The sequence below is a fragment of the Scleropages formosus genome, chromosome 3 (genome assembly GCF_900964775.1).
Source record: "Scleropages formosus chromosome 3, fSclFor1.1, whole genome shotgun sequence".
In the NCBI taxonomy this organism is placed as follows: domain Eukaryota; kingdom Metazoa; phylum Chordata; class Actinopteri; order Osteoglossiformes; family Osteoglossidae; genus Scleropages; species Scleropages formosus.
Genome location: NC_041808.1, coordinates 40,637,244 through 40,709,332, shown reverse-complemented (window position 1 = coordinate 40,709,332; position 72,089 = coordinate 40,637,244). Strand labels below are relative to the sequence as shown.

Genomic DNA, 72,089 nt, shown 5'->3' with positions numbered 1-72,089 from the left:
AACTGTGCTGACTACCAGTTGCCTGATGAGTGTAATGCAAAATATTTGAATTTTTATTGATTGAAAGCCATCATCAAAAATTGTTAGGCAGAGGGTACCTGTGAAACTTAAGAAAACACACACATTTTCAGATCCGCTTGTCCCATTCAGGGTCGCAGGGAACCGGAGCTTAACCCGGTAACACAGGGCGTAAGGCCAGAGGGGGAGGGGACACACCCAGGACGGGACACCAGTCCGTCACAAGGCACCCCAAGCAGGACTCGAACCCCCGACTTACAGGAGAGGAGGACCCGGTCCAACCCACTGCACCCCCCTTAAGAAAACATTTGGATATTAAACAGTTTAATGATCTGTTAGATTCCAGCAGACTGGAGAATTGTGGACTGAGCTCGAGGAGTAAAGAATTAAACTCTGTGGTGGACAGTGCAGGGTATTTTGAATGATTTTAAAATGAAATGCAGAACTGTGCTGTCATTTTGGTTTAATAGATATTGTCTTAATCTGCTGGAAGGTTGAACAGAAAACAATTTTGGAGATGTTTAAAGTACAATCGTACTTGGTGTTGTGCTGTTACTGACCTCTGGAGACTTGTATGCAAATCCAGCCTCTGCCTGCTTAGAACTTAAAACTTACAAGAAGTGTTGCTTACAAGACGTCCAACAGGCAGGCACAAAATATCTGATGCTCCAGGTGGAAATGAGGGGAAGATCGGCATAGCAGTGGTAGTTGAAACCATGACAGGCAATGAGAGGACCGAGGGAAGAGGTGTAGCGTGAGAATCAGAAATGTATTTGTTACTGTATACTGTAATAAAATTTACCACAGTACACCAACTAATGCAGAAAACGTGTTGCCCTTTGTGACCTTGTGATACACTATGATATATTCAGTTTTTCTCTATATTTTACTTACCCCATCCATTTAATAGCCACTTGGCCTGAGCCTTTCGCAGAATCACTGTGCACAAGGCTGTGGCGGGGGGGGGGGGGGGGGGGGGGGGTACAACCTAGACAGGACAGCAGTCCATGGCAGGACAGCCACACACAGTCAGTCATCCATTCACACACTGCAGACAGAATCACCTGTTTTTCCTAAACTGCCTATCTTTAGACTGGAGGAGGAAACCAGAGCATCTGGGGGAACCTACACAGACATTGAGTGAACGTGCAAACTCAACAAAGACTGAGAGGAGAATTGAACCCACAGTCTTACACACCACCCAGGCACTGTGTGGTGGCAGTGCTGCAAAATGCACCACCATGTTGCCCTAAATGCAGTACATGATATAAGAAATAGACTCTGAAAATTACTAACTGTGCTATTACCTTCATTAGGAACAGGTGAGTCGTGGTCCTTCCCCCTCATTTCGCTGACCCCCTACTGCATGTGTGCCACAGGCGGATATTTAATATGATAAACCTTCTCAAAGGTACAACAGAAGTTTCCTCTTTTGTACCTTAAGAAGAAGCTTTCATGTAACATACCTGTGTTCTAACCCAGTACACCATCCGCTGCTGGTATAACTGTCGCATCCACACACAACTCCAACGCTGAGAAAATATTTCAGAATAACACCAAATACTAGAAGCTTCGTTACAGCAGCAGATGCCATCAACTCCAGTGTGTCAGAAATCTGCATGGATACAGTTTTTTTACTTTATTAATTTCGGTGACATTTTCTGTGAGTGCAGTCCTGACTACGCTGCCCAATATAATGTTACCTGAAAGAGATGAGAGGGACCTAGAAGTGGCTGAATTGATAGGTGTGTAATTATACTGTATGCCGAACAGTGTAGGCATGTAATTTTACTTTTGCAGAGATCAGAAGAAATTTGATTAATACGTACCTACATGGTGATTAATAAATACTTCTTGAAACAGATCAGTTAATGATTTTGGTTTGTACAGATATAATCTGACAGCTACTAAAAATTTCAACAAGAAAAGAAAGATTTTTGTAAATTCAGGTATGGAGAAATAAAGCAGAAATTGTTGTTGTGCTGTTACTGACCTCTGGAGACCTGTATGCAAATCCAGCCTCTGCCTGCCTACTTAAGAGATGCTGCTTTTGACCCAAAACGGATTGAGTATCTCCATAACTCAGTGATGGCAAACACTCTCTCATATGTCCTGCTCTTACTTATCCTTCCCAGTAAGGATTCTGTAAAAATAAATATTTTACTCATATCATTTAGAAATCAAGCTGTCATTTGTGTTGATCCTTGTTTTTCTCTTTGTCTCACTGCCTCAGGTGTGAAATGTGCGGGTCTGGAGTCCATCCCATCAACTCCGGTACAGAAGAAACCAGGGGAAACTCTCAGTTTGTCCTGCAAAGGTTCCGGATTCACATTTGGAAACTATTACATGCACTGGATACGACAGACAACCTACTGGGAAGCCTCTGGAATGGATGGGGATGATGCCATGGCTGGTATGATGCCAGCAAGACAGCGTATGCAAAAAGTGTGGAGGGAAGGACAGAAGTCACCAGGGACTGCTGTGTATTATTGTGCAGCAAACTTGCACTGACACAGTTCTGTGGTTGTGCTGAACAAAAAGTGTTCAGAGCTCTAAGTGGGAGTAAGTTACTGTTCCAGTAAAACACACTTTAATGCACGATCTACATTATAACAGTCGAGGAAACACTTTAGGAAATATTATTATTCTTTCCACTCTGAACCATCCCTGCCCGGTGTGTTTTGAATCCCAAAATGTACTTCCCATAACTGCATTACGAATCCGCACAACAGAACAGCATTGAATATTTTTGTGAGATGGTCCATTGCTCGTTTGTAATGGAAACAAAGCCTTCCTGCAGTTTTCCAACTAATGAATGTATGTTTGGAAGAATCCAGTAATCTGACAGACAGTGTAAGAGTGGAATCGGACACCCCTGCCCCCCAGCAAACTCTATACCCACCTGTAGGGGGCAGTACAAACCAGCATGTGGACCTAATGGCAGTAAAAACTGCCTTCTGTTTGCTCACTGAGTGGATGTGGTGGCGCAGTGGTTTTGGATTTTGGCTTGTGCCTGCTTTCTGGTGGGTATGGGATTCGAGTCCCGGTTGGGGTGCCTTGTGATTGACTGGCGTCCTGTCCTGGCTGTGTCCCCTTTCCCTCCAGCCTAGTGCCCTGTGTTGCTGGCTCAGGCTCCAGCTCTCTGCGACATTGCTTAGGACAAGTGGCTTCAGACTCTATGTGTGAGTTTTCTCACTGTTCATTGTTGTCTCTTCTTGTTTCATATGCCTACTGTACAGGACTGTGGTCAGTCAAAGCTTTGGAGCTGAGGTCTTTCGCATGGTCTCGACCTTTTCTGGGCCAGGGAGATTCGTCAGGTTCAGATATTTCTATTGTTCTGTCTCCTCACTGACAAACCTGCAAATTGCAAACTTCACAATCAACTGCAACATACTTGTCACATGTCACCCAAAAAGGAATAAATATTCTTAGGAATAAGGATTTATTCTAAGGAATAAATCCTTTCAACTTTATCTCCATTTAAACAGGAAGGCTGAGGAAACCAGAGCACTCTGAAGAATACCCACCACACATACAGGTTCAACTCATTTGTCCTACACCGCTTATCAGAGCTCAGTGTTTTCACTTATTACATCTCGTACAGAGGAACCAGCAGACAGACAGGCTGAAAAAATATGAACATAATGTGTCTCCTAAAATTTGTGGAATATTTTATCTTTTTAAGATCTTGAAAATGCAAATATTGCTACAGCACAAAACACTGATGTCATTTCCTGTCCTTACTGCAGCTCATAAAAAGTACCACTTAAATACTATCTTTCAGCAGTGCTTCACACTACCTGCCCCAGTTAATCTTAATGAAGAGCAGGACTGAGATGCTGAGGAACTCCTTGACCAGTAAATACATTTACATTGCATTTATTTACTCAGTAGACACTTTTCTCCAAAGAACTCTATGTAGTGTTATCAGCCCACACACCTTATTCACCAAGGTGACTTACACTGCTAGATATATTACTTACAATTGGTCACTCATCCATACATTAGTGGAACACACTCTCTCCATCACTCACACACTATGGGTGAACCTGAACAGCATGTCTTGGGAGTGTAGGAGGAGAACAGAGCCCCTGGAGGACATGCAAACTCCACACAAACTGATCGGGATCGAACCCACCTCCTCCCGCACAACCCAGGTGCTGTGAGACACCAGCACTACACACTGTGCCACCATGCTATCACACAAAGAAAAAGGCAGTGACAACCGTTTCTGTTCCTATTGCCTGAGAAAACACACGAATGGTTGCTGCGAGTTGGACTTCATTTACGGCATTCTTGTCACGTCCACATCTGCACCTCAACCAGCAGCACTGGCTCCGATTAAGCGCCTGATGATAATCAGGGCATTCGGCTAGTTTATACAACGCTCCTCCGCCCCTTCTCAGCTGCAGATCTCATTAGGAGAATTGTGCCCTCTGTGCCAACAACAGTACTCAGTGCAGTCCATCCATCATGTCCTGTTCCCCTTCGTCCTTGTATCGTGTTCTTCATCCCCTGGCTCTTGACCTTTAGCCTCACTGCCCAACGTCGTCCACGGATCTTCGCTCTCATCCTGACCGCCAATTGCCCGACACTTCGCCGGTCCTGGAGAATGAGAACAAGTCTATTCCCTTAACGATCCTGCACTTGGGTCCTTCTTTCCTTGTGTCCTCTGTTCCGCGTGACAATACTAGTAAAGCGTACAGTGAAAACACAAATAAAGCACCCTCATACTGTTTTTATCCACAGTTTTGCCATCCGTTATCAATATTTGTATTTTATTGATAAAAATGCTGTTATTAAACCCTGACAACAAGCGCTTGTTCCGAGCGGGGTCGCAGCGAGCCGGAACCTTACCCAACAATGCAAGGCGCAAGGCCGAGGGAGCACACCCAGGGCGGGACGCCAGTTCATCGCAAGACACCCTAAGCAAGGCTCGAACCCCCAGACCAGCAGGCACTGACCGATCCTGCCACACCCCAGTACCCCCTTATTATTATTGCACTAATCTTTAGTTTTTTAAGTTGAAATGAAAAGATGGGCAAAAATATTTTTATTTCTCTCATATATATAAACTTTTTACATCTACGTGTAGGGGGGCGCAGTGGCGCAGCCGGTTTGGCCGGGTCTGTGGCAGGTCTGCTGTTTGAGACCCGCTTGGGGTGCCTTGTGATGGACTAGCATCTCTTCCTGGGTGTGTCCCCTTCCTCTCCTACCCTATGCCCTGTGCTGCTGGGTTAGGCCCTAGCCCGTCCCGACCCCGCGTGGGGCAAGCAGTTTCAGTCAATGTCTGTGTGTGTGTGTGTGTGTTTGTCTGTCTGTCTGTCTACACAATATAGCATATGTTCAATTGTACAGTAGGATTTAGAGCTGCAGCCTTTGGACCCAAAGATTGTAACCTTGAGCAAGGTACTTACCCCACTAACCTTAGCCAGCTGTTTAAATTGGTAAAATGTTGCAAGTTGGAGAGAAGGGCCTGCTAAATGACTGAACGTAATATCTACGGTATATAGCAAGAGGGTAAGTCAATGAGTATTTGCAATATTTCCAAACCAAAGTTAAAATGTTACTGTGGATTCTTTTAACTTAAACTCACACACACATTTTTAGAACCGCTTGTCCCATATGGGGTCGCGGGGAACCGGAGCCTACCCGGCAACACAGGGCGTAAGGCCGGAGAGAGAAGGGGACACACCCAGGACGGGACGCCAATCCGCCGCTAGGCACCCCAAGCAGGACTCGAACCCCAGACCCACCGGACAACAGAACCGCAGTCCAAGCCACTGCACCACCGCACCCCCAAGAACATAATATAGGGACCTAAACAAATGCTTTTATATACACACCACCAAAAGAAAAATGAAATCTAATGTAAAATTACGTTAGAGATTTCTTAGTTCCAAGTTTTCCTCATTATAAGAAGACAGCTGTGATATTGAATAGTGCTATATCATTTTTTATTAACTATTAATGTATTACTGTAATCAGTTCAATAATAATTCACCAGGAAAGGTTATAAAGCAAATGTCCAGGAACAATAATGATATGATTTTTTTTCCCAGCAGTCTCTTTTTAAACCTGTAGGGGGGTCTATGCAAAGTTACCCTCCACTGTTCTGCTATAAAAATCAGAATCACATACAATATCAGTTCATACTGACACCACTTGTTCATTCTTACTGGACAATGGAACTGAATATTGTTGGGAGTTTAATCTTCATACTGGGGTCTCTACAAGGTAGGAATGTAGAAATTAAAACTGCAGTGCAATATTGTAAATGTACTGGATACACAGATGGATTTCAAAGTATTGAGTAAACTGTGACATGTCGGTTTTTACAGGGATCCAGTGTGATGACATAAGGTTGGATCAGTCACCTCCTCAGGTGAAGAGACCAGGAGAGTCTGTCAAGCTGTCCTGTGTCATTTCTGGGTTTCAAGAGACAAGATACAACATGCACTGGATACGACAAAAAGCAGGTGCAGGACTGGAGTGGATTGGAGTTGTCTATTCTGGTAGTACATATGATCCTGACTATGCGGCATCCCTGAAAGGACAGTTCACCCTGACTGAGGACGTCTCCAAAAGCACACAGTACTTGGAGGCCAAGAGTCTGAAAGCAGAGGACACGGCTGTTTATTACTGTGCTCGAGACTCACACTGACTGGTCTGTACAAAAACCACGAGCTGCAAAACGAGTGCATGTAAAAAATAATATGTCTTTATTCAGTTATTTTTGCACTTTGCAACTGATATTTTAAACAGTAATAAATAAGTAACAATAACATTAAAGCTGACTATTTTTTTCCATTCATTTATAATATTTATTTAATCATTACAAACCTAAGGGTCACTCTGTTACAGTATAACTGAGACAACTTCTTCCTATTCAAGTTTTATTCTGTGTGTCTACATTTATTTTTCCAAATTCTTGTTCACTGAAAACATTAGAAAGACATTTCCAGTTCATTCAACAGCTGGTCAAGTAACAAGACTGTCAAAACATTGTAAAACAAAGCAGTATAATTTCAGAATGATCCAAGTACCACTGTCATTTGAACCCTTCACCAGATGGGAAGAACACACAAAATCATCTAAATGTCATGATCCCTGAGGATCAGACTCAGGATGAACATAGGGGGCGTCACCCCCGGAGCCACTCAGCCGCACCGACAGCGAGAGATTTCATACACTCCACTTCTAGATCCGGGGAGAGCTCCTATCTCGGGTATCTAGGACTGCTTCATCTGTATATTGCATAAAGGTGAAGTCAGACTGTTCAGTTTATGGAGAAAATATAATAATTACCTGTTTAACTTCCCTGTAGTGAAAGAGAGCGGTCCCTGAGTGTCACATCTTCAGAGGAAAATGTCACAGGGGACGGTCATTGTAACAGTTTCCAAATACCTGCCATACACCTGCACTTCATTAAAAACACAGTTTAAAAGATAGAGACCTCCCTGCAATAATCTTTTTAAGAAACATCTCCTCTCTTTGCGCTCAGCTTTGCTCCTTGTTCTTTGCCTTTTGGATCTCAAAACTTGTTCTTCGAAACACAAAGATGACTCCTCAGGTTACGATGTTCAAATTAAAACCGTGACCCGTTGAATGTCGACCCTCACTTTTTGAACAACGACATTTTGGATCATGCCTTGAACTCAACCAAGGCCCTTGGATCTTGAAACCGTGCTTTCCTCTTAACTCCTTATCAGTATCAGTTGCCCATGACTGAAGTGTCTCTGTGGATGAATTTCTTTCTGTATTTTCAGAGAAGATGTACTACATTTGATGGAATCACTGCAGTGGTGGGTTAAATTTTTGAGACAAACAAATTCTGCATTGTTTGAGAGTCCTGATCAGTCTGGTAAGACAAAACACATATTGACACAGAACATTAAACAAAAACCCCAAAGTGATAAAGCTGTTTGAACAGATGACTCAGTTCATTCTTTAGTGCAGTCCTGCCCACGGTCCAACAGTACAGTAAGTAAAGTTTCCTCCTTTATACCTGTAATTTACACACAGTTACTATAGTACCACACCCCCAGTGTATACAAACCTGACTTAGTCCTGACTCTTAAATACCAGTGATGGACACAGACCCCAGCAGGAGACACTCGTAGATCTTCACACCAGTTCAGCTTCAGCACAAACATGTTCCCTGTGTCTCTGCTGTTATTGCTGGCATTTGCTTCCTGTGAGTCTTTTTTAAACTCCAAGTGGACTTCAATATGTTATTTATTTTTTTAAAATTTTCTCTTTATTTCATTCAGGTTCTGTTTGCCATGGAAATTTTTATAACGAAACTACGTCAGAATATGAGATGGAGTTTCCAATTGTTTTGATGAATTCTTTCCTCTGTCCAGGTGCCCAAAGTGATGTAGTTCTGATTGAGTCTGGTGGTCAGGTGGTCAGTCCAGGAGGGAAACTCACTCTCACCTATACTGGCTCTGGTTACACATTTGAAGACTATGGAATGCACTGGGTGAGACAAGCTTCACAGAAAGGCCTGGAATGGGTTTCATACATCAGCGGACCTAGTGGGACCAGCGGTTCTGAAAATGTGTGTATGCAATGCACTTAGTCAGTGAATCAAACAATGAATCCATCTCCCCATCCGTTCATTCATTCCATGGCCAGCTTATCCAGTACAAGGATGGTTAAAACCTTTTGAAGAAAATATAAAAAGAATGACAACTTTGTTGAAATCTATGAACACATAATACATTGATGGTCCACAACATTGATGACCAACAAGAAACCATTAAAACAACTTAAGTAATGAAAAATTAACCTTATATTTATTTATGTGATGCCTTTGTCCAAGGCTATGTACTGTATAATGTTTAGTCAGTATACTAAGGGACTTACAATTTTTTACATTGACATTACAATTACATTTATTCATTTAGCAGACGCTTTTCTCCAAAGCGACGTACATCTCAGCAAAAATACAATTTGTGCATTACATTAAGAGAAAGAGACATGGCTGCAGACGTGATTCTTAAGTAAATCTAATTTGTTACTTTCCACTTGAGAGGGTGTGGTGGCGCAGTCCTGCTCTCCGGTGGGTCTGGGGTTCGAGTCCCGCTTGGGGTGCCTTGCGACGGACTGGCGTCCTGTCCTGGGTGTGTCCCCTTCCTCCTCCGGCCTTACGCCCTGTGTTGCCTGGTAGGCTCCAGTTTCCCGTGACCCCGTATGGGACGAGCGGTTCTGAAAATGTGTGTGCGTGTGTGTACTTTCCACTTGATGGATCGATGTTCATCGCTTGAGTAGGTGCATAACACGAAAGATAACTGCATCCTGATAAGCAGGGTTTTAGCTTTGATACAGGTGGGTATTTTCCTGGAACAATTCAGGGTAAGTACCTTGCAGCTCAAGGGTTCCACACTGGGTCTTTCTGAATGTAAGGCAATGATGCTAACCACTGTGCTACCGACTGGCCTGCCTGATATTTACAATATCATATTTAAGTTAATGACCTGTATTAAAATGTTGATATTATCCCTCTTCTTTCAAGCAAAACTACATTGTAAAATGGACACATGCAGCAAATATTCATAACTGCCCTCTACAGGCTTGTTCAGCATCAGCGCTATTGATCGTAACTCAAATAATTTATGAAACCGAGAGAGCATATGACATGTTCGATACCACTGCTAATCAACAAAGAATAGATTATTTTCTGTTAAAAACAATGTCTATGCCCATAACTAAACAACTAAGTATTAAGACCAAGGTTACTGAGACATGACATTCTATTTGACAGGATGCACCTGAATCCTGATCACACTGCAGATAAATACTGGTTGCTCTTATAACATGATAAATGACTTTACTCAAGGTTTCAAGAGCAGGGTTCTTCTTTGTACATGAATTGGGAGTTGATTGGTTTAAAGTCTGAGTCCCAACTCACTGAACATCTTTTGCTGTCCAAGTTTATCACATCTACACAGTACCCATGTGTTCAGAAAAAATCTTTAAGTAACACTGCAAAAATCCTTCCCTTCACTGTAACAACAGGTGTTAATGGTCACTGTGTGACAGTTTACAATACAGTAAGAGTTGCACCAATGGATTATGGATGTGAATGAGATAAAGAATTAAACTCTGTGGTGGACAGTGCAGGGCATTATGAATGATTTTAAAATGAAATGCAGAACTGTACTGTCATTTTGCTTTAATACATATTGTCTTAATCTGCTGGAAGGTTGAACGGAAAACAATTTTAGAGATGCTTAAAGTACAATAGTACTTGGTGTTGTGCTGCTACTGAACTCTGGAGACTTGTATGCAAATCCAGCCTCTGCCTGCCTACTTAAGAGATGCTGCTTTTGACCCAAAACAGATTGAGTATCTCCATAACTCAGTGATGGCAAACACTCTCTCATATCTCCTGCTCTTACTTATCCTCCCCAGTAAGGATTCTGTAAAAATAAACATTTTATTCACATCATTTAGAAACTAAAGTTGTCATTTCTGTTGATCCTTGTTTTTCTCTTTGTCTCACTGCCTCAGGTGTGAAATGTGAGGATCTGGAGTCCATCCCATCAACTCTCATACAGAAGAAACCAGGGGAAATGCTCAGTTTGTCCTGTAAAGGTTCTGGATTCACATTTGGAAGCTTTGACATGCACTGGATACGACAACCTGCTGGGAAGCCTCTGGAATGGATGGGGGTTATCTGGAGTGATGCCAGCAAGACAGTGTATGCGAAAAGTGTGGAGGGAAGGACAAAAATCACCGGGGACAATCCCAACAGCATGGTGTATCTGAAACTTCTGGCCTGACAGCTGCAGACTCTGCTGTGTATTATTGTGCAAGAGAAGCACAGTGACACAGTTTTGTGGTTGTGCTGTAGGAAAAGTGTTCAGAGTTCGAGGAACAGTCGAGGAAACACTTTAGGAAATATTATTATTCTTTCCACTCTGAACCATCCCTGCCCGGTGTGTTTTGAATCCCAAAATGTACTTCCCATAACTGCATTATGAATCCCCCAAACAGAACAGCATTGAATATTTTTGTGAGATGGTCCATTGCTCGTTTGTAATGGAAACAAAGCCTTCCTGCAGTTTTCCAACTAATGAATGTATGTTTGGAAGATTCCAGTAATTTGACAGCCAGTGTAAGAGTGGAATCGGACACCCCTGCCCCCCAGCAAACACTATACCCACCTGTAGGGGGCAGTAAAAACCAGCATGTGGACCTAATAGCAGTAAAAACTGCCTTCTGTTTTTCCACTGAGGGGGGTGTGGTGGTGCAGTGGGTTTGACCTGTGCCTGCTTTGTGATGGGTCTGGGGTTCGAGTCCCGGTTGGGGTGCCTTGTGATGGAGTGGCGTTCTGTCCTGGCTGTGTCCCCTTCCCCTCCAGCCCTATGCCCTGTGTTGCTGGCTCAGGCTCCAGCTCTCTGCGACATTGCTTAGGACAAGCGGCTTCAGACTCTGGGTGTGAGTTTTCTCACTGTTCATTGGTGTCTCTTCTTGTTTCATATGCCTACTGTACAGGACTGTGGTCAGTCAAAGCTTTGAAGCTGAGGTCTTTCGCTTGGTCTCGACCTTTTCTGGACCAGGGAGATTCATCAGGTTCAGGTATTTCTATTCTTCTGTCTCCTTACTGATCTCTTAAACCTGCAAATTGCAAACTTCACAATCAACTGCAACATTCTTGTCACATGTCACCCAAAAAGGAATAAATATTCATGAATCTGGTCTTTATTTATCCTGTCAACTTTATCTCCATTTAAACAGGAAGGCTAAGGAAACCAAAGCACTCTGAGGAATACCCACCACACTTACAGGTTCAACTCATTTGTCCTACACCGCCTATCAGAGCTCAGTGTTTTCACTTATTATATCTCGTACAGAGGAACCAGCAGACAGACAGGCTGAAAAATTATGAACATAATGTTTCTCCTAAAATCTGTGGAATATTTTATCTTTTTAAGATCTTGAAAATGCAAATATTGCTACAGCACAAAACACTGATGTCATTTCCTGTCCTTACTGCAGCTCATAAAAAGTACCACTTATGTAACATCTTTCAGCACAGCTTCACACTACCTGCCCCAGTTAATCTTAATGAAGAGCAGGACTGAGATGTTGAGGAACTCCTTGACCAGTAACTACATTTACATTGCATTTATTTAGCAGATGCTTTTGTCTTTGAACTCTATGTAGTGTTATCAGCCCACACACCTAATTTACTAAGGTGACTTACACTGCCAGATACACTACTTACAATTGGTCACTCATCCATACAGCAGCAGAACACACTCTTTGTCACTCACACACTATGGGTGAACCTGAACAGCATGTCTTGGGAGTGTAGGAGGAGAACAGAGCCCCTGGAGAACATGCAAACTCTGAAAACAGTGTATACAAACAAAGCAGTATAATTTCAAAATGATCCAAGTACCACTGTCATTTGAACCCTTCACCAGATGGGAAGAACACACAAAATCATCTAAATGTCATGATCCCTGAGGATCAGACTCAGGATGAACATAGGGGGCGTCACCCCCGGAGCCACTCAGCCGCACCAACAGCGAGAGATTTCATACACTCCACTTCTAGGTTCGGGGAGAGCTCTTATCTCAGGTATCTAGGACTGTTTCATCTGTATTTTGCATTAAGGTGAAGCCAGACTGTTTAGTTTATTGGCAAAATACAGTTTAAAAGATAGAGAGCTCCTTGCAATAATCTCTTTGAGAAACATCTGCTCTGTTTGCGATCAGCTTTGTTCCTTCTTCTTAGCCTTTTGGATCTCAAAACTTGTTCTTCGAATCACAAAGATAACTCCTTAGGTTACGATGTTCAAATTAAAACTGTGACCCGTTGAATGTCGACCCTCACTTTTTGAACAATGACATTTTGGATCATACCTTGAGCTCAACCAAGCCCATTGGATCTCAAAACCATGCTTTCCTCCTAAGTCTTTGTCAGTATCAATTGCCCATGACTGAAGTGTCTCTGTGGATGAATTTCTTTCTGTATTTTCAAAGAAGATGTACTACATTTGATGGAATCACTGCAGTGGTGGGTTAAATTTTTGAGACAAACAAATTCTGCATTGTTTGAGAGTCCTGATCAGTCTGGTAAGACAAAACACATATTGACACAGAACATTAAACAAAAACCCCAAAGTGATAAAGCTGTTTGAACAGATGACTCAGTTCATTCTTTAGTGCAGTCCTGCCCACGGTCCAACAGTACAGTAAGTAAAGTTTCCTCCTTTATACCTGTAATTTACACACAGTTACTATAGTACCACACCCCCAGTGTATGCAAACATGACTTAGTCCTGACTCTTAAATACCAGTGATGGACACAAACCCCAGCAGGAGACACTCATAGATCTTCACTCCAGTTCAGCTTCAGCACAAACATGTTCCCTGTGTCTCTGCTGTTACTGCTGGCAGCTGCTTCCTGTGAGTCTTTTTTAAACTCCAAGTGGACTTCAATATGTTATTTCAAAATTTAATTGTTTTGATGAATCAGCTGGAGAGCAAATGAACTTTTATGAACTTCCAATTTCCATCTGGGTTTTGTAATGCACTATTCAGCAGGAAAAGAATAATTGAAATATCTGTGTAAATGTAAATGTAAATAAATGAATTCCCTTCAGTTGATGAGGGAATTATAATGCAGTACTACCACTAGCCGGAGGATGTCGCTCTAATAAAGGCTGTGAGAAGGGTAGAGCGGTACATTTCTCATTTGGTCCACAGCACTGAGGTGCATTTCCTGACCCTGTACTGCATGACATTTTCTGGCTCATTGGGTGGTACTGACCAATTATTATACATAATTTCCTGTTGATAGTGAATAATCCATAATAATGATGCAGAATTGACTCAGTAATTTTGTTCATCATTACTAAGCATTCTTGAGCTTATTTAAGAATAATATACTATTACTCAGTCACTATCCATAACCGTTTGTCTGAACACAGGGTCATAGTGGTCTGAAACCTATTGTAGGGGACTGGCAGTAGTATATAGGCACAGGCTGGTCAGGCTACTACTGAGGAGGCCAGTCTCAGGATACAGCTGAACCACCCGTACACAAGCAAGCACACACACACACACGCACACACACACACATTGACTGAAACCGCTTGTCCCGAGTAGGGTCGCAGAGAACCAAAACCCAACTCAGCAACACGGGGCGCAAGGCTGGAGGGGGAGGGGACACACCTAGGACGGGACGCCCATGTGTTGCACGGCACCGTAAGCCGGACTTGAACCCCAGACCTGCCAGAGAACAGGACCCGGCCAAACCTACTGTGCCACCACACCCCCCTACCACCCATACGGTATATTAGAAAAATAAATGTCACTGGAGGCTTCTGTAAGAATGACACACACAGCCTTCTGCCACAAGAGGAGACCAACTACTTGTACAGTATATTATATCCATGTGACAGTGATGATGAAGTACAATGAGGATGAAGTGCCTGCTGTGAGACCTTCCATGTGGACCTGCCTACAGCTCTGAATCCTCCTTTTAAACTGAGTGTCACCTGTCCAGTCAGAGGGAGGAGTTCATGCAAACTGAGCTCTTCCTTCTACATTTATATCTGTGCACTGAGCAAAGAGGGAACGAACGCCGAGTTCTGGCTGCTTTAACTGACATTTTACCACAGTCACACACATTCACCATGACCTTCTTAACTGCTCTCCTCATAATGACAACATGCTTAACAGGTACATTTTAATGACACATATAAGCTGCGTCTGCTCTTGAGTACTGAGATGGAGGTTTAATGTTTGTTTTCTTTCCACAGGTGTTACTGGTCAGACACTGACTCAGTCTGAAGCAGCAGTTAAAAAGCCTGGAGAATCTCATCGACTCACCTGTACGGCCTCTGGCTTCACTTTCAGTAGCAATTATATAGGCTGGATCCGACAGCCTCCTGGGAAGCCGCTGGAATGGATTGCTTATATTTATGGCAGTAGCACCTACTATGGCAGCTCTTTTAAAGGCAGATTCACCATCTCCGTAGACAACAACAAGAACCAGCTGTATTTACAGATGAACAACTTGAAGGATGAAGACACTGCAGTTTATTACTGTGCAGGAGACACAGTGAGTGGAGACACTGCAGGGCTGTACAATAACTGCTCCAGTACATCTCACACTGAGGGTCACTCAAGTGTGTCCATGCAGCACTGTCTTGTTCTTCTTGTCCACATGGTAGAACTAGCAGAAGATGGAATTGGCAACAAATATTATTATGAACTGTTCGGAAGAGACATTTCTCTACTGTACTGAAATATTTATGTCATTAATATTAAAATGTCCAGGTTAAAATGATTTTTTTTTCCATCTGGCTTCTTTTTGAGAGTCCACTGAATGAACCGCCCTGCTCTTCAGCTTAATCAAAGCAGATTTTTAATAATAGAATTCCACTCCACATTTCAGTTCTGAGCTCACATGCTGTGGAACAGATGTCCTCCCAACATCACATGTCCTCCCAGTTGAATTTCAGAAACTTTTTTTCAAGCCATTTTGTAACTATTCACCTTCGCCCCTACTGTGTCAGTGGCCTTTTGTAAAGTCTTTCTCACTGTTCTCCTGTTAAGAATTCAATTTTGCAACATTTTCTTTAATAATTTAAAGTTTATTTTGTTTGGCTTTTTTATTATAAGTTTGTGTTATCAAAAATTCCACATTATTACTGTTGTCTTCGTCAAACACTTCTTTACTACCAGTTCTGACATAATAAGCAATCTGGCAGAGAAACCCTTCGAAAACCATACATCAGCAGAATTTCATTTAAAATATAACAAAATGTAATTTATCAGTAATAACATTAGAAAAATTGGAATAGTACACACAAGCTTTCCCAAACAGTTTTATTTTTCACAGAGATGTATTTTGGCAGGATGCCTTCCTCAATGTACTTGTGTACTGTCTACTATCTATCCTGCTGATGTCTGTGACAGGTATTGACATCATACCTTATGGACCAACAGGAATTATATATTAATTATATTTTGAAAGGTGGGGCGTGGTGGTGCAGTGGGTTGGACCGGGCCCTGCTCTCCGGTGGGTTTGGGGTTCAAGTCCTGCTTGGGGTGCCTTATGGCAGACTGGTGTCCTGTCGTGGGTGTGTTCCTTATGCCCTATGTTACCGGGTACTCTCCGATTCCCCGCGACCCTGTATGGGATGAGCGGTTCTAAAAATGTGTGTGTGTGTATTTTGAAAATAGATGCATTTCTCTGGTGGGGGGTGCGGTGGTGCACTAGGTTTGACCGGGTCCTGCTCTCTGGTGGGTCTGGGGTTCAAGTCCTGCTTGGGGTGTCTTGTGACGGATTGGCGTCCCATCCTGGGTGTGTCCCCTCCCCCTCCAGCCTTATGCCCTGTGTTGCTGGGTTTGGCTCCGGCTCCCCGCGACCCTGTAGGGAACAAGCAGTTCCAGATGATGTGTGTGTGTGCATTTCTCTGACTGAATCAACCCAATTGCAGCGTGGAATGTTTGATACAAACACTTTCTCCAGAATAAAAACTTTACTTCAGTCAGAACCTGTCCATACTACATTATTCTGCAGTCTCAAAACTTGTTCAATATTCTTGCATTAACCCACGAGGAATTTTTAATTATTCATTAGAAATTATTCCGAATTTGAATACTTAAAATTCAAACTTCTACGGTGGACTATGACAGACTTCCTGATGTGAGAGAATTTCAGTGCAGTACAACCACTGGCCAGAAGATGTCACTGTAGGAAATACTCAGAGAAGTGTAGAGTGTTGGGTACAGTTTTGCTCATTAGCTCTATAGCAGGGAAGTGCAGTTTTGATGCAATACTGCCTGCAGTTTTATAACATAGTATAGGGACAACCAATAATTATCCATGAACTATTATTAAGTAAAGGGGGTGCGGTGGTGCTGTGGGTTGGACCGGGTCCTGCTCTCTGGTGGGTCTGGGGTTCAAGTCCTGCTTGGGGTGCCTTGTGGCGGACTGGCGTCCCGTCCTGGGTGTGTCCCCTCCCCCTCCGGCCTTATGCCCTGTGTTGCCGGGTAGGCTCCGGTTCCCCGTGACCCTGTAAGGGACAAGCGGTTCAGAAAATGTGTGTGTGTGTGTGTATTAAGTAAAAATGTATGTTTTATGAAGTACTACCAACTCAATAACTGTGCTGACTATCAGTTGCCTGATGAGTGTAACACAAAATATTTGAGTTTTTATTGATTGAAAGCCATCATCAAAAATTGTTAGGCAGAGGGTAACTGTGAAACTTAAGAAAACATTTGGATATAAAACAGTTTAATGATCTGTTAGATTCCAGCAGACTGGAGAATTGTGGACTGAGCTCGAGGAGTAAAGGCACATGGAACTATAATCACAAATGTACGTAAAGTCCAAAAAAAAGCATGTTTCCAACTCTGCAAAGAGGCTCATCCCTGCATTTTTGAAATGTATGTGCAACATTCTTTCGAGTTATGCAGCTGGATACTTTCACGCAAATAAAAAACTGTAAAAATCTTCTTTATTTATGGCAGAACAGCTGTAGAAAAGAGAGACACTGGTAAACTTCAGCTAACAAGTAGAACTTTACCACAGCACTACATGTTTCCTGTGCTGACGAAAACACACCATGTTTTTGAGTTTTCACAAAGTAGAGCTCAACAATGAACATTTTCAGGTGCTCAGTGCATCATGGGACAGGTGAGAGAGACCACTGTGATAATGACACACACAGCCTCCTGGCACAAAGTAAGACTAACTATCTGTACAGTATATCATATTACGCATTGATGAGCCTTAAGAATGTGTTTTGCTTGAATTATATGCTTTAGTGTTCCCCGTGGACCTAGTAGAAACAGGTTCAGGAGTCGGGGTAAAAGGAACAGACTCTTTATTAAGTCTGTCCGTGTCGTTTTCAGCGGTCTTAACAAAGACGTTCCAGACAGTACTGAGTCACTCATGAACAGTGGAGAGTTCAACTAAGATGCTCCCAGCCCCCCTCCACTTCACCCAACAGTTAAGGCTCTACCCCCAGAACTCCCCAGAATTCCCCTTGTGATGAACTGTGCATGAACAATAAAACAACACCAAACTACGTACAGAAATAAACATTAATCATAACTATTTACACAGAGCTATTTCAGCTCCCTCCAGCGCCATCACAATACTATTAATCAATCACTATCCATAACCGATTATGTAAAGGCTGGGTCAGAGTTGTCTGGAGCAAAGAGGCTCATCCCTGCTATGAAGATGTATTATGGTATTAGTAATAAATCTGTCACCATTCATTTACATTTGAACAATTTGATTTCATCACCAACAAAATTGTTGAAGTACTGGCACTTTGCTTTTCCTTTGTGCTTTATACAAATAACTTGGAGCTGAAACATCAGTAATTCTTTAAAAATATCCTTCCTCTTCTTCAGCTTTTTTACAGTGATCAGAAAATGTTGCAGTACAGTAATAAGTTTTCTGCCGACACAATTAAGCCATAAGCTGATCTTGCAGATACCTCTGCCCATATCTCACAACACTCTCTATAGAGCTCCTGACCAAGTTATGATGCGATTTTCTTTGCACTACAACAACTCCCTTCTATCTGGTTTTCCAGCCTCTGGCTTCAAGCCTCTTCAGCTGATCTGGAATGCTGCTGCAGCAGTTGTGTTCCACCAGCCAAAACATTCCTATACACCTCCCTTCGTCATCTCACTCCATGGCTGTTAAACTCTGATCACAGCCTATAAAATGGTCAAAGGATTTGCCCTCCAGTACCTTCAAGGCCTGATCACTCTCTTCACCCCATCAAGAGTGCAGAGGTCCTCCACCTCTGACGATTTGGCGGTTTCACGCTCGAAAAAGTCCAAAGTATTAGTTCTTGGTTTTTCCTCTGCTTTGGTGAAATGAACTCACTTTTACCCTCATAACTGCTGAATCCCTTTAACATTCAAAAAAGGTCTCAAAACACACCTTTTTTGGACCAGCTTCTCTCCAGATCTTCTAACAGCTCCATAAATGTGAATAGCATCATCTGTCACAACTAACTCTGTATTTCCTCCGAATTCTTTAAGCAACTATTCATGAAATGTCCACCGGTAAAAATGGTGGCGCTGGTGAACCTGGGCTTCGAGAATTGCCTATCTACATCTCTAACACTGTCTGTTGATGAAATCCACTTCTCTTAACTACGAACTGCATGTTGTCGTTACTGCATTCTGTATGTTGTTAGAATATACAATAATGTGAAATTAAAGCACAGTGAATCCTTCAGTGACAAATGTACAAAAATTTATATACCTGCTCAAATGAATATCAGGAAAAAGATGAACGTCGGTTGACTTTTTAGAGAAATGTTACATCGACACACATCACATATTATGCACTCGTCCTCATGCAAAACTGTTCCACTCCCTCCCTACTTCACCTCCTTATTAAAGGGCAGCTGTGAGTCTCTGACCCTCAGTCACCCTGAGGCAGGGACGGACTTGGAGTAAAAAACGGCCCTCAATTTCCCCCCCCAAACAGGCCCCACCACAACTACAAACAGCCGCTTCTATCTCACAATACTACAGCAGTCGATGTATCGCATTTATGGCAAATAACATCATAAATCCCATGGTGACTGAAATAAATTTATTATTGTATGAACCAAAATAGGGGGGGCGCTGTGGTGTCCGAAAAGGAAGGTACACCGTTCTTTGGAGGTTTCCCTGAAACAAAGCACTGGAACACCTGAAGTGTGCAAAACAAAGAGTTTATTAAGAACAGTAGCTCGTGTCACAAACGCACTTCACACCGCGGAACCTCATCTCTTTTTTGCGCGAAAACACCCCCGTTATATATAGTGCCGCCAATAACGGTTCCCGCTTCTTTTAGGAACTAACCAATGACAATTATCCTTTGTCAACTTACACCCTACAGGCTGGCAGGAACCTTTCTTTTACAAAACTCTCAAGGATTCGTTCTTGGTGTAAAACACCACAGGCGCGGTGGCGCAGTGGGTTGGACCCGGTTCGAGTCCCGCTTGGGGTGCCTTGCGACGGACTGGCATCCTGTCCTGGGTGTGTCCCCTTCCCCCTCCGGCCTTATGCCCTGTGTTGCCGGGTTAGGCTCCGGTTCCCCACGACCCTGTTTGGGACAAGCGGTTCTGAAAATGTGTGTGTGTGTGTGTGTGTCGCTGACACTATGCTTTTCGTTCCTGCAACTACCTTCACCCTGAATAAGCAAATGAATACAGATTAGTTGATTTCAGATGGGTCTCAGTATAACATCTGTCACTTAATATTAAACCAATTCTAAATTACTTTTAGATTACTTATATATTCTAATAACACTTTGAATGTTATGGAAAGCAAACACATTGATTTAGGTTTATTTTCAAACAAAACGGTTGTCTGCGTGATGTTATCTCAATCTTGGGGAGAATTATAGCCTGTATTTTGCTATAATTTCAGCTGTAGGTAACGTGAGAACACCTGATCGTGCAAACTGACACATAGCACCATTAGAACTGTTAAATTCTGTTTGTTTTGATGTGAGTTCGTGACCAGTTCGTGGGCAATTTAAAACGGGATGAATGGGTGTGAATTTGGATATTGGCTGGGTTTGCCTACATGCCACGATCAAAATAATATCGTTTTGGCGTCTACTGTTGCCACGCAACGACAAAAGTCATGCTGCAGCCAAGCTGAGTATGAGTGACCATGTGTGCACAAATTATTTGCAAACTCGCTCATCCTCATGTTACATGTTAATCGGAGCAATCACCTTAGGCTACTTCATTTACTCTATTTTCTAACTCAGTAGCAATGTAACCCGTTGTAGAATCGCTGCTGTCTCGTTATGAATGAATGGAATATTCACGTCAGACAACGCGGAGTGATAAATGGCAGTGAACGTTCGGACTAGGGATGTCCTGGGATTTTACTATAGTGCTGTTCATAGGCTACATGTTCTATAGTGAGAGGCGGGCAAAGGTAACCTGATGTAACTGTCCTGACAGGCGACTCACCAGAACCATTGGCTCAGGAGCAACTGCTGCTGTCTCTCCCTCATCAGGCTGAGGATTAGGGCTACTACTGCCTGCAGTTGCACTGCTGCTGGCAACACTATTGCCAAATATCTCTGTTATTTTTTTGCATTTTGTAGCATTGGTTTCTAAGGACTTCGCTTTTTTTTCTTTTAGCTTCTCCCAACCAACCGCCTTTATCTTTACGTTTTTTGCTTGCCATCATGAGCCCACTCTCCTTTGCGACAGTTTTGGTTTATTATAAGCAAAAAAAAAATTGCATTAGCGCCCCCTTTTGTCGGCTGTCAGCGTCACTTAATCTGACACTTTTTCTTTGGTGATGAACCAGCCAGGCCGTTCTGGACTTCTCCAGAAAGTCCAGATGGCCAGTCCGCCCCTGCCCTCGGGACTCCCACCAGCTCATCTCCATCACCAGTAATGCTCCCTGCTGCTGCGGCTGGGAGCTGTTTCCTTTGAGTCTCTCCCTGTGTTACATGGAGGGTAAACAGACTCTTCAAGGCCATTTCAGATACTGACTCTCTCATGTTGAACCCACATTTCTCTCTCTGTAGGTGTTCAGTCTCAGGTTGTTCTCACTCAGCCGGAATCAGAGATGGGATCTCCAGGAGGTTCCCTCACATTAAAATGTGCCTGCAGTAGATTCAGTGTTGGGGGCACTTCCATGTACTGGATCAGACAGGCTCCTAGAAAAGGACTTGAGTGGATCATCTTTTACTACTCTGATTCAAGCAAGAGCACAGCGTAGTCTGCCACATCTGTGTCTTTCATGGTTTTTGTCCTGGAAGGAAAGGGTGGACTCAAGTGCAGAGTGCACAGGGGTTTATTCAGACGCTAGACAGGAATCCTAGTCAGCTACAGGCAAGGGTCTTCGGACTGCAAACGAGGTACACCAGGAAATCCAGTATCGGAGTCGGAAAAACAGGCAGTCGGTCAGAATACTAGTAAGCGGGTCAGGTTTCAGGACGGGAGCGGTCTCAGTAAACGGGCGAAGGGAAGAGGAGCTAGGAGCGAGGAGCAGGGAGAAGGGAGAAGGGTACAAAGGCGGCAGGTAGTCTGACTCAGAGCCAGTGAGTAATTGGTGAACAAGATTCCGCGACACTCATCGTTCACTTCTGCCTTTTGACCTGTCGAGCCCCAGGTGTATCCGGTTATGCCGATGACGTGGGCGTGGCAGTGTCCTCCCTTCAAAATGTGTTGCTTTTATCAAAAAAAAAAAAAAAAAAAAAAAAGGTAAATCATGACAATTTAAAATCACCATAGAGAGAGAAAACTTCATAAATTGTAGGTCTCTGGAGTGGATACAAACTTTCACATGGTCTTTAGGGAAAATGACCAGATGTCCTCGCTTATAAACAGCTTTCTTAATGGTATAACAGCAGTAGCAAAGACAGACTTGAAACTGACAAACTTGAGGTTACAAATAATTGTCTTCGGCCACAAAAATACCTTCTATCAGCATGCGTGTGTTTTGCGGAATCAGTGACATAATTATACGCAAATTATGCTCTATAGCTCATGCAAAACTGCCTCACCGACAGTTAAAATGTAACACTGTGTTTACACAGAGGAGGTGTGCAAAACAATGATAAGTTAACTTTACAAGTTAGTACAGTATACACCACACACACACACACAAATATGAAAACAGCAAAAATAATCTCACACTGTTTTTATCCTGGACTTCATCATCTACTATAAGTATTTGTATTTTACTTATACAAAGTAAATATGTTATTACACTAATCTCATCTCTTTTAAAGGTTGAAATGAAAAAGTAAATTGGTAAAAATATTTTTTGCTCTCTCATAGATCAACTGTTAAAATACTAAATGTCTTCACAATATAACGTTGTCTCTATACGACAAATGTATGATGTATGCGTGCGGTACAGAGTAAGAGGGAAAGAGGGATCTGCTGGGTTTTCAAAAGAAAGTTAACGCTTCATTCCGGATCCTTTTGATTTAATTCTTCTATAAAACTATGTACTGTACCTACATAATATGAGATGGGTATATGGTATTGGTGCAGTATATTGTATATATACTGTAATTCAACAAATGTTAATTACATAGAGACGCATGGAATCTAACAGTAACCTTTCATGTTGCAGATTTTTTTGTTCAATGTTTTCCTCTATAAGAAGAACGCTGTGATACTGAAAATAGCTATGTAATATTTTTTATTTCGTATTAATGTATTATTGTAATCAGTTCAGTACTAATTAACCTCGAAGGTTATTCAACATCTAGGAACAATAATGAAAAGGACTTCCCAGCAGTCTATTGAAACCTCTGGAAAGGTCTATGCAAAGTTACCCTCCACTGTACTGCTACAAATGCAAAATCACACAAAGTCACAGGTCACACAGACACTAAATTCAAGACACATTTAAATTTTAAACCTTACTACTCAATTTTTTTAATACAGTTTACTTGTGTTTAAATCTACAGGTATGCGCTGCTTTACAATGTTTCGGGCAGCGATGGACCACGTATACGACGGTGGTCCCATAAAAATATAATGGACTGAAAAATTCAAATCAATCAAAAGAGCGAAACAAAGAGTGATGTCGTATGGGTCGTAATGCGATGCATCGCTTACGTTTTAAGCATGTTTTACAAACAAACCAATTGCGCTGCCACTGCCAGATATATGAAAGTATATACGATTTATGTATAGTACATAATACATGATGATGATAATAAACAACTGTTACTGGTTTATGTATTTACTGTACAGTAGTTTTTAATTGTTATTTTAGACTGTACTCTTTCTACTTAAGAAAGTTCCGGAATGTAAGGCAGCACTGTACACTCTATGGTGTTCGCTCAACGACAAAGTCGAACTGCTACTGGTTTCACAGAACGTAACCCCGTCGCTAAGTGGCACATACCTGTATTTAAAAATGTGGGGGAAAAAAACTGTTGTACAGAACATAAAACATTATACACCTGACACTCAGTGCAAGACCCTGACAGCTGGTTATTGAAAGATCACTGACTAAATACAGTAGAATAGCTGATATGAGATACACCAGTCCTGTTACATTTTTCTTAGGTTTTACCTATAAAATCACCACTCAAAAATTTCAATTTAAAATCATGAAAAGCCATGGAGTTGGGAGAATAGGAAAAAATCTTGATCAAAATTAGCTATAAATGCACATAAAGATGTGTGCATCTATGTCCAACTAACAAAATTCCAGAAATACAAAGTACATTTTGTTAAATTTCAAATACACCATTAATGACTTCTGTGTTTCAGGATAAATGCATGATCCATACATTATAAACTTTTCAGAACTTTTTAAAAATGTCACACAACTGAGGTGTCCTGTTTCTCATGACTCTCTTCCCCTGTTTCACACATACAGTTAAAGAGTATGTGTTACACACAGGGGCTGGATACCAGAGGTGGGACCCAAGTGTGGGATCTTTCACTTTTAAGCTCAAGGGGCAAAGCAATTCTCGTGGTCGGGGACACGCGTGGATCCAGAATCGAGGCGCAAACATTGGTCTGAGGGATGATCCGAGGTCGTGGTCGATAAGGCAAGGAAAAGGTTGAAACTGCGGGAAGCAGGGCTCAGTGACAAGGAGGTGGACAAGGGAGCAAGGAAGGGGGGACACTAGGTGAAGATCAGGCAAAGCAAAGGTAAAGTTGAAGACAACAGGTGGGACGGTTGCCTCATACGAGATTCCATGACCTGGGAGCGGTGGAGTGGCTCCTTATATACTCTGCCCTGCTGATCATAACCTGGTGCTTGTGGCTGGCGAGTGGTCGTGGGTGTGACAGTATGTTAGTGACCAAGTTCAGGGAATTTCATTTTTAAATTTATATAAATAAGCACTTTGTAGGGATTCTGAAAAAAACTGTTTCCATAATAACTGTTAGTTATTTAATATTAATTAACTCAAAGTGAACCTGTTCTTTGCCAGAAACTGCTCATCAAATGACACGGACTGAGAAAATGTGGCAGAGCTCTGATTTTACCTATAGCAGTGTACTATTTTTACTGACCAAGTATTAGTGAATAAATGTAATTAATCTAGTTCTTATTCAACATGAATAATTATACGACAGTGTACAGGAGGAGCAGTGAAGACGTTTTCAAAACAGCATCTGTTTAAACCTGTAGGGGGGTCTATGCAAAGTTATCCTCCACTGTGCTGCTATAAAAATCAGAATCACATACAGTATCAGGTCATACTGACACCACTTGTTCTGAGGTATTGGACAATGGAACTGAATATTGTTGGGAGTTTAATCTTCATACTGGGGTCTCTGCAAGGTAGGACCGGAGAAATTAAAACTGCAATACAATATTGTAACTGTACCGGATGCACAAATGGATTTCAAAGTATTGAGTAAACTGTGACATGTTGGTTTTTACAGGGATCCAGTGTGATGACATAACGTTGGATCAGTCACCTCCTAAGGTGAAGAGACCAGGAGAGTCTGTCAAGCTGTCCTGTGTCATTTCTGGGTTTCAAATGACAAACTACTACATGCACTGGATACGACAGAAAGCAGGTGGAGGACTGGAGTGGATTGGAAGAGTAAACTCTGGTAGTACAGATGATCCAGACTACGCAGCATCCCTGAAAGGACAGTTCACCCTGACTGAGGACGTCTCCAAAAGCACACAGTACTTGGAGGCCAAGAGTCTGAAAGCAGAGGACACGGCTGTTTATTACTGCGCTCGAGAGTCACACTGACTCCTCTCAGTTCAGCAGCTGTACAAAAACCACGAGCTGCAAAACAAGTGCATGTAAAGTAATTCTTCTTTATTCAGTTATATTTGTACTTTGTAATGGATATTAAAAAAAAAACATTTTAACAAAGTGATTATTAATTTTTTAAGAACTTAATCGGATCATTACAGTCCTAGGGGTTACTCTGTGTGGCACACCTGGGCTGCAAGACAGAGGACAGGGAAGGTAGGGAGACTTTAACACAACTTGTGCCACAATCTGTCACACTACAAGTCACACATCTTCCGATTCCTGTGTTTTATTCTGTGTCTCTCCTTCGATTCTTCCAAAAGACTTTTCCAGATCACTCAGTTCACTGTTCATCAAGCAACAAGACAGTGAAAACACTATAAAAGTGAATAGTATTTACCAACAGTAATTTCAAAATGATCAATATACCAGTGTTATATGAATCCATCCTGAACTGGGAGGAATGCAGAGAACCACCTGGAGAGAAGATGCCCGTCTGTACCCTCGAACACAGACAGATTTCACTCAACTGGAGTAAAAAGAAGGGAATCAAGTGTGGAGAGGTTTCTTAAGGTTTCCTTGACAAATCAATCCTGACTTGCTCTGCAACGACTTGTTAAATTACTGTATCTAGTAATATGTAGTTTTAAATATGCAGTTTCAGTGATAACTTGTTCCTTCATCATCAGCGGTTTACATTGAGGATGACTGGTGGTACCTCTGTTGCCTCGTAAGTTAAATTATTTCAAGAAAACTTAGCTGTAGGACAGTTGAATCAAACAGGTAGCCAGAGATTTCACACACTTTGGTTGAGGGAGAGCTCCTATGTGAGAAATCTAGGACTGTGGCACCGTTATATTCTATTAAGGCGAAGCCAGAACTGTTTACATTGTTGGAAAAATATAATTACATGTTTAACTTTCCCTGCAGTGAAAGAAAGGGGTCCCTGTATGTGAATGTTTCCACATGAAACCCTCCCTGTTACGCCTAACAAACATTGTCCCGTTGCTTCTTGTGAGCTTTGTTCTATTGTTTCTGCTCCAGTGTTTTTGTTAATGGCTTTTTGGCTTCCCCAAATGCCCTGTGAAGAACTCCTCAATGAAAATATTTTCCATCTTTCACCCTCTGTCTGTGTCAGAATGAAAAACCAAGCATAGTGTGTGACCCCTGTGATGTACCTCATCTCTCACAGGGTATAAGGTTTAATTCCACATGGTGTAGTGAAGATGCTGTTTCCTGTGCTACAGTTAAGGGGCAGCATTTTACTACATTTTTGGGCATCACTGCTGTTGGTGTTGATCTCAGAACTAGCAGAGAAAGTTCGTCTGTAGACTTTGCAGAGTCAGCAAATTGAACAAACACATTTTATGTCCTCATGCTGGTATTTAGACTCTTTCTGATAAAAGTGATAAAACTGTTCGATCAGATGACTGATTTAATTCTTTAGTTCAGTCCTGTCCACAGTCTGACAGCACATTACATTTAGCAGACACTTTTCTCCAAAGCAACTTCCAATGAACTCAACGTAGTGTTATCAGCCCACACACCTTATTCACCAAGGTAAATTACACTGCTAGATACACTACTTACAAGGGGTCACTCATCCATACAACAGTGGAACACACTCTCTCTGTCACTCCAACACTATAGTAGAACCTGAACAGCATGTTTCAGGAGTGTGGGAAGAAATCCACATGGACACGGCGAAAACATGCAAATTCCATACAGACAGAGTAGAGATCGAACCCACATCTGCTCACATCACCCAGGCGCTGAGAGACAGCATTGTTGCTTGCTGCGCCACCACGCTGCCCAGAAATTAAAGTTTCCTCCTTTATACCTTTAATTTACACACAGTTACTATAGTACCACACCACCAATGTATGCAAACCTGACTTAGTCCTGACTCTTAAATACCAGTGATGGACACAAACCCCAGCAGGAGACACTCATAGATCTTCACACCAGTTCAGCTTCAGCACAAATATGTTCCCTGTGTCTCTGCTGTTACTGCTGGCAGCTGCTTCCTGTGAGTCTTTTTTAAACTCCAAGTGGACTTCAATATGTTATTTCAAAATTTAATTGTTTTGATGAATCAGCTGGAGAGCAAATGAACTTTTATAAAGTTCCAATTTCCATTTGGGTTTTGTAATGCACTATTCAACAGGAAAAGAATAAATTAATTATCTGAATAAATATAAATGTAAATAAATGAATTCACATCAAATTGACAAGGGAATTATAATGCAGTACTACCACTAGCCAGAGGATGTCGCTCTAATAAAGGCTATGAGAGGAGTACAGTGGTATATTTCTCATTTGGTCCACAGCACTGAGGTGCATTTCCGGACCCTGTACTGCATGACATTTTCTGGCCCACTGGGTGGTACTGACCAATAATTATACATAATTTCCTATTGATAATGAATAATCCATAATAATGATGCAGAATTGATTCAGTAATTTTGTTCATCATTACTAAGGATTATTGAGCTTAATTAAGAATGGATTATATAGTATTACTCAGTCACTATCTATAACCGTTTGTCTGAACGCAGGGTCATAGTGGTCTGAAACCTATTGTAGGGGAGTAGCAGTAATATATAGACACAGGCTGGTCAGGCAACTACTGAGGAGGCCAGTCTCAGGATACAGCTGAACCACCCATACGCACGCACGCACGCACGCATTGACTGAAACTGCTTGTCCTGAGCAGGGTTGCGGAGAACCGGAACCCAACCCGGCAACACGGGGCACAAGGCCGGAGGGGGAGGGGACACACCCGGGACAGAACGCCAAGCCGTCGCAAGGCACCGTAAGCTGGACTTGAACTCCAGACGTGCCAGAGAACAGGACCCGGCCAAACCTGCTGCACCACCACACCCCCCTACCACCCGTACGGTATATTATAAAAAAAAATGTCACTGGAGGCTACTGTAAGAATGACACACACAGCCTTCTGCCACAAGAGGAGACCAACTACTTGTACAGTATATTATATCCATGTGACAGTGATGATGAAGTACAATGAAGATGAAGTGCCTGCTGTGAGACCTTCCATGTGGACCTGCCTACAGCTCTGAATCCTCCTTTTAAACCGAGTGTCACCTGTCCAGTCAGAGGGAGGAGTTCATGCAAACTGAGCTCTTCCTTCTACATTTATATCTGTGCACTGAGCAAAGAGGGAACGAACGCCGAGTTCTGGCTGCTTTAACTGACATTTTACCACAGTCACACACATTCACCATGACCTTCTTAACTGCTCTCCTGTTAATGACAACATGCTTAACAGGTACATTTTAATGACACATATAAGCTGTGTCTGCTCTTGAGTACTGAGATGGAGGTTCAATGTTTATTTTCTTTCCACAGGTGTTACTGGTCAGACACTGACTCAGTCTGAAGCAGCAGTTAAAAAGCCTGGAGAATCTCATCGACTCACCTGTACGGCCTCTGGCTTCACTTTCAGTAGCTATGACATGCACTGGATCCGACAGGCTCCTGGGAAGCCACTGGAATGGGTTGCTTATATTTATGACAGTAGCTACATAGGCTATGGCAGCTCGTTTAAAGGCAGATTCACCATCTCCAGAGACAACAACAAGAACCAGCTGTATTTACAGATGAATAACTTGAAGGATGAAGACACTGCAGTTTATTACTGTGCGAGAGACACAGTGAGTGGAGACACTGCAGGGCTGTACAATAACTGCTCCAGTACATCTCACACTGAGGGTCACTCAAGTGTGTCTCTGCAGCACTGTGTTGTTCTTCCTGTCCACATGGTAGAACTAGCAGAAACTGGTACTGGTAACAAAAATTAATAGGAACCATTCCGAAGAGACATTTATCTACTGTACTGAAATATTTATGTTATTCATATTAAAATGTCCAGGTTAAGATAATTTTTGCTTCCGACTTCTTTTTTAGAGTCCACTGAATAAACCACCCTGCTGTTCGGCTCAATCAAAGCAGATTTGTAATAATAGAATTCCTCTCCACATTTCATCTCTGAGCTCACATGCTGTAGAACAGATGTCCTCCCAACATCACATGTCTTCCCAGTTGAATTTCAGAAACTTTTCTTCAAGCCATTTTTTAACTATTTAGTTTCACCTCTACTGTTTCAGTGGCCTTTAGTAAACGTCTCTCGGACTGCACCCTGTTAAAAATTCAATTTTGCAACATTTCATTTAATTTAAACTTTATTTTGTTCGACTTATTGTCTAATAATTTGGTTTTGTGTTACTAAAAATACCACGTTATAGCTGCTGTACTTGTTAATGTCATGCTCACGACCGCGTGCCCTGCACGTCCACCTAATCAAGGAGACACAGGATAACAGGGCGACTCAGAGACTCGTGAGTGCGGAATCTCCTTGAGAGCAACCAAAGCACCTTGTGTGAGTTCTTTACCCGTGTGTTCTCCTGCTGTTTGGCTCCTGGACCCTTTGCTCTTGTTCTCTTGATTTTGACTCCTTCCTGCCCCTCTGAGTATTCCTGCTACCGCATCCGAGTCCGTCGGCTGGATTCCCGAGTTCCACCGTGACGGCCAAACACTCCTTTACTACCAGTTCTGATATTATAAGCAATCTGGGAGAAATATCTCAGTTAAAATCTGAACATATTCACTTTGAAGGAAAATACTTTGAAAACCGTATATCAGCAAAATTTCATATAAAATATAACAGAATGAAATTTGTTAGCAATGATGTTAGAAAAATTGGAATAGTACACACAAGCTTCCCAGAACAGTTTTATTTTTCACACAGATGTGTTTTGGCAGGATGCCTTCCTCAGTGTACATGTGTACTGTGTACTATCTGTAATGCTGATGTCTGTGACAGGTATTGACATCATACCTCATGGACCAACAGGAATTATATTTTGAAAATAGATCCATTTCACTCTAATTGAATCAACCCAATAGCAGAGTGGGATGTTTGATACAAACACATTCTCCAGAATGAAACCCTTCCTGAAGTCAGAAACTCTCCATACTACGTTATTCTACAGTCTCAAAACTTCTTCAATATTGTTGCATTAACCCACGAGGAATTTTGAATTATTCTTCAGAAATAATTCCAAATTAGACGACTTAACATTCAAGCTTCTATGGTGGACTATGGTAAAGACTTGCCGATTTGAGAGGATTTCGGTGCAGTACAACCACTGGCCAGAAGATGTCACTGTAGGAAATACTCAGAGAGGTGTAGAGTGTTGGGTACAGTATTGCTCATTAGCTCTATAGCAGGGAAGTGCAGTTTTGATACAATACTGACTGCAGTTTTATTACATAGTATAGGGACAACCAATAATTATCGATGTACTATTATTAAGTAGGGGGCGCCGTGGGTTGGGCCACAGTCCTGCTCTCCCGTGGGTCTGGGGTTCGAGTCCCGCTTGGGGTGCCTTGTGACGGACTGGCGTCCCGTCCTGGGTGTGTCCCCTCCCCCTCCGGCCTTACGCCCTGTGTTACCGGGTTAGGCTCCGGTTCCCCGTGACCCCGTATGGGACAAGCGGTTCTGAAAATGTGTGTGTGTATTAAGTAAAAATGTATGTTTTATGAAGTACTACCAACTCAATAACTGTGCTGACTACCAGTTGCCTGATGAGTGTAACGCAAAATATTTGAGTTTTTATTGATTGAAAGCCATCATCAAAAATTGTTAGGCAGAGAGTAACTGTGAAACTTAAGAGAACACACACATTTTCAGAACCGCTTATCCCATTCAGGGTCGCAGGGAACCGGAGCTGAAGCAGGGGACTCCTCGATCTCGAGGGCATTTGCTGAACTGGCAGCTTCAACCTCTTCCACCTCAACTTCACCCCCAAACCCTGCTAATGAAGAACTGTGACTTTCATTTCCACAGTGGGCCTGGCTCACCCCAGGTATTCCGGCTAATGGTAATACATTCTCCCAGTTCCGTCCATCGAACGTGAAGGGCTGAGTAACCACCTCGGAATCTGAGTCTGAGGAGGATGATACAGCTGTCCTCATCCTGGAATCGCTCCTCTGATTGTAACAACTGTTTCGTCTCTGAAAGACTCTGCAGCCTTGTTACTCGTCTCTGTGGAGGATCCAATTCATCTACGCTCCCTGGCAGTCGCACTAAGCACCCAATGGGAAGTAGATGGTTACGGTGGACTGTCCTGATTGTTCCAGAGCCACTTTCAGGTTCGATCTGGTACACTGGCAGATCTTCCATTTTCCCCACCACCATATATGGTAAGGACCTCCACCTATTCTGTAACTTGTGCTTTCCTGTGGCACCAAAATTCCTCAGTAGCACACGGTCTCCCTTTTCCAGAACCTGGTCCTTGACTAATTTGTCATGTGTTCTCTTGTTCCGCTCATGATTCTTTTCAGCAGCTTCTTTAGCCAACTGATAAGCTCTGTTTAAACCTGCTCTCAATTTTGTGACATATCGCTGATATTGCACTTCGTCATCACCCGCCAGCGGCACCCCGAAACACAGATCTATAGGCAGACGAGCTTCCCTGCCAAACATCAACAGATAAGGAGAGTAACCAGTCGCCTCATTCTTCGTGCAGTTATAGGCATGTACGAGTTGACTGATCTTCTGACTCCAATTCTGTTTCTGCCTATGGTCCAATGTTCCCAACATGGACAACAAAGTCCTGTTGAATCTCTCTGGTTGGGGGATCTCCCTGAGGGTGGTAGGGTGTCGTGCGGGACTTGCGGATGCCCAACATCCCCAGAAGATCGCGGATCAGCTTCGACTCAAAGTCACGCCCCTGATCAGAGTGAATGCGAGCAGGGAGTCCATAGCGCACAAAGTACTTCTCAAACAGTACTCTAGCAACAGTTGAAGCTTTCTGGTCTTTTGTCGGAAAAGCTTGAGCGTAATGAGTGAAATGGTCAGTCACAACAAGCACATTCCCAAATCCCTTTGAATCTTGTTCGAGTGACAAGAAATCAATGCACACCAAATCAAGCGGCCCTTTACTTGTAATTTTGTTCAGTGGAGCTGCCCTCTGAGGAAGAGTCTTGCGCGCAATACACCTGCCGCAATTCAGGACATACTCCAATATCCGCACTCATCTTTGGCCAGTAAAACCGGTCCTTGATGAGCTCTGCCGACTTCTCCGATCCTAAATGGCCACAGTCATCATGAAGAGACTGGAGTACCATTGGAACATACAGTCTGGGCAACACAAGCTGCTGTACCTGAGTACCAGATGGCCTTTGCACTACTCTATAAAGCAGGCTACCAATCATTCGCAGCTTGGGACTCTCTCTCAGCAACAATGATACTTGCCACTCTTCACCCCGCACATAAGGAGATACGTGCCCATTCCTGACAGACTCCTTTATTGGGGATATAACTGGGTCAGAGTCCTGAGCGTTTCCCAGCTCGGTGCTGCTTACAAGTTCCAAACGCCCGACCTCGAGACGTGTTGGGAAAGCATAACAGTCCGGGATGGCTTCAGGCGAAACTCCCATGAACTCGGCACATGTTAGCGACCTTACATGCTCTTTACCACAGCGAATCTGTTTGCAAAGAGCCTTGATGTTCTCAGAAGAGAACTCTTGCCACTCCCCAATCTCCTTGGAGAACACATTTCGTGACAATGTGTCAGCATCAATGTTATGGCAACCTGGTCGGTACTGAACGGTAAAATTATATGTAGAGAGCGCAGCAAGCCAGCGATGACCCATTGCGTTCAACTTTGCAGAAGTGAGAACATACGTGAGAGGATTGTTATCAGTTCTCACTGTGAAACTCACTCCATACAAATAATCATGAAATTTGTCTACCACAGCCCACTTCAGTGCTAGGAACTCGAGCTGATGGACAGGGTAGTTCTTCTCCGAAGGGCTGAGCTTTCGACTCGCAAATGCGACGGGCCTCAGACCTTCCGGGTACTCTTGGTTTAGGACTGCTCCCAGTCCATGGAAACTGGCATCAATATGCAATATATAGGGCCTGGTCGAGTCAGCAAAGACAAGAATGGGTGCACTGGTAAGGCAATGAATGATTTGCCTGAAAGCATTTGTACATGACTCATCCCATCGATCACCAAATGGCTCACTCACTTTGTAATAGTCTTTCTTGTTAGTGCCAGCAGCTTTCCGGCCCTTCTGGCATGGAGGATAGCCTTTGGTCAGCTCAGTGAGAGGTTGGACTATGATGGAAAAGTTCTTTATGAAACGACGGTAATATCCACAGAACCCCAGAAAGGACAGAAGGGATGGAAGATCAGTTGGCTGTTTCCACTGAGCTACCGCTTCAACCTTAGCAGGATCTGTCGCAATGCCATGCTCTGACACAATGTGTCCCACATATGTCACCTGTGTGCGGCAGAACTGGCATTTATCTATGGATAATTTTAAACCGGCCTCTTCCAATCGGTCTAGAACCTTGAAAAGGCGTTCTTCATGTTGCTCTAACGTCTTTCCAAAAACGATTAGATCATCTAAATACATGACTACTTCCAATAGATGCATGTCCCCCACTGCCTTCTCCATGAGTCTTTGAAATGTCGCCGGAGCCCCTGTGACTCCTTGCGGCATTCTCTCAAACTGGTAGAAACCCAGTGGGCAGATGAAAGCGGTCTTCTCTTTATCGTCCTCTGCCATGGGAATTTGGTAATATCCACTACGCAAATCCAATACAGAGAACCACTTGCTTCCATTGAGACAATCAAGTGCATCGTCAATGCGTGGCACAGCATACTGATCAGGGATAGTGTGACGGTTCAGTGTCCTATAATCCACACACATGCGCAACTGCCCAGATTTCTTTCGGGCAATAACTATGGGGGATGCATAAGGACTTCTGGATTCCTTTATGATACCTGCTGCCAACAATCCCTGTAGATGACGCCGCAAGTCATCCAGATCAGCGGGTGCCAAACGCCGAGATCTCTCTCGAAATGGCTTATTATCAGTAAGTCTGATCCTATGTTCAACCCCCTTTGCCAGACCAACATCCCACTCACTCATTGAGAACACATTGGCTCGCTCAGCTAACTTGTGTGATAGCCTCCTCTTCCACTCTTCAGGAATGGGTGATTCCCCAAAGTCAAACAAGGCTGGATCAATCCTTGTGGGCTCTTTGGCATCATTACTCCTTGCAAGTCACTGTGTCGGCAACATATAAATGTGCGATGACTGTGCCAGCTGGAATGGAAGCATCTTTACATGACTCATTGCGCAACATAACCAGGAAGTTCTCTTTATCAACAGCTGATGAAAGTATCACAGTGGGCTGTACCAGAACATCAGAAGATACAGCAGTAGTGGGAGCACGCTCTGTAATCACAATGCTTTTCCCCATAGGCTGGGTTTCTGCAATCTTACAGACTGCAACGCGCTCACCAGCAGCAGGAACAATCAAAGGGTCAGGGCCCATCCATCTGACATCGGCCACTTTGTCTCCAGCGTCGGGGGGAACACGCCCCACCTGGGCTGGAGTCATTACTTGAGACGTAAGAGTGCGCACATTCAACGATTGATCAGCACTCGTATCTTCTTGGGTACCAAAAACGAAAGGGCGTACCCTTTTCACATTAGTGCCCAGCAAAACAGGAACGTTATCAGAGCAGCGTGGGTCGGGGCAAACCAAAGCAAGAACAGTAATGGGATTCCCATCAGTCATCCCTTTCTGCGGAAACGCCAACTCCACCTGCACATACCCTCGATAAGGATAACTATCATCAGAATCACTCAGACCCCAGATAGCTAATCCACTTACCGGACACAATGGTACATGTCTCAAATGCTCATTATACCAGCTGTCAAAAATAATTGTTACCTGGGACCCGCTGTCCAACAGGGCTGTACAGATCTTCCCTTCCACCTTGACCTGAACAGTGGAGGGTGGTCCCACCAATCCTTTAGGTAATGAACCAGCTTGGGTACTGGCGAAACCTCTACTCATGTGAACAGCTGAGGGGCTTCCCTCAGCTGAAACACTTGATCCCTGTTTAGTGACTCTCACTGTGCGTTGTGCACGAATGAACTTTTGGATTACTTTCTGTGGGTTTTCTGGTCTGTCGCATTTTGCGGCTGTATGCCCGTCTTCACCACAGCGATAGCAGAAAAACCCACCCTGTTTATGACATGGAAGTGAGCCTCGCTGTGGTATAGCTGAGGACGGTGGTCTGGGATCTGACTTCTCGATGACTGCAGTAGCAGGCTTAACTGACATAATCTTGACTTGCTTTCGGAGTTCTCACCTCTTTTTTCAGGGCTTTCACATCTCTATCATCCTCTGGATGTTCAGTGGAGTCAGCTGTTACCATGCTGGACTTCTGGACCACCACAGGATGAGCAGGGAGCAGAGCAGAACATTCAGCTAACTGAAGCTTCAAAGCTTTCACTTCAGCTTGGAGCTCGTGCATTCCACTGTCTGCATGTGCCACTACAGTTTTGGCCTGGACAGGCTTCACAGTGGACTTCAGTTTCTGTCGAGATGCTTCATATCCCTCCTCAGTGCGAATCTCACTCAACAGTTGTAAGAAATCAGGTGGGTTGTCTCGTCGCTCTCTCAATCTAAGATTCAAAAGCATCATGTCTGCTCCTACAGCTCCCTTGATGAGCTGATCTAGGCGAGCGGCGTTTGCATCCTTTGCTGCAAGACCTCCTTTCTGTATGACTCTGCTCAAAGTTCTCTCAATTCTTCGAAGAAACTCAGAGAGCCTCTCCCCTGGATTCTGACACAGAAGCCTGAATGCAAAGTAGAGTTCCTCACCAGTCTCAGCAGACCCAAAAGTATGTTGAATAGCCTCAATATACTCTTCCGAAGATGCATCAGGGTTGCTAAATCGAACTGCCCGAGCAATCTCCGCTGCTGGACCCTTCAAACTCTCTATAATCTTTAGCCTCTTTTCTCTGTCTGGCCTCTCACAGTTATCCACCATGAGACGTGCTTGCTCTAGCCAGTTTTCAAGCTGTTCCTCCCCCAGTGGGGTCGGGACAACTCCTGAGAAAGTGCGTAGCCTCCTATACACATTGCTATCCACAGACAGCCTGCCTTGCCTCTCCATCAAGTCCCCAACAGCACGGATGATTGCTTCAGGAGAACAGGCTTGGAGGGGCACCTTTGTATTCTCTTCAGACTCAGAAGATTGTTGACTTCCAGCAACCTCATCTGAGACTCCTAAGATTCTCCATGGCTGGTCACTGCCCTGTGGCAACACGTCCAAGGGAACTGCCTTGACATTTACTCTCTCACGGCATTCACATAGAGCCATCAGATGTTGAGTCTGGGGATCATACCTTCGTCCCCGCACTCTAACTCGTCCCAGAGCCTTGATGGATTGCAAAGTCTCTTCAATGAGAGTAATCTCCACATCTTCAGGAATATCCTTCACTAACACAGCATACTCAGGGTTAATGGCCTCTCCCCTACACCAATTACGGAGCTCAGCCATGTCTCAGTTGTGGTCACTGTGCCTTGTCTGGTACTTAACTAGATTTAACATTCAAACCGCAAAACTAAGGGGCCTATACCAATTATCACCAATAAACAGTTATAAAATCTAACACACGTTTATTCCCTGAACCTCACACTGCAAAAATTATATATACTACACAAATAAACTAGTCAATCTAGCTTCCAGTACTTGTTCATCCTAAATTAATTTATCCCAGCGCTGCCTCCATTTTATGTAGCGCCACCCTCCATTTCGCCTAATTATGAGGGTGGTGCCCTGGGTTCTACTCCAATAGAAAACCCAAACTCAGGTATTTCAACAACAAATTTAATAAAAACTCTCCAAACCCCCATAGAAATATTCAAACTGTTATTAACCCCAAATTGGAAATCCCCTCAAAACAAATACAAACATAAATAAAACAACCGAACAGAAAACACACGTACACTCATATCTTACAACAACACAAGCACGAATAACCTTGGTGCTACACACTTTTAAATACTCCGGAGTATTTAACACACGTAAAAACCCCTCGTTGCAGGCCTGGACGCAGCTCGTGTGCGTTGAGACCCAAAATTATGGGTCGCTTCACTCTTGCGAGCAAAAGATAAAAAAAAACCCGCAGTTTACCTTATCCCCGTCCACTCGCGGGTGAAAACTCCAGCGATGCCCGAGGAACTTCGCGCGTTACCGGTAGCACGAAGCGCTATCGGGTTCTCCTCAGTCCTCCTCCGTCACACCGACCGGCGTAGCAGTTCGACAAGACGGGCTGAGCCTGAAACTTGCCGGTTTAACTGGACGTCTCGTCGGACCACGACGAGGACACCCCAAAACTAAACTCGCCAACACAATCCAACTGCGGAGAAGCGATATTTTCTCCCAGGTTACTCGTCCAGCAACCACAAAAATATCGCCTCCCGACACTCTGGAGCGCTCTTTCCAACACACCCGTCTCTCGCTCTCCTCTCTCTCGACCCTTCTAGAAAAGTCTCAACTTTTCCCATTCGTTCCATCCCCCCTGTTCTCTCATTGGTTCGGCACCAAACTGAACCCCCCAATCAACTCACAGTGCGTGCAAAACTAGCACAACGTGTAGGTTGCGCCTGTCCCAACATATGGTGGTAGGGCTTCGACCAACTAGGACTCCAATTAATGAAGCTTCATTTAAACCTTCAAAATTAAACACGCAACCTAGTAGCGCTACAGGGCTACATATGCTTTAGCGTTCCCCGTGGACCTACTAGAAACAGGTTCAGGAGTCGGGGTAAAAGGAACAGACTCTTTATTAACTGTGTCCGTGTCTTTTTCAGCGGTCTTAACAAAGACGTTCCAGACAGTACTGAGTCACTCATGAACAGTGGAGAGTTCAACTAAGATGCTCCCAGCCCCCCTCCACTTCACCCAACAGTTAAGGCTCTACCCCCAGAACTCCCAAGAATTCCCCTCGTGACGAACTGTGCATGAACAATAAAACAACCAATCAAAATGGAACACCAAACTACGTACAGAAATAAACATTAATCATAACTATTTCCACAGAGCTATTTCAGCTCCCTCCAGCGCCATCACAATATTATTAATCAATCACTATCCATAACCGATTATGTAAAGGCTGGGTCAGAGTTGTCTGGAGCAAAGAGGCTCATCCCTGCTATGAAGATGTATTATGGTATTAGTAATGAATCTGTCACCATTCATTTACATTTGAACAATTTGATTTCATCCCCATCGAATTTGTTGAAAAACAGGTGCTTTGCTTTTCCTTTGTGCTCTATACAAATAACTTTGAACAGAAACATCAGTAATTCTTTAAAAATATCCTTCCGCTTCTTTAGCTTTTTTACAGTGATCAGAAAATGTTGCAGTACAGTAATAAGTTTTCTGCTGACACAATTAAGCCATAAGCTGATCTTGCAGATATCCCTGCCCATATCTCACAACACTCTCTATAGAGCTCCTGACCAAGTTATGAGGATATCTTGCTTGGACTACAACAGCTCCCTTCTATTTGGTCTTCCGGCCTCTGGCTTCAAGCCTCTTCAGCTGATCCGGAATGCTGCTGCAGGAGATGTGTTCAACCAGCCAAAACATTCCTATACACCTCCCTTCCTCATCTCACTCCATGACTTTTTGTATCAACTTCAAAACTCTCATCACAGCCTTTAAAATGGTCAAAGGATTTGCCCTCCAGTACTTTCAAGGCCTGATCACTCTCTTCACCCCATCAAGAGTGCAGAGGTCCTCCAGCTCTGACAACTTGGTGGTCCCATGCTTGAGTTTTACAACTATCTCTTTTTTTCCTATGAATTCAAGAAGCAACTATTCATGAAATGTGCACCAGTACAAATGGTGGCACTGGTGAGCCTGGGCTTTAAGAATCACCTATCTACGTTTCTAACTCTTATCTGGTGATGAAATCCGCTTCTGTTAACTATGAGCTGCATGTTGTTGTTACTGCATTCTGTATTTTGTTAGAATATGAATTAATGGAAAATGAAAGCTCAGTGAATCTTCAGTGACGAATGTACGAAAATTTATATACTTCCTCAAATGAATATCAAGAAAGTTGAAGATGTAACATTTTTAGAGAAATGTTACATCGACACTCGTCATATATTACACACTCGTCCTCATGCAAATCTGTTCTCCTTCCTCCCACTTCCCTATTTAAGAGCAGCTGTGAGACACTGACCCTCAGTCATCCTGAGGACTGGAGAGTTGAGGTGAACAGCTCCCACCAGCTCATCTCCATCACCAGCCATGTTCCCTGTAGCTCTGCTGCTGCTGCTGGCAGCTGTTTCCTGTGAGTCTCTGCCTTTGGTACATGGAGGGTAAACAGACTCTTCAAGGCCATTTCAGATACTGACTCTCTCATGTTGAACCCACATTTCTCTCTCTGTAGGTGTTCAGTCTCAGGTTGTTCTCACTCAGCCGGAATCAGAGATGGGATTTCCAGGAAGTTCCCTCACATTAAAATGTGCCTGCAGTGGATTCTGTGTTGGGAGCACTAACATGCACTGGATCAGACAGGCTCCTGGAAAAGGACTTGAGTGGATCATCTACTACTACTCTGATTCAAGCAAGAGCACAGTGCAGTCTGTTCAGGGCAGATTCCGGGCATCTAAAGATGTAATCTGTACCTGCACATGACGCAGCTGAAAACCGAGGACACTGCAGTTTATTACTGTGCGAGAGACACAGTGAGTGGAGACACTGCAGGGCTGTACAATAACTGCTCCAGTACATCTCACACTGAGGGTCACTCAAGTGTGTCTCTGTCATTCATCGAACAAGGTCATGGTGTAAGCAGCAGACCAAATTGAAGAAAAAAAACATCTCATTGAAAATGTTTTACAAAATCTCTTTCACGAAAGTCCACTATTGTCGAAGTACCTGTTTTGCAAACCTACAACTGTTGATTAATGAGCAAGGTACTGCAGCAGGAAACACTGGTGCCTAACATTGCGTTAACATTTGATTGTAGGTGTCATGGCTAGGTCTGGAAGGAAGCGGCGGACCCAAGTGCAGAGCGGTATACGTGGTGTCTTCGGGGAAATCCAAGAGAAGAGGTCAGAGAACAGGCGAATGGTCTTCGAGGTGCGAACGTCGTAACGGAGAATCCAAAAGGCCAGGTCGGTACACAGGCAAGAGGTCGATGATCATAAAGAGGTACTGGGTCGTGGAAGGTGTTCGGGAACAGGAAATGGCTAGAAGGTCGCCAACGAGGAGGCAGATCAAGGTTCCGCATCAGCTGCTGGTCTGACGCAGCCTTTTATGCTGCAGTCTGCGTTGCGTCCCAGGTGTTCCGTGTCGGCTCGGAGGTATGGGCGTGGCAGTAGGTATGAATCTGATTCAGGGTGTTTTGAGTTTGCATGTTTTACTTTGGTTGAAAATGAAGACATGCAGGGATAAAGGAAATGATTAACCAATCTGTGTCCTCCCTTCAAAATGTGCTGCTTTTATCAAAAAAAAAAAAAAAATCGATCAATAATGACAATTTAAAATCACCATAGAGAGAGACAAATTTATAAATTGTAGGTTTCTGGAGTAGATACAAAATTTCATATGGTCTTTTGGGAAAATTACCAAACAGCTTCGCATGTAAACAGCTTTTTTAATGGTACAACAGCAGTAGCAAAGACAGACTTGAAACTGACAAACTTCAGTTTACAAATTATTGCCCTTGACCACAAAAATACCTTCTATCAGCGGACGTGTATATTGTGGAATCGGTGACATAATTATACACAAATTATGCTCTATGACTAATTTCATTCTTTAGTGCAGTCCTGCCCAAAGTCCAGAAGCACAGTTTCCTCCTTTATACCTGTAATTTCCACGCAGTTACTATAGTACCACACCCCCATTGTATGCAGACATGACTTAGTCCTGACTCTTAAATACCAGTGATGGACACAAACCCCAGCAGGAGACACTCATAGATCTTCACACCAGTTCAGCTTCAGCACAAATATGTTCCCTGTGTCTCTGCTGTTACTGCTGGCAGCTGCTTCCTGTGAGTCTTTTTTAAACTCCAAGTGGACTTCAATATGTTATTTCAAAATTTAATTGTTTTGATGAATCAGCTGGAGGGCAAATGAACTTTTATAAACTTCCAATTTCCATTTGGGTTTTGTAATTCACTGTTCAACAGGAAAAGAATAAATGAATTTGAATAAATTTGAATCTGAATAAATGTAAATATAAATAAATGAATTCACTTCAGTTGACAAGGGAATTATAATGCAGTACTACCACTACCCAGAGGATGTCGATCTAATAAAGGCTGTGAGAGGAGTACAGTGGTACATTTCTCATTTGGTCCACAGCACTGAGGTGCATTTCCTGACCCTGTACTGCATGACATTTTCTGGCCCACTGGGTGGTACTGACCAATAATTATACATAATTTCCTACTGAAAATGAATAATCCATAATAATGATGCAGAATTGACTCAAATATTTTGTTCATCATTACTAAGCATTATTGGTCTGCTGGAGGAGCAGCATTAATGCCAGAGATGCCGGCAGAGTGAACAAACTCATCCGTAAGGCCGGCAGCATCACTGGACAGAACATGAAGACGTTTGAGTCAGTGAGGAATAGGAGGTCACTGAACAAACTGCTCTCCATCATGGACATTTCATCCCACCCACTTCACAGCACACTGCAGAGACAGCGAAGCTCATACTCTAATAAACTCATTCAGCTCCGCTGTTGTAAAGAACGGTTCAGGAAATCATTCCTACCGTTCGCAATAACACTGTTCAGCAGCTCACCTCTGTGTGACAGATGAACTATTCAGCACTATTGTTAGTTCATTTTGTTACTACTTCGTAATGATTATATTACCGTTCTGCACAACTTGCACTACATACTGTTTTGATTTATTCATTTAAATATACTTATTTACTATTCCTCCAACTGTACATATAATTGTTCATATTTTTATCTTGTATTTTTCCACTTGTTTTTAAATTTTTTATATTGCAAGTATTTTCAGACTGGTATTCTGCTGCTGTTACATAATAATTTCCCTTGTGGGATCTATCTATCTATCTATCTATCTATCTATCTATCTATCTATCTATCTATTTAAGAATAATATACTGTTACTCAGTCACTATCCATAACTGTTTGTCTGAACACAGGATCATAGTGGTCTGAAACCTATGCTAGAGAGCAAATAAACGATTTTTTAACTACCAACTTCCTTTTGGTTTTTGTAATACGGTGCTGTATTTTTTGTGAGGAACGTATCTGCTAAACAGATAAATAAATATAAATGAATTCACTTCAGCGGGTGATGGAATTATAGTGCAGTACTACCACTGGCCAGAGGATGTCGCTCTAATAAGGACTGGGAGAGGAGTACAGTGTATTTCTTATTATATTTATTTCCTGACCCACTGTTGCATACCATTTTATGGCCCACTGGGTAGGAAAGACCAAAAATACATAATTTACTATTTCTAACTGCAAATCCATAATAATGATGCAGTATTAACTCGGTTATTTTGTTCATCATTACCAAACATTGATCTTAATTAAGAATGTGTTTGGCTTGGATTATATGCTATTAGTCAATCACTATCCATAACCGCTTATTTGAAGGCAGGGTCATAGTGGTCTGGACCCTATTGTAGGGTCCTAGTAGTCATATTTGGAGACAGGCTGGTGAGGCTACTACCTTGGAGGACAGTAAAAGGATACAGTCGAACCATCTGGACAGTATTTTATATCCATGTGACAGTGATGATGAAATACAATGAGGATGAACTGTGTGCTGTGAAACCTTCCATGTGGACCTGCCTACAGCTCTGAATCCTCCTTTTAAACCGAGTGTCACCTGTCCAGTCAGAGGGAGGAGTTCATGCAAACTGAGCTCTTCCTTCTACATTTATATCTGTGCACTGAGCAAAGAGGGAACGAACGCCGAGTTCTGGCTGCTTTAACCGACATTTTACCACAGTTACACACATTCACCATGACCTTCTTAACTGCTCTCCTCATAATGACAACATGCTTAACAGGTACATTTTAATGACACATATAATCTGTGTGTGCTCTTGAGTACTGAGATGGAGGTTTAATGTTTGTTTTCTTTCCACAGGTGTTACTGGTCAGACACTGACTCAGTCTGAAGCAGCAGTTAAAAAGCCTGGAGAATCTCATCGACTCACCTGTACGGCCTCTGGCTTCACTTTCAGTAGCTATGGCATGAGCTGGATCCGACAGCCTCCTGGGAAGCCACTGGAATGGATTGCTTGGATTAGCAGTGGCAGTAGCTACATATATTATGGCAGCTCTTTTCAAGGCAGATTCACCATCTCCAGAGACAACAACAAGAACCAGCTGTATTTACAGATGAACAACTTGAAGGATGAAGACACTGCAGTTTATTTCTGTGCGAGAGACACAGTGAGTGGAGACACTGCAGGGCTGTACAATAACTGCTCCAGTACATCTCACACTGAGGGTCACTCAAGTGTGTCTCTGCAGCACTGTCTTGTTCTTCTTGTCCACCTGGAACTGTTCTAGAACTAGTTGAAACTGTTAACTCCTGTTTAATGAACGGATGTCCACTTTAATTTTATGAGCACTTAGAACTACTGCTGTTCACATAATATGGATTTGATTAAATATGAATGTTTCTGGGGTCAGTCTAATACAGAGCTGTATTCCCAGTTCACACTATTTATGCAACAACTCTGTCATGGGCTGTATAATGGTGGAAAGATTAGGAATGAACTTGCCATAATAATTCAGCAGGGCTAAGAAAGACCTGAGTTCTGTCACATTTGTGGGAACAGCAACTTTCTATGTTTCCACTGGTATGTTATATACAATGCAAAGGAAAGTAAATAAGAGAGATGATGTGAAAAATAAATATAAATAGCGTTGTTTATTGCACCAGTTTACTCCCTAGGGGGCATTTAGCTGTTCTGAGATAGATGGCCTGAGGGAAGAAACTTTTCCTGTGCCTGGCTTTCCTGGTGCTCCGTGTCCTGTAGCGCCGGCCAGACGGGAAAAAGTTCAAAGAGGAAGTGGCCTGGGTGCGAAGGGTCGAGGATGATTTTGCCAGCCCTTTTTCTCACTCTGGACGAGTACAATTCTTGGAGAGTGGGGAAGGGTGTGCCAATGATTCCTTCAGCCATCCGGAGTATTTGCTGTAATCTTTTGAGATCTGATTTTGTAGCTGAGCAGAACCAGACAGTTATAGAAGTGCAGAGGACAGACTGAATGACTGCAGAGTAGAACTGCATCAACAGCTCCTGTGGCAGATTGAACTTCCTCAGCTGGCGAAAGAAGTACAACCTCTGCTAGACGTTTTTCACAAAGGAGTCTATGTGGAACTCCCACTTCAGGTCCTGTGAGATGGTGGTGCCCAGGAACCTGGATGACTCCACTGTTGCCACAGTGCTGTTCATGATGGTGAGTGGGGGAAATGCTGACGTGTTTCTCCTAAGGTCCACAATCATCTCAACTGTTCTGAGAGTGTTCAGCTCCAGGTTGTTATGACTGCACCAGACAGCCAACTCTTTAACCTCCTGTCTGTAAGCAGACTCGTCACCAATCCTGAATGAGGCCGATGAGTGTGGTGTCATCTGCGAACTTCAGGAGCTTGACAGAGGGGTCTTTTGCAGTGCAGTCATTGGTGTACAGGGAGAAGAGCAGTGGGGAGAGCACACATCCTTGGGGGGCCCCAGTACTGATTGTGCGAGTTTTGGATGAGAATTTTCCCAGCCTCACTAGCTGCTGCCTGTCTGTCAGGAAGTTGGTCATCCACCGACAGATGGAGGTGGGCACAGAGAGTTGGGTTAATTTGGACAGGAGGAGGTGTGGGATGATGGTGTTGAAGGCCGAGCTGAAGTCCACAAACAAGATCCTCACATAAGTCCCTGGTTTGTCCAGATGTTGCAGGATGTAGTGCAGTCCCATGTTGACTGCATCATCCACAGACCTGTTGGCTCGGTAAGCAAACTGCAGGGGGTCCATCAAGGGTCCAGTGATGTCCGTTAGGTAGGCCAACACCAGTCTTTCAAATGACTTCATGACCACAGACGTTAAGGCAACAGGTCTGTAGTCATTCAGTCCTGTGATTTTGAGTTTCTTCGGAATGGGGATTATGGTGGAGCATTTGAAGCAGGAATGGACTTCACACAGCTCCAGTCATCTGTTGAAGATCTGTGTGAAGATAGGGGTCAGGTAGTGAACACAGGTTTTTAGACCAGCTGGTGAAAGACTGTCTGTGCTCGGTGCTTTTCTTGTCTTCTGTTTCTGGAGGACCCGACACACATCCTCTTCACAGACCCAAAGTGTAGGAGGGGGAAGAGTGGGGTTGCTGGAGGTGTTGATGGATGCATGGAGAGAAGGTCAGTCTTTGATTCGACATAGTGCTGGGGGATGGTGTCTTGTGATTGGTGATGTCTTTCAGGCCTTTCCACACTGATGCAGGGTCGTTGGCCAAAAACTGTTTTTTTCAGCTTTTCAGAGTAGTTTCTCTTAGCCACTCTGATCTCCTCTGTCAGTTTGTTTTTGGCCTGTTTATACAAGACTCTGTAAGTCCCACTCTGCTTCATTAGTCTTGGTGTACAATAGTTTGTATTGATATGGAAAGAATTGTGGGTTTTATAAGCTGTTGATGTGTTGTTTATTTTATAACTCTTGCATTGTTAGCACCCAAATAACAGGAAAAAGAACCTAAGTGTTAATTCAGGATGAGCTAATCAGTGCAAATAGGAAATGGGCTGAATTTTCCGGGAGTGAAGGGAATTCCAGGGAAAAAAGGGAAAAAAAAAAAAAAAAAGAGAGAAGGTGGGAGACGGAGTGAGAAAGACTAAGTGGCGCTAAAGACTGTGTGAAAAGTTTGATAACTCAATAAACCACGATAACCAGTTAATAGAATGCAGTGTTATATTGCGGCGCACAGCGCCCCAGGTTTGGATGGGGAAAAGGACGCAGAGACAGTGCTCACAATGAAGAATTTATTTGAACACCAGCACACGGAAAATGATGCTCTCGGTCCTAGGACCATGTTTCTTTTAGGACCTGCACTTATTTTTTTTTTTAATCAACTTTACTAAATAAAGTTTATCAATAATACACAACCAAACAACACATTAAAATCCACAATCCAACAAACCCAATACCATTTTCCTACAGTTGGTCAACAAAAGTTGCTAAGCAACCATTACATAAAACACATTATCAAAGCAAAGTCTTTCCCATGACAATTCCTTTCTGACATCAAGAAATACAACTGACCCGTGTCTTCCCCACACCAACATACCAAGAAAGACTGTCTCCCAGTAGCAGCTCAGCTGAAGTCATCATCATAATACATACTTCCTTCATACCACATAAAATACTTCTAAATCACAGCAGAAAACTTGATCGTATCCCTAAAACCAAACAAATAAATACAAAACAGACATACACGTAAATAATCAATATAAAACTCAGTGCACAAAATCACATAGTAAAACAAAGCCATTAAAATCTATGAGTAATACTTATACAAATAACCTATATAAGTTAAAAATGTTAGTTAAAAGTGCACAAACCCAAACCACTAAAATCTGTGAATAAATACTGCACAACTAAAAAAAAAAACCACACAAACAAATATAAAAAATAAATATACAAAGGGGTAAGATACAAGAAAGTACAGTATGTTTTAAAAGAATGCAGTTCCATAAAGCAAACATCCATCCTCAGGGCTTCAAACACATTTATCCACGAGGTCTTTCCACCTGTCTTTTGCCTCGTGGTAGCCCCAGGCAATCCGATCCCGCTTTATTCTGAACTTCAGTTCAGCTCGAATCTTCAAAAAGGCACCGTAAGCTCCCATTTTCAACCCCTTCCGGACAAGGTTAATACGTGCATTCCACAGTTCTTTGTCAAACTCACGATCAACCAAATCCTACCAGAGGTTGCCTTACTTGCCTTGGGGGACAGTCCCTTCATGATATTATCAAAGGTCAATGCTATCTCGCCGTCTAACTCTCTGCACAAGGGCTCAACCAAAGACCAGACCGTCCCGGCATAACCGCAATCCCAGAAAACGTGCTTAATCGTTTCCGCACCCAAACACTGGGGTCGCGGGCAGTCGGGACGTCCGGTCAACCCGTACCTGTAAAGTTTTTCCATCACGGGTAATCTATCGTGAAGACACTGCCAGTTTAAGTCCTGCAGCCTATTGTCAAGCCCTTTTGGCTGAATTCGGGCCCAAATATCTTCCCCAAGGCCTAACATCACTCGCGTTCCCCTCCCCTCCAACAAGGCATTATATAACACCCTGTGCTTGAGGAGGGTATTTGCGTCAGTGTCTCTCGGAATGATCTTGCTCCATTTCACCATCTGTTTGTAGTGATCCGGCAGAGACTCGGCCTTTGGTCCAGCATTGGACCACGAATTCACCAAATGGCGCAATGAGAAAGACAGCCAGAGGCGAATAAAATGTTGGTGCGGGTGCTCCAGGGGAGCTGCCAGACAGGAACAGTGCTGCACAAAAAAAAGGCAATCAAATTTTAGGGGGAAATCAGGAACTCCCCTTCCACCCCTGTCCCTCCCTAGATACATCACCTCCCTCCTCACAAACTCATGCCTTCCACCCCATACCAAGCCGAACACATCTTTCACAAATCCTTTCCTTAAATTGCGAGGCATGGGGTAGACATGAGCCAAGTAAAGTAAGGTCGGGAGGACATCAACTTTCAAAATCAATGTTTTACCCAGGAAGGACAGGGACCTTGCCTTCCACAACCCCATCTTCCGTCTAGCTATTGCGAGACGCTCCTCCCAGTTGACCCGGGCTGCTCCTTTCGAGAGAAAGCTTACACCCAGCACTCTGAGGGGACCTCTACAGAGCGAAAGGCCGCCAAAAGTGTCTTTTCGCGCTCCCCAGAATCCAAAGTACTTGACCTCTATCTTCCCGAGGTTGAGCGCCGAACCCGAGGCCCTACCGAACGCCTGAGTCAGGCGCAGTGCCTGGGCGAGCGAGCGGTCAGAGCACACAAACAGGACTGTGTCATCTGCATATTGGGCCAACTTAACAGTCCTGCCACCACCTCCTGGAATGTGCAACCCATCTATTCCCGGGTGGGCCCGAATTGCCGCCGCCAACGGCTCCACATACAAAACATAGAGAAGGGGGGACAGCGGACACCCCTGTCTAACCCCACTCGTCTGGGGCAACCACTCCCCAAGAGAGCCGTTCATCATAACCTGGCTACCGACATCATTATAAAGTGTTCGGACCCACCCGAGAAAGGTGGGGCTCAATCCCAATCTGCCCAAGACATCGAACATAAAAGTATGGTCCACACGATCAAACGCCTTCTCCTGGTCCAGACTGACCAGTGCTAGGGGAATGTTTCGATCCTCCACCCAGGCGATCGTATCTCTGATAAGGTGTAAATTCCAAATTGCCGAACGCCCGGGAACCCCACACGTCTGGTCTTCATGGACCAGGAGAGTCATCACTTTCCTCAGGCGCTCGGTCAGGATTTTAGCGATTAACTTTACATCAACACACAGCATGGTCAGGGGCCTCCAGTTGCTCAGATCGGCTCTATCGCCTTTCTTATGCAACAAGGTTAGAACCCCCGACCTCATGCTGTCCGTCAGCTTACCTCGGGTCAACACTTCTTTGACAACCTCAAGGAAGACGGGACCCAAGACATCCCAAAATGTGGAATAAAATTCCACCGGCAGTCCGTCCAAGCCTGGGACTTTCCTCCGGTTCATTCTGGAGAGCACGTCAGACAGTTCCCCCAGAGTGATGGGTGCCTCCAGGCAAGCCCGAGACTCCGCCGGGAGGGTCGCCCGCAAATGTTGTAAAAAAGAATCCCCTGTGACAGGGTCAGTTTCCCTTCCCTTAAAAAGAGTTTCATAAAATTCTGTAGCAACCCCAATCATCCCGGCCGTATCTTTAACTAGTTCTCCCTGCCTAGTACGCAGAGAAATAAACCCTCCATCATGCTGAAAGCCCCTTGTTTTATTAAAGAAGAAAGACGAACATTTTTCACCTTCCTCCAATTCTCTTACTCGGGCTCGTGTAAGGAGTGCGCTAGCTTCCTGGTCATACAGTCTTAATTTTGCCTTTAATTCCACCTCTCTGTCACTATTAAAATCCTTTCCATTGTTATGGTAGGCATAGCGCTTTTCCAAATTTTTCTCCACTTTCCGCATTGCTCTGCGAGATCGAGCTCTCCTACGAACACAGTACTGCCTAGTAATGGTTCGCACCTTCGTTTTGGTGTCTTCCCACCAATCTGAAACCGAAACACAGAAAGATTTAAGCTCCTACCATACCTTAAAATGCTTATAAAAAAGGTCCCTATATTCTTTCTCCTTTAAAACATCTACGTTCAGTTTCCAGTACCCGGGACCATGCAACGGAGCCTCTATGGAAACCGTAGCCTCTACCATCAAATGGTCTGTCGGCCAATGAGGAGAGAGGTGGACCCGTTTAAAAACAACAGAGTCAGAAGCCAAAATATAATCCAGGCGGCTCTGTGCTCCTCTACTATTGGACCAGGTAATGCCTGGATGACTGGGGTTGCATACTTTAAAACCATCAGAAAGATTAAATCTGAGCATAAAATTCTTAAAATGTTTGATGCTGACATCCTCTTTACCTTCCAGATATATATTAAAATCTCCCCCGATTATTAGGTGCCTTTTACAGACACAAAAGGGGGTCAACTCCTCCAAAAGAGATATGCGGGATGCGGCCTCTACCGGAGCATAGACACACATCGCCCGGATGTGTTGTCCCCTCCAGGTGGCGTCCACTCCCAATACTCTACCTTGTAAAACTGTAAACGTGCTTACATTCTCAAAACTCCGTTCTCCGAAAAGAATGCCTACACCTGTTGAGTGGACGCCACCCACACTCCAGTACGATCTACCTTTCCTCCACCCTGAAGAGAAAACGGCCACATCCCGCTGATCTCGAAGGTGAACTTCTTGTAAAAAACACAGCTGGAAGGCAGAGGATGCAAGCTTATCAAACATTGCTGCCCTTTTTAAAATGTTCTTCAATCCTCTGACATTTAAAGTTAAAATTCTAAAATCAGCCATAAAAGGGACAAATTAAATAATTGACCAACCATAAGAACAGTAAAACCCTGCTAAAATTCATTAAAAACAAAATTTAAAAACAAAATCATTCCCCTCCCGACATTTCTATCATGCTCTGAAAATCTACAGCAACATATGGCTGCTCATTGATATCCTCATTCTGGTCCGAATAAAGAGGGGAACTCATCATACTGTAGGGGGGTGCGGCCACAACCGGCCAATCCATGTGGTTTCCATCCCCTACCAGCAAAACTTGATCTTGGTCCTCCTCCATCTTTGCTGCTGGCTTTTCTTCTTTCCTACTCCTCTCCTCCTCTTCTTTTCTGCTCTTCTTGTATTCCTTTGGAGTAGGGCCTTTACTCCTTTTCCTATTTGTATCTTTCGGGGTACTCTGGGCTTTGGTAGGCGTGGTCCCTGGGGTCTCAGACGTCAGGTGTTCCTTCTCTCCTGCCAACTCTACATGTCCCGGTTTCTCAACAACATCAGGTTGAGCCGACATTTCTCCCTCCCTTCCGCCAGACACTCGGCTTCCCAACACGGCGTCAGCATAGGTGGGTTTCCTCAGAGAGCAGGTGCGGGCAAGATGATCTTCTGCCCCGCAAACATTACACCTGCGTGGACCATTACAGTCTCTAGCCATGTGACCTTTCTCCAAGCAGTTATTGCACCGCATATTGGTGCAATCAACCCCCGTGTGCCCAAACCCCTGACATACTCGGCAAAAGGGTGGCTGGTTAGAATAAAATAAATAGCCTTTGCTTGCACCTAAATTAAAAGCAGCGGGTGGGTGGCAAAACCCATCAAAACCTTGTGGGTCAGGGAGCAAACGGACCCGAAACTGCCTTTTACCGTTCCAAAAGCCAAGTTCATCCCTCATATCTTTATGGCCGGGCAGGACTTCAACAAACCTCTGTAAAAATTCCCGTATAGACTCCGCCGTAATAAAAGGGTTAAAAACATGCACAGTCACTATGCGTTGGTTGTTAACCCAACGGTTCTCGACCTCATAAAATTTCAATGCAGAATGGTCAGCGAGAGTCTTACAACTCTCGATCATCCTCTTAAAACAAACTTCTGTAGTCAAAGTGACGTCAAAGAACCGCATCGGGTTATTCCGTTGAATACAAATAACATCTTCCACAGTAAGGCCCAGGAGACCCAAGATTACCTCTTTTATAAAGGTAAGTCTGTCATGGAAGTCTCTATCTTCCTCCTGGGCTTTCCAATAAAAACGGGCTGTGTTCTTCAACGGTCCACCATCCGCTACCCGCATTCCATTTGGCGGAAAAGAGGTTCTGCCAGCATTCGTTGTTCTTTCCAATGGTCCATCTGCCTTCTTCATTGGTGTACCCATCAAAGGTTCCTCTCTTGCAGGTAAAATCCTTGGCGAAAGTGTCATATTTAAGCTAAGTTAAAGCAAAAAAGAAAGATTCAGGAAAAGAAAAAGAAACTCCAGCTCCCCCCGTGACAGCAGTGGTCAAGCCACCCACTCGACACGCTTTAGGTTTGCTGGACTACCCAAAAGAAAATAAAAGCCTTTCAAAGAATAGAGGCTCACCCCATGCCAGCAGCGGTCAAGCCACCTACTGGACATGTAGCAGGATCACCCCTATTCTCTCTAAAATACACAGCAGCACCTTGTGGCAAGAATGATCTTAGCCAAAAGGCCGAGAAGCGATACCCCACCTGTTTAGGGTCCCCAGACTCTTTTCCAACATATTGGCCAGCACAGCCACCCCATTATTTTCTCTCTAAGTGTCCCCAGTGGTTACACACATATTTAACATTATTTCCCATAATGCAACTATTTACATTAAGCACGCACACATGCACACACACCTTTTCAGAACCGCTTGTCCCATACAGGGTCGCGGGGAACCGGAGCCTACCCGGTAACACAGGGCGTAGGGCCGGAGGGGGAGGGGACACACCCAGGACGGGACGTCAGTCCCTCGCAAGGCACCCCAAGCGATACTCGAATCCCAGACCCACTGGAAAGCTCAACCGTGGTCCAACCCACTGCGCCACTGCACCCCCTAGTAATTAAGCGCACACTCCGTCCTAAAACATTAATGTGGGGTCGTTACAATATTAAAAGGTAACTCTGTGAAAGAAAACGAATCGGGTTTGATTGTTTAACTGTGGTTACCTCGTTGAGAGGAGAACTTGCGAGGAAGACGCATTCACGCCAGGTTGTTCCCGCTGAGGCAGCATTAAGTGTCTGGAACTTGGGACACCAGGAAAGGACCCCAACCGGGTCAAGCTGCACGTGGAAAGAGCGCCAGCCCGGGATTCGCAACCGCACTGCCCTCGTTGAAGAGAGACAGTTGGAGGACTGGTTGCCGACCACTGGAGAGTTTCAAAGGAGCAGTGAATCTTTTTTTTTCCTTCGAGGTGAACAACATCTGAGGTAGTTAACAGGGGGAGAAAAACCAGGTACTAAGTTGTGTGTTTTCTTTGTTATACTTAAAAATGTCGTTGTGAGTTATCTGGTTCTGTATTAAATATTGCTTCTGTTTTTTTGTATTGCATTCTGATAGCGTGCTTTTTCTCATTCATATGTGTTTGTACGTGTGGTGTTTTTTGGCGAAAAGAACTGCCAAGAGGTGTTGCATGGGAGGGTTAAGCTCACAAAAACGATAGCGATACAATATGTTAACTGGGCCTTAGTTTCTGCACCCTAGTCAGGGTCGGTGTCCTTCAATCCACACTAGCTGCAAAATAATTCTCGAGCCTTTCCAAATAAGCATCGAATTGCTCCTCACTTTCATCGATGTGGAAATCCTCTGGTTTACCGAAAGCCATTTTTCACCAGCTCTGTTCGCTGTCACTCTCTTCAGCAGTCTCTATTCCTTCACCGAGCAGAAAACCACCCAAGGGGATCTCTATTTCCTCCACACAACCAAGTTCATAATCTTGAGTAGTAAGAAACGGATGTCTTGCTCTTTACCACTGCTGCCTGACAAATGACTCAGAATTTCTTCTCTTCCCATCATTACATTTTCTTCATTTGCAGCCTTCGGTAAAAAGGCATGTCTTCAGTTTCGAAGAAAAAAATACAGCTTAATTCCAACCATAATTTCCCAATAATGACAGTTTGTGTTATTTCATTAATGTTCCGCTCAACCCTTTTCACAGAAACCGTTTCACATGTCTTTGTCACTGTTATTTCTGAATATCACTCACATGCTGCAAAGATACGAGAAAACTGTGATCATGACTGTTAGCCTGGTTGCAGGAGCTCCTGATCTCCCCCCCCCCCCCCCCTTTACTAACAGTGATATTGTGGTGCGCAGCACCGTGGGTTTGAATGGGGCGAAGAAGGACACAGACAGCGTTCGTTTCGAACATTTTCTTCGAACACTGGCACACAGGGAAATAATGCTCTCATTCGAGGACCCTGTTCCCCCCAGGACCTGCACTTCCAGCCAGCCTTCCCAGCCTGCTTAACACCCCCAGGTTCTCACCTCTTTCTCTCCCTTGGCAGACACAAACACCCCCTTATATTCTCTGCACGTCACCAAACGCTAACCTATTACATTAAACAAACACACACACTTTCTGAACCCCTTATCACATACGGGGTTGCAGCGAACCAGAGGCTAACCTGGCAACTCAGGGCATAAGGCCAGAGGGGGAGGGGGCACAGCCAGAACAGGACACCAGTCCGTCACAAGGCACCCCAAGCGGGACTCGAACCCCCGACCCACTGGAGAGCACGACCCAGTCCAACCCACTGCACCACTGCACCCCCTACATCAAATGCATTTCCCGCTAAAACAGTAACGCGAGTCATTACAGTGTTTTCAGTTTTTGACTCAGCCCTTGCATTTTACCTACAACTTGATTAATGAGCAAGGTACTGCAGCAGGAAACACTGGTGCCTAACATTGCGTTAACATTTGAGTGTAAGTGTCATGGCTAGGTCTGGAAGGAAGCGGCGGACCCAAGTGCAGAGCGGTATACTTGGTGTCTTCGGGGAAATCCAAGAGAGGAGGTCAGAGAACAGGCGAATGGTCTTCGAGGTGCGAACGTCGTAACAGGGAGAATCCAAAAGGCCAGGTCGGTACACAGGCAAGAGGTCGATGATCATAAAGAGGTACTGGGTCGTGGAAACAAGGGACGGGATCGGGGAAGGCGTTCGGGAACAGGAAATGGCTAGAAGGTCGCAAAAGGAGGCAGATCAAGGTTCCGCATCAGCTGCTGGTCTGACGCAGCCTTTTATGCTGCAGTCTGCGTTGCGTCCCAGGTGTTCCGTGTCGGCTCGGAGGTATGGGCGTGGCAGTAGGTATGAATCTGATTCAGGGTGTTTTGAGTTTGCATGTTTTACTCTGGTTCAAAATGAAGACATGCAGGGATAAAGGAAATGATTAACCAATCTGTGTCCTCCCTTCAAACTGTGCTGCTTTTATCAAAAAAAAAAAAAAAAAAAAATTGATAAATAATGACAATTTAAAATCACCATAGAGAGAGACAAATTTATAAATTGTAGGTGTCTGGAGTGGATACAAACTTTCATATGGTCTTTTGGGAAAATGACCAGATGTCCTCGCTTATAAACAGCATTCTTAATGGTACAACCTAGACAGGACAGCAGTCCATGGCAGAACAGGCACACACAGTCAGCCATCCATTCATACACTCCAGACAGAGTCACCTGTTCATCTAAACTGCCTACCTTCAGACTGGAGGAGGAAACCAGAGCATCTGGGGGAACCTACACAGACATTGAGTGATCAAGCGAACTCAACAAAGACTGAGAGGAGAATTGAACCCAGTCTTTCACACCACCCAGGCACTGTGTGGTGGCAGTGCTGCAGAATGCACCACCATGTTGCCCTAAATGCAGTACATGATACAAGAAACAGACTAAAAATTACTAACTGTGCTATTACCTTGATTAGGAACAGGTGAGTCGTGGCCCTTCCTCCTCATTTCCCTGGCCCCCTACTGCACATGCGTGCCACAGGCGGATATTTAATATGATGAACCTGCTCAAAGGTACAACAGAAGTTTCCTCTATTGTACCTTAAGAAGCAGCTTTCATGTAACATACCTGTGTTATAACCCAGTACACCATCCGCTGCTGGTATAACTGTCGCATCCACACACAACTCCAACGCTGAGAAAATATTTCAGAATAACACCAAATACTAGAAGTTTCACTACAACAGCAGATGCCATCAACTCCAGAGTGTCAGAAATCTGCATGGATACACTTTATTTACTTTATTAATTTCGGTGACATTTTCTGTGAGTGCAGTCCTGACTACGCTGCCCAATATAGTGTTACCTGAAAGAGATGAGGGACCTAAAAGTGGCTGAATTGATAGGTGTGTAATTATACTGTGTGCCGAACGGTGTAGGCATGTAATTTTACTTTTGCAGAGATCAGAAGGAATTTGATTAATACGTACCTACATGGTGATTAATAAATACTTCTTGAAACAGATCAGTTAATGATTTTGGTTTGTACAGATATAATCTGACATCTACTAAAAAGTTCAACAGGAAAAGGAAGGTTTTGTAAATTCAGGTATGGAGAAATAAAATAGAAATTGTTGTGCTGTTACTGACCTCTGGAGACTTGCATGCAAATCCAGCCTCTGCCTGCCTACTTAAGAGATATATATATATAGATCTATTTTTGACCAAAAACGGATTGAGTATCTCCATAACTCAGCAATGGCATACTCTCTCATATCTCCTGCTCTTACTTATCCTTCCCAGTAAGGATTCTGTAAAAATAAACATTTTATTCACATCATTTAGAAACCAAAGTTGTGATCTCTGTTGATCCTTGTTTTTCTCTCTGTCTCACTGCCTCAGGTGTGAAATGTGAGGATCTGGAGTCCATCCCATCAACTCTGGTACAGAAGAAACCAGGGGAAATGCTCAGTTTGTCCTGTAAAGGTTCTGGTTTCACATTTGGAAGCTATCACATGCACTGGATACAACAACCTGCTGGGAAGCCTCTGGAATGGATGGGGATTATCTGGGATGATGCCAGTGGAACAGTGTATGCAAAAAGTGTGGAGGGAAGGACAGAAATCACCAGGGACACTCCCAACAGCATTAACATCTCTTCAGAAAAATGCAAATAAAAGTATTACGGATTATATTATTCGGGCAGAAACGGCCCAAACAGCTCTGAGGAATGCTGAGGAGACGCTCAGTGACGGACTGTTGATATTGCAATGATTCTTAAAGGTTTGCCAGAATCGTTTAAACCATTCGCAGTTGTAACAGTGATGAAAATATGACTTTTGCAGAATTTAAGACAAAGCTTAGAAGTTTTGAAAACACTTAAGTATGCTAGGTCAAATGACGACAACGTTATGAAAGCGAGTGGTGCAGCTTCTGAGATAAGAGGGAGAGAGAGAAATGCAGACCCTGATATTACATGTTATAGTTGCAGTCAAAAAGGACATAAAGCCTGGAGATGTCCAAATGAACATTGTAAAAGTCAAACAGTGGTGTAGCTATTGCAAAAGCTCAACACACAAAAATGCATCTTGCAGACGCAAAAGAAGAAACATAAAACAAGCGACAGATGAGATGAAGATGCATTTGTCTTCAGAACGTGTGATTATCAACTAGACAGGCTGAAACATAAAGGGCTAATGGTTGACACGGAAGCAACATCACACATAATTACCGACATCGGAAAGTTTAAGAAATTTGACGATACTTTCCAAACAGGCAAACATTTCATTGAGCTTGCGGACGGGACAAGAGCGAGTGGCGTTGCGCTGAAGAGAGGTGATGCAGAGATATGTTTGATTGACAGTGAAGGTAAGCAAGTGAGCACAACGCTAAAGAAAGCACCATACATTCCTTCATATCCACAAGACATATTCTCTGTTAAAGCAGGGACTGCCAACGAGGCTCCTGTTCGTTTTCGACAAGGACTTGACGAGCTCATTCACAAGGATGGCACGACATTTGAAATAAGAGTATAATAAACTGTACTATCTAAACACTATAGATAAGGAGGAGATTATTGCAACGGTTGTTACGATATTCAAACTTGGCACGAAATCCTCGGCCACTGCAACTATGATGATGATGTTTCCAAGTTGCCAGATATTGTGGAAGGAATGGAAATCGAAGGACAGATTGACAAGTCCAAGCTGAACTGTGAAGTCTGCACACAAGGCAAATTTGTGCAAAGCAGGAACAGAGAACCCGATGCACGTGCCAAAGTCCCACTAGAACTTGTGGGCACAGACTTGGCCGGTCCTATTCAACCAGAGGCTAAAGAAAGTCACAGGTATGCACTTACTGATGATTTCTCAGACACAATATTTGTTTACTTTCTGAAAGCTAAAAGTGACACTGTAAAGGCTATGGAAAAATTTCTAGCAGACACTGCTCCTTATGGTACTGTAAAGTGCATTAGGTCAGATAATGGCACTGAATTCACAGCAACAGATTTTCGGTCATTGCTAAGCAAAAATCGCATTAAACACGAGACCTCTGCACCATATTCACCCCACCAAAACGGTACCGCTGATAGAAGTTGGCGAACATTGTTTGAAATAGCCAGATGCATGCTCATTGAGAGTAAATTACCAAAAGAGTTATGGACTTATGCTGTGATGACTGCTGCAGTAATTCGCAACAGATGCATTAATAACAGAATGAAGCAGACTCCATACTACATGTTGACAGGAAGAAAACCGGATCTTTCAAAGATGAGAGTTTTTGGATCCATGTGCTATGCATACAAACACGACAGAAAGAAGCTAGATTCACGTTGCGAGAAGGGAATATTTGTTGGGTATGACAAGAATAGCCCTTCATACCTAGTTTATTACAGACACTGGAAATGTCCTTAAACACAGGCTTGTCAAATTCTTCAAGAAATGTGCTGTCGAGCAGCAAACTCAAACTGACCCACAAATACCAGATGAGGATGTTTATGGGGGAAGTTGTTTGCCATCTAAGGTAACAACAAACATCACTGAACAGAGTTCAGGGAAGTCTCAAGATAGTGGAGACGAAACAGATAGTCAAAATGATGATCAGACTGGAAATATTCAGAATAGATGCAACCCCAAAAGGAACAGGAGAGCTCCCCAATACTTATCTGACTACGTAACTGATATTGAAGATCATGATCAGATACTTACTAATATTGACTACTGTTACAGAATGTGTAATGTACCACAAACCTTCAAGGAAGCCATGAGTTCAACCAAATCACAGGTCTGGATTAAAGCCATGGAAGAAGAGATCCATTTTCTTTTAGAGAATCTAACTTTTACATTGATGGCTCTACCCGAAGGCAAACATGCAGTGGGGGGTAGATGGGTCTATGCAATCAAGAACAATGCAGATAACAATGAAACGTATAAGGCTAGATATGTTGCTAAGGGTTATAGCCAAGTAATGGGAAGAGACTACAGGGAAACTTTCTCTCCAACAGCAAATATCACATCAGTTCGTGTCTTGATGCAAATGGCAGCATAGTATGACCTTGTTCTACATCAGATGGATGTGAAGACGGCTTACTTACATGCTCCAATTGATTGTGAGATCTATGTGGAACAGTCAGAAGGTTTTGAGGTAAAATCGGATACCGGTGAAAAACTTGTCTGTAAACTGAACAAGTCATTGTATGGTCTGAAACAGTCAGGTAGAAACTGGAATAAGGTACTACATGATTACCTGAGTGAAAATGACTTTATCCTGCAGACTCGTGTCTACAGCAGACAAACCGAAAAAGAGAGAGTGATGCTAATAATTTGGGTTGATGATCTGATTATTGCTTCTAGTACCAATGAGTTACTAAATGATGTGAAAAGGATGCTGACAGCTAAATTCAAGATGAAAGACCTTGGTAAATTGAAACATTTCCTAGGCATTGATTTTGAGCAAATGGATGGAGTTGTCAAAATGAATCAAAAAGGGTACATCTTAAAAATAGTGGAAAGGTTGAACATGTCGAATTGTAAGTCCAGGTCGACCCCATGTGAACAAAAGCTAGAGTATAACGGTGATGGATGCTCTGTAAACCACACAAAGTATCGTGAAGCAGTAGGTAGTTTGATTTATCTAATGACATGTACTAGACCGGATCTTAGTTGGGTTGTCAGTAAACCGTCTCAATTTATGTCAAAACCAAATGAGCAACACTGGTGTACAGTGAAGCATGTGATGAGGTATTTGAAAGGTACACTAAACCAAGAACTGACATACAAGAAAAGTAACGAGAAGCTGAAACTTACAGCATACAGCGATGCTGACTGGGCATCAGATCCAAATGACAGACAAAGTACAACTGGATACTGTTTTAGTCTAACCAAAGATGGTCCCCTCATTTCCTGGAAGTCAAAGAAGCAGCCTACAGTTGCTTTGTCAACATGCAAAGCGGAATATATGGCACTGACTGCGACCACACAAGAAAGTCTGTACCTTGTACAATTGATGAATGGACTGGAAAGTGGATGTCAGTTTGCACCGGTAAAAATCTTTGAGGATAACCAAGGTCCAACTGCTCTTTCCAAAACCCTGTTTGTCGACAAAGATGTAAACACGTTGACACTAGGTACCACTTTATTCGATGAGCAATCAGTGTGGTAAAATAACAATTGAGTACTGTCCAACAACAGAAATGGTTGCAGATGTGATGACTAAACCAGTGACAAAGTATAAGAAAGAAAAGTTTGAAAGCTTTATGTTTGGGGCATAAATGTTGTTGATACAGGGATGTAAGTGTGTGTTATATTGTAAATAGGCCTGTAGAGAATGAAAGCAAGTGGAGGTGTTGGAGGTTCTATTCAGTGCGCTCTCATGTTGCTGAAGTATCGATCACATGACCTTTCTACGTGATGTGCTCTGATGAAGCACGTATGTAAATAAATGTTCATCTTTTCCGGTTTAAGAAAACCGATGGTGTGAGCATGTACTTTGTTACCTCCGTTAAGTATAGTTAAATTTACCACTTCTTTAACTGCACCAACAGTTTACACACACACACACACACACACACACACACACACACACACACACAACCCCTTGTCCTATTCGGGGTCGCAGGGAGCCAGAGCCTAACCTGGCAACTCAGGGCATAAGGCCAGAGAGGGAGGGGACAAACCCAGGAAGGGACACCAGTCCGTCGCAAGGCACCCCAAGTTAGGACTCGAACCCCAGACCCACCAGAGAGCAAGACCCGGTCCAACCCACTGCACCCCCTGCTAACAGTTTAGTTTGTACATATTTGGTCTTTCCCTCCTGAGTTTACGTTTTGGATTGCATTAGGGGATATTTCCCTGGATTAGTTAATATTAGTTCAATTAAAACCTTGACTTTGGGAAAAGTTTGTCGTCGCTTGTGTTTGTCCTGCCCATGTGGTCACTTCCATTATCCAAAACCCAATAGCTTTATTTCACAGGCTCCTATTTTACTCTTTTACATTCATTTTGAATGCAAGATGATGAAAATTTGAATTTGAGCATTATTACAGCACAGAACTGATTGTCACGTCCCACGGGGTCACTGCCCCTCCTGGGGAGAGGCGGCGACACTCAGTGCCGCTAGTTAACGCTCACGTATCCTCTCAGTCTCATAGGACACAGAGGTATAAAAGGAGCCAGCGGAGCAGAACTACTTGCGGATTCTTAATCAGCGGTTCTATTGTGCTCTCTTGGCGATTCGTAGTCTCTTGTTCCCTCAGTCTGTTTCCCAGTTGTTCATGTTCCAGTCCCGAGTGTCCGTCCTGTCAGTTCCTGCCTCTTGTTCTTCAGTCCTAGTCCAGTGTTCCAGTCCGGTATTTCGTCACGTCTCGGGGTTGCGGTCATACTCACGGATTAGCGTTTCACTGTTCACCGTAGTTCAAACACCGTGTGTGTTTCCTGGTCTCGTGTTTCTTGTTTCACTTCCACCGAGTGTCTTACAGTCTTCACAGTGCACTTTTAACATCACCCTGCACGTGAGGTCATTTTACGTTTCGTCCGTAATAGCAACGCGCGTGCGTGCGTCCGTCCGTCCGTCCGTCCGTCCGTCCGTCCGTCCGTCCGTCCGTCCGTCCGTCCGTCCGTCGCAGACTCCTGTCCGGACGCTACACTTATCTTTCAGGTAGAACTGAGATCGTCAGTCTAACATTTAAGTGTCACGTTCACGCCCACAAACCAATCGACAGCACCTGACTCCAGTTCCTGACTAACTGCTCAGCCTTTAAAAGACCCTCCTCAGCACCCCTATTTTTGTGGAATCTCATCAGGCATAACTGCTTTTCTTTGTGACAAATGATATGGTTTGTAGTTTCTGGTTTTCAGCCCACAGTGCCTACAGCTCTTCATTACAATGCTGACTGCTGCTCAACCAACCCTTTGCTTTGTTCTCTGACCATGCCCATGGATCTTTATTCTGACCCTTCGCCTATCCCCAACACCAAGAACTTACCTGATCCCTTGACTCCAGATGAACGACTCTGCAGTTGGGTCCAGTCGTCCCGGTTCCCTCGGTCCTCGTGACATTAAGATGCTTGGTCCACAAACAGCGGACAATTTACACTGACCTTTACGTGACATTTTAATGGCTTGAAAATGATTCTTTATGTGCAATCCACTGAAATTTTTTTTTTTTAAACCAACAGTAATTACAAAATGATCAATATACCAGTGTTATACGAACCCATCCTGGACTGTGAGGAGCACAGAGAACCACCTAGAGAGAGGATGCCTGTCTGTATAATCCTCCAACACAGACAGATTTCACTCATCTGGGGTAAAAAGAAGGGAATCAGGTGTTGAGAGGTTTCTTAGGGTTTCCTTCACAAATCAATCCTGACTTGCTCAGGAATGATTTGTTAAATTACTGTATCTAGTAATATGTAGTTTTAATGCCAACTTGTTCCTTCATCAGTGGTTTAGAACAAAGATGACTGGTGGTACCTCTGTTGTCTCTAAAGTTAAATTATTTTAAGACAACTTAGTTGTAGGACAGTTGAATCAAACAGGTAGCCAGAGATTTCACACACTTTGGTTCAGGGAGAGCTCCTATCTGAGGAATCTAGGACTGTGGCACCGTTATATACTATTAAGGCAAAGCCAGAACTGTTTACATTGTTGGAAAAATATAATTACATGTTTAACTTTCCCTGCAGTGAAAGAGAGGGGTCCCTGTATATGAATGCTTCCACATGAAAACCTCCCTGTTACGCCTAACAAACATTGTCCTGTTGCTTCTTGTGAGCTTCGTTCTATTCTTTCTGCTCCAGTGTTTTTGTTTATGGCTTTTTGGCTTCACAGAATTCCCTGTGAACAACTCCTCAGTGAAAAAATTTTACATTTTTCACCATCTCTCTGTGTCAGTGTCTGTCCTTCCACTGTGAAGAACCATGTATAGTGTGTGACCCCTGTGATGTACCTCATCTCTCATAGGGTATAAGGTTTAATTCCACATGGTGTAGTGAAGATGCTGTTTCCTATGCTACAGTTAAGGGGCAGCAACATTTTTCTAAATTCTTGAGCAACACAGCTGTTGGTGTTGATCTCTAAATTAGCAAAGAAAATTGATCTGCAGACTTCGCAGAGTCAGCAAATTGAACAAACATATTTGATGTTCCCATGCTGCCATTTAGACTCTTCTAGAAATCTTTTACAGTTTTTTCTACCATTTTCTAATAACTCTTTATCAGTATCAATGGCCCATGACTGAAGTGTCTCTGTGGGTAAATTTCTGTCTCTGTTGTTGCAAGAAGATGCGCTACATTTTGATGGAATCACTCCAGTGGTGGGTTAAATTTTTGAGACAAACACATTCTGCATTGTTTGAGAGTCCTGATCAGTCTGGTAAGACAGAACACATATTGACACAGAACATTAGTTAACCCCAAAGTGATAATACTGTTTTATCAGATGACTGAGTCCATTCTTTAGTGCAGTGCTGTCTACAGTCCAACAGCACAGTAAGTAAAGTTTCCTGCTTTATATCTGTAATTTACACACAGATACTACAGTACCACACCCCCAATGTATGCAAACCTGACTTAGCCCTGACTCTTAAATACCAGTGATGGACACAGACCCCAGCAGGAGACACTCATAGATCTTCACAGCAGTTCAGCTTCAGCACAAACATGTTCCCTGTGTTTCTGCTGTTACTGCTGGCAGCTGCTTCCTGTGAGTATTTTTTAAACTTTAAGTGGAGTTGAACGTGTTATTTATTTTTTAAAATTTTCTCTTTATTTCATTCAGGTTCTGTTTGCCATGGAAATTTTTATTACGAAACTACGTCAGTATATGAGAAGGAGTTTCCAACTGTTTTTAATCAATTCTTTCCTCTGTCCAGGTGCCCAAGGTGATGTAGTTCTGACTGAGTCTGGTAGTCAGTCCAGGAGGGAAACTCACTCTCACCTGTACTGGCTCTGGTTACACATTTAAAGACTACGGAATGCACTGGGTGAGACAAGCTCCACAGAAAGGCCTGGAATGGATTTCATACATCAGCGGACCTAGTGGGAGCAGCAAGTACTACTCAGAGTCTGTGAAGGGAAGATTCTCCATCTCCAGGGACAATGACAGGAGCACCGTCACCTTGGAAATGAATAATCTAAAAGCTGAAGACACAGCTATGTTTCACTATGCGAGACACTCTTAGTGAGAGAAATGAGACAGAGATTTGTACAAAAACAGCACAGGGAGAGGAAGGTGTGAGAGGGGTGAACTGCTTCTCCAACTCACAGTCAGTCTAGACTCCTGTTTATGGGGGTTTAGCCCTCAGGGAATTTCAGTTCATATACACTCTAATTATAATGAATTATTTATGAATTCCAAACTACCTTGAAAGGGTTGAAGGAATCAGGTCAAATATGAAATTAAACGTGTTGAGGAAACTGTTAAGAAGCAAATCAACTTGCATAAACTTCCAACTTCTGTATTATTTGTAATGCATTTTTTTTTTTTTTTTGTTGGGGACCAGTTCAGTGTTCATTGTATGTATTGTTGCTTTAACCCATTTGGAATTTTAATATGTACTTTAATTATAATGAATCAATTGTAATACATTATAAACTGGCTTAAAATGTTTAAAAGATTCTGGCCGAATATGAATTCACACATTTAAATGTTTTGATGAAACAGCTGTAGAGCAAATGAACGATTTTTTTAACTACCAACTTCCTTTTGGTTTTTGCAATGCGCTGTTGTGCTTTTTGTGAGAAACATGTATGCTAATCAAATAAATATAAATGAACTCACTTCAGTGGGTGATGGAATTATAGTGCAGTACAACCACTGGCCAGAGGATGTTGCTCTAATAAAGACTGGGAGAGGAGTACAGTGTATTTCTTACTATGTCCGCAGGACTGAGGAGCATTTCCTGACCTGCTGCTGCATACCATTTTATGGCCCACAGGGTAGGAAAGACCAAAAACACATAATTTACTATTTCTAACTGCGAATTCATAATAATGATGAAGTATTAACTCTGCCATTTTGTTCATCATTACCAAACATTATTGATCTTAATTAAGAATGTGTTTGGCTTGAATGATATGCTAGTCAATCACTATCCATAACCGCTTATTTGAAGGCAGGGTCATAGTGGTCTGGAGTCTACTGTATGGGAGTAGTAGTAGTATATCGAGACAGGCTGGTGAGGCTACTATCTTGGAGGCCAGTATAAGGATACAGTCAAATCACCTGTACAGAATATTATATCCATGTGATGGTGATGATGAAGTACAATGAGGATGAACTGTGTGCTGTGAGACCTTCCATGTGAGACCTTCCATGTGGACCTGCCTACAGCTCTGAATCCTCCTTTTAAACCGAGTGTCACCTGTCCAGTCAGAGGGAGGAGTTCATGCAAACTGAGCTCTTTCTTCTACATTTATATCTGTGCACTGAGCAAAGAGGGAACGAACGCCGAGTTCTGGCTGCTTTAACTGACATTTTACCACAATCACACACATCCACAATTTTACTTTACTTTACTGCTCTCCTCTTAATGACAACATGCTTAACAGGTACATTTTAATGACACATATAAGCTGTGTCTGATCTTGAGTACTGAGATGGAGGTTTAATGTTTATTTTCTTTCCACAGGTGCTACTGGTCAGACACCGACTCAGTCTGAAGCAGCAGTTAAAAAGCCTGGAGAATCTCATCGACTCACCTGTACATTCCCTGACTCATTCAGTAGCTATTATATAGGCTGGATCCAACAGCCTCCTGGGAAGCCAATGGAATGGATTGCTTCTATTAGCGGTGACAGTAGCGACATAGGCTATGGCAGCTCTTTTCAAGGCAGATTCACCATCTCTAGAGACAACAGCAAGAAGCAGGTTTATTTACAGATGAACAACTTGAAGGATGAAGACACTGCAGTTTATTACTGTGCAACAGACACAGTGAGTGGAGACACTGCAGGGCTGTACAATAACTGCTCCAGTACATCTCACACTGAGAGTTACTCAAGTGTGTCTCTGCAGCACTGTCTTGTTCTTCTTGTCCACATGGAACTGTTCTAGAACTAGTTGAAACTGGTAACTCCTGTTTAATGAACTGATGTCCACTTTAATCTTATGAGGACTTAGAACTACTGCTGTTCACATAATATGGATTTGATTAAATATGAATGTTTCTGAGGTCAGTCTAATACAGAGCTGTATTTCCAGTTCACATATTTATGCAACAACTCTGTCATGGGCTGTATGATGGTGGAAAGACTAGGAATGAACTTGCCATAATAATTCAGCAGGGCTAAGAAAGACCTGAGTTCTGTCACATTTGTGGGAGCAGCAGCCTTTTCAATTGCATCAGTCTTTTCTTTCATGGGGTGAAAACCCTCTACATCAATGACACGCCCCAAGTGCGAGACACTATTCTGAACAAAGGACCTTTATGTTGTCTGCCTCAGATTATATGCTTGCAGCCTCTTTAGAACTTCTAAAGCTTTCATATGCTTTTCAGTGTCACTTCCTGTGATCAAGATATCATCCAAATAACATATTACACCATCCATGCCCTGTAGTACTTGATCCATAATTTTCTGAAAAATGGCTGGAGCACTAGCAACCCGTACGGTAGCCGATTGTAGGTATATAACCCTTTTGGTGTATGAATGTAAGGTATCGTTCGGAGTTTTCCTCTAGTGGTACTTGTTGATAAGCGTGAGACAAATCTAATTTAGTGAATCTCTGACCTCCTGACAACTTGGCAAACAAATCCTGTGATCGAGGTAAAGGATACTGCTCTACTTCCAACCAAGGGTTAATCGTAAACTTGTAGTCTCCACATATCCTTACACTATTGTCCTTTTTGGGAATACACACAATAGGAGCTGCCCATTCACTGTAAGTGACAGGAGAGATTATACCTTCTGCTTCTAACTTACATAACTCTTTTTCAACATTATATCTCACAGCACAGGGCACAGTGTGTGGCTTGCAAAATTTTGGCACAGCCTTTTTCACTACATGGAGTTTAGCACTGATTCCCTTAAGCATCCCTAAACCTGACTGAAACACTGAGGAGTATCTGTCACACAACTGCTCCACTGTCTCACTCGTCACTTTCTTTATGACCAATTTAGATTCAGGTGACTAATCCAGTCTCTACCCATTAGAAATGGCCCATTACCTTTCACAACCATCAAGTCCAGCATGTGTGTTTGTTCCTTACTTTTCACTCTTACTGGGATTTTACCCTTAAGCTCTAGGGACTCTTTGCTGAATGTTTTCAAAACACAGTTAGCTGGATATAGATTCTACAAAATAAAACTATGGTGGTACAACTTTTCTGAAACCACAGAAACAGCTGCCCCCGTATCGACCTCCATTTTCCCCTCGCAGATTATTGATTTGAACGTAATTACATAGTATGGTTTGTTTACTTTGTCCACATTCATGTCAATAGCAAACAGTTCTGTCCCTTGCATGTCACTGAACATCACTCTGTGAACATCACTGACTTGTGGCTCTTTAGTGCTGTCAAGTCCATCTTTCTGTAGCTGGGGTGCATTGCAATGTCCTCTACGCCTGCTCCCGTGTGCGATGCAATCCGATGCACAGAGTTCGTTGTTCCTCACAGTCAGTAGTGGACTCGGATGTGGCGAAACGCCGTCCTGTAACGCGGTGGCATGTAACGGTGCGTTGTCCACTTTGCTTGCGCGGTGTCATGTTTTCCTTCCTGATGTGCCCGGCAGGCTCGCGCAAGATGTCCCCTTTTTCCACTTTCATGGCAGTCAGCATCTTTGAAAAGGGAAGCATCTGGCTTGTGGCCCATAGGCCTGCCATTACATGTGTAGCACGTGTAGCCCCCTGCTATGTGTTTGTTGTAGTGCTGTCTGGTTGGTTTAACTGAATGAATGAATGAATGAATGAATGAATGAATGAATGAATGAGCTTTATTGCCAAGTATGTTTACACATACAAGGAATTCGTCTTGGTGACAGGAACTTCCACAGCAGACAGAATGACAGTGACAAGACACAGATAATAAAAGTAGAGTGGGATAATAGAATATAAAAAAGAAAAATATATAGAGTATAAATTACACAATATACAAAATAGACACCAGACATTATATGTTTCTACTGGTATGTTATATACAATGCAAAGGAAAGTAAATAAGAGATATGATGTGAAAAATAAATATAAATATAAATAGCGTTGTTTATTGCACCAGTTTACTCCCTAGGGGGCATTTAGCTGTTCATGAGGTAGATGGCCTGAGGGAAGAAGCTTTTCCTGTGCCTGGCTGTCCTGGTGCTCAGCGCCCTGTAGCGCCGGCCGGACGGCAAAAGTTCAAAGAGGAAGTAGCCTGGGTGCGAAGGGTCTAGGATGATTTTGCCAGCCCTTTTTCTCACTCTGGACGAGTACAATTCTTGGAGAGTGGGGAGGGGTGTGCCGATGATTCTTCCAGCAGTCTGGACTATTTGCTGTAATCTTTTGAAATCTGACTTTGTAGCTGAGCAGAACCAGACATTTATAGAGGTGCAGAGGACAGACTGGATGACTGCAGAGTAGAACTGCATCAGCAGCCTCTGTGGCAGATTGAACTTCCTCAGCTGGCGAAGGAAGTATAACCTCTGCTGGGCCTTCGTCACAATGAAGTCTATGTGGGGCTCCCACTTCAGGTCCTGTGAAATGGTGGTGCCCAGGAACCTGGATGATTCCACTGTTGCCACAGTGCTGTTCATGATGGTGAGTGGAGATAATGCTGAAGTGTTTCTCCTAAAGTCCACAATCATCTCAACCATTTTGAGTGTGTTCAGCTCCAGGTTGTTATGACTGCACCAGACAGCCAGCTCTTGGACCTCCTGTCTGTAAGCAGATTCGTCACCATTCCGGATGAGGCCGATGAGTGTGGTGTCGTCTGCAAACTTCAGGAGCTTGACAGAGGGGTCTTTTGCAGTGCAGTCGTTGGTGTACAGGGAGAAGAGCAGTGGGGAGAGCACAAATCCCTGGGGGGCGCCAGTGCTGATCATATGGGTGTTGGATGAGAATTTTTCCCAGCCTCACTAGCTGCTGCCTATCCGTCAGGAAGTTGGTGATCCACTAACAGATGGAGGCGGGCACAGAGAGCTGGGTTAATTTGGATTTGAGAAGGTTTGGGATGATGGTGTTGAAGGCTGAGCTGAAGTCCACAAACAGGATCCTCACATAAGTCCCTGGTTTGTCCAGATGTTGCAGGATGTAGTGCAGTCCCATGTTGACTGCATCATCCACAGACCTGTTTGCTCGAGAAGCAAACTGCAGGGGGTCCAGTAAGGGTCCAGTAATGTCCTTCAGGTAGGCCAACACCAGTCTTTCAAATGACTTCATGACCACAGACGTTAAGGCGACAGGTCTGTAGTCATTAAGTCCTCTGATTTTGGGTTTCTTTGGAATGGGGATGATGGTGGAGCGTTTGAAGCAGGAAGGAACTTCGCACATCTCCAGTGATCTGTTGAAGATCTGTGTGAAGATAAGGGCCAGCTGGTCAGCACAGGATTTTAGGCAGGCTGGTGAAACACGGTCTCGGCCTGGTGCTTTCCCTGTCTTCTGTTTCCGGAGGACCTGACACACATCCTCTTCAAAGACCCAAAGTGTAAGAGGGAGGAAGAGTGGGGTTGCTGGAGGTGTTGGTGGATGCATGGAGAGAAGGTCAGAATGGATGTTGGGTGTCAAACAAGGTTTCTCAAACCTGCAATAAAACTTATTCAAATCGTCGGCCAGTTGTTGAGTTGACACGGTGCTAGGGGATGGTGTTTTGCAATTGGTGATGTCTTTCAGGCCTTTCCACACTGATGCAGGGTTGTTGGCTGAAAACTGTTTGTTCAACTTTTCAGAGTAGTTTCTCTTAGCCACTCCGATCTCCTTTGTCAGTGTGTTTTTGGCATGTTTATACTAGACTCTGTCCCCATTCCTGTAGGCGTTTTCTTTGGCTTGACAAAGCTGTCTTGAGTTTTGCAGTGAACTATGGTTTGTCATTGTTGAATGTTAAATGAGTCCTGGTAGGGATGCACATAGACTGACAGAAACTGATATATGATGTTACAGAGTCTGTGAGCTCATCCAGATCGCTAGCAGCAGCCTCAAAAACACTCCAATCAGTGCACTCGAAGCAGTCTTGTAAGTCCCGCTCTGCTTTGTTAGTCTTCGTTGTTCTTGATGTATAATAGTTTGTATTTATATGGAAAGAATTGTGGGTTTTGTAAGCTGTTGATGTGTTTTTTTATTTTATAACTCTTGCATTGTTAGCACCCAAATAACAGGAAAAAGAACTTAAGTGTTAATTCAGGGTGAGCTAATCAGTGCAATGGGAATTGGGCTGAATTTTCAAGGGGTGAAGGGAATTCCATGGAAAAGAGGAAAAAAAAGAAAGAGAAGAGAGGAGGCATGAGACGGAGCGAGTAAGACTAAGTGGCGCTAAACACTCTGTGTGAAAAGTTTAATGATTGGTCATCGTTAATAGAATAGCGTTAATAGAATGCGGTGTTACATTGCGGCGCGCAGCGCCCTGGGTTTGAATGGAGCGAAGAAGGATGCAGAGACAGCATTGACGATGAACGATTTATTTGAACACCAGCAGAGAGGAAACGACGCTCTCGGTCCTAGGACCGCATTTCCTCTAGGAAAATGTTAGTTAAAAGTGCACAAACCCAAACCACTAAAATCTGAGCATAAATACTATACACGTAAAAACCACACGAACAAATACACACACATTTTCAGAACCGTTTGTCCCATACAGGGTCACGGGGAATTGGAGCCTAACCCGGCAACACAGGGCGTAAGGCCGGAGGGGGAGGGGACACACCCAGGACGGGACGCCAGTCCGTCGCAAGGCATCCCAAGCGAGACTCGAACCCCAGACCCACCGAACAGCAGGACTGCAGTCCAACCCACTGTGCCACCGCACCCCCTTTACAACCAAATATAAAAGAATAAATATACAAAGGGGTAAGATACAAGAAAGTACAATATGTTTTAAAAGAATGCAGTTCCATAACGCAGACGTCCAACCTCAGAGCTTCAGACATTTATCCACAAGGTCTTTCCATCTGTCTTTTGCCTCGTGGTAGCCCCAGGCAATCAGATCCCGCTTTATTCTGAACTTCAGTTCAGCTCGAATCTTCAGAATCTTCTCCATAAGCTCCCATTTTCAACCCCTTTCGGACAAGATTAATGCGTGCATTCCACAATTCTTTCTTTGTCAAACTCACAATCAACCAAATGCTACCAGAGGTTGCTTTACTTGCCTTGGGGGACAGTCCCTTCATGATATTATCAAAGGTCAATGCTATCTCGCCGTCTAACTCTCTGCACAAGGGCTCAACCAAAGACCAGACCGTCCCGGCATAACCGCAATCCCAGAAAACGTGCTTAATCGTTTCCGCACCCAAACACTGGGGTCGCGGGCAGTCGGGACGTCCGGTCAACCCGTACCTGTAAAGTTTTTCCATCACGGGTAATCTATCGTGAAGACACTGCCAGTTTAAGTCCTGCAGCCTATTGTCAAGCCCTTTTGGCTGAATTCGGGCCCAAATATCTTCCCCAAGGCCTAACATCACTCGCGTTCCCCTCCCCTCCAACAAGGCATTATATAACACCCTGTGCTTGAGGAGGGTATTTGCGTCAGTGTCTCTCGGAATGATCTTGCTCCATTTCACCATCTGCTTGTAGTGATCTGGCAGAGACTCAGCCTTTGGTGCAGCATTGGACCACGAATTCACCAAATGTCACAACGGAAAAGACGGCCAGAGGCGAATAAAATGTTGGTGCAGGTGTTCGAGAGGAGCTGCCAGACGGGAACAGTGCTGCGCAAAAAAAAGGCAATCAAATTTTAGGGGGAAATCAGGAACTCCCCTTCCACCTCTGTCCTTCCCTAAATACATAACCTCACTCTTTGCAA

General features: G+C 43.5%; 1 protein-coding gene and 2 gene segments (V, D, J or C); 2 read left to right on the top strand and 1 right to left on the bottom strand.

The window, feature by feature from the left end:
• The first annotated feature begins 25,255 nt into the window (after nucleotides 1-25,255).
• LOC114910233 (immunoglobulin heavy variable 3-74-like) lies at nucleotides 25,256-25,734 on the top strand. The segment is given in 2 exon segments: nucleotides 25,256-25,307; nucleotides 25,412-25,734. Coding segments are annotated over 2 exon segments (375 nt in total).
• A 6,611-nt stretch (nucleotides 25,735-32,345) lies between these two features.
• Nucleotides 32,346-37,142, bottom strand: LOC114910232 (paraneoplastic antigen Ma1 homolog). Its single transcript, XM_029250421.1, has 5 exons — nucleotides 35,946-37,142; nucleotides 35,522-35,572; nucleotides 33,246-33,312; nucleotides 32,788-32,855; nucleotides 32,346-32,498 (listed from the first exon to the last, which is right to left on the bottom strand). The coding sequence occupies exons 1-5, from the start codon at nucleotides 37,140-37,142 to the stop codon at nucleotides 32,346-32,348; spliced, it is 1,536 nt and encodes a 511-aa protein (XP_029106254.1).
• A 26,683-nt stretch (nucleotides 37,143-63,825) lies between these two features.
• On the top strand, nucleotides 63,826-64,346 carry LOC114910231 (immunoglobulin heavy variable 3-30-like). The segment is given in 3 exon segments: nucleotides 63,826-63,895; nucleotides 64,038-64,046; nucleotides 64,132-64,346. Coding segments are annotated over 3 exon segments (294 nt in total).
• The last annotated feature ends 7,743 nt before the right edge of the window (nucleotides 64,347-72,089 follow it).

Coding starts and splice junctions, on each gene's coding strand:
- LOC114910232 (XM_029250421.1), bottom strand. CDS start 37,142: ATGGCTGAGCTCCGTAATTGGTGTAGGGGAGAGGCCATTAACCCTGAG. Junction 35,573..35,945: donor TGAAAGCCCTGAAAAAAGAG/GTGAGAACTCCG, acceptor TCCACTGTTCAG/GTCAAGGTGGAAGGGAAGAT. Junction 32,499..32,787: donor AGATGAGTGCGGATATTGGA/GTATGTCCTGAA, acceptor CACTCTGATCAG/GGGCGTGACTTTGAGTCGAA.